Genomic DNA, 72089 nt, shown 5'->3' on the forward strand with positions numbered 1-72089 from the left:
TCCTCATTTCGCGACTGGCATTAAAACTGATGCTTTTAATTCTCTATTTGTCCCACTTATTGGGAAAATATCACAGAAAAGTGTCAGACCCGTAGATCAGCGACGTGTCTATGGCAACCGTGGGTATCCACTGTTATTCAGAAATGCCATTGAATAATTGATTTGCTGAATGACACAGAATATCTTGTTCTGTGATTTTATAGGGAGTGCGGGAATAAGAATGTTTTATCCTGTGGATGTTACACGTCTGTCGCGCGCACGCTGATCAGTGAATTCACAAACATTAGGAGTGCAGGTGTGTTTTTTTTTATCATGTAGCGTTTATTCTGCCGCTAATGTCGTTTTCCTCCAACCAGGGGGAACTGTTGCTATTTTCTCCTCTCCCACATGCCCCATAAACTTTGCTTAGCAGTGTCAGTGTCAGATTACGCTCCCGCTATGTTATAATAGGGTGATTTCCATCAGCCCTGTCATTAAGTCCAATCACCCATCATTTGACATGCTACACTATATTACATGCAACTGATTTGTCTCAATTTGATCAATAGTAATTACATTATTGATACCAATTTACACAAATCAAGTCCAAAGGGTCCTTTTTTTTTTTTTTTGCTTTTCTGGTTAACACTTTGTTTGTGTGTGTCTGCTTTACAACAACATTAATTATTCTCCCATGCAAATTGGTCCTAAGATCATTTGGGCTTTCATTGGCATGATGTAATTGGGCAAGAGGGGGATTTGGGGTTTGCATGACCTTTGAATGTAATTGAAAAAAAGATATATCAAAAAAAATTTAATAGTTTATTTATTCATTTATTATTTTGTTTAAGTCTGGTCCTAAAGAACGTTGTTACTTTATGCTAAAAGCCAAGGCATAAAGATAAATAAACAAACAGGGGATAAAGTTACATCCTAAAATTAGAGGATGGAACCTCCAGAAGCTCACAATTTAAGTCCAAATGTGTTATAGAAGCAGCTTAGTGCAGCTCACATCTGGTATGCAGTGATTTATGATTCACAGTGATCCTGTAATCCATTACTGGCAGTCGATTCCTTTTTAAATGGTGCATTCAAGTGATCCCTAACCCTGTTGTGGCCCTTTGGTCATCAGTCACCACTTAATGCATGGCATAATTTGGATCAATGGACGGTGGGACCATCCATTGACTGTCCAAACGCCTACTGCTTTCTTTTGTTTTTTTGTTTTTGCTTTAATGAGTCCTGTCTGACTGTGTATAGCATTAAGAATTGCTGTCTTAATATCAAAGAGAGCTCAAGAGACTTACTTTCACAAGTGAAAGTAAGTGAAATGTGCTTTGGCCATAGTGCTCCACTTGATATATATGGAAAAAACTTTATCAGATAATATTTTTGGGACAACTTTCAGTTCAACGTACACAGCAACTGAAAGGTAAAAGAGAAAGAAAGGAGGAGAAAATCATGAGACAAAATACGAAAAAGGAGAAAAGGTGACAAAAAAGAGAAGAGGAAAAAGAGAGTAAATGATAACATCCTCTGAGTCTGCTTCTACACCTGCATATAGAGATATAAAAAGAACAGCAAAACCATCCAAAAAAGTATCACAGGTACAAACAGCCAACATCTTAATAACATCACTGAAAAATAGTATTATTTAGTACAAGATGCAAAAAGTGACAATTAGAGATTTTGACAGGGTTTATCTGTATAGAAGTGAATCTGCACCTGGATCCAAGCACCTGTAAGTGCTTGCAAAATTGCACTTGTGTGTAAGATTTATCCGTGAGAAAAATGCTCAATAGTGGTGGTGAGGAGCTAAAGACCCGTCCCCCAGAGCGCCGAGGCAGACAGAGCCCCAGACGCCCGAAAGGGCCCCAGGGCAAAGGAGCCCAAGAAGGACCAACAAAGGGATAGCTGCCTCCCAGGGAAGTCCCAGGAGGAGGCGAGCCCATCAAACCCTCCAACAGCTACAGCGCCGAAGCCCCAGGAGCTAGAGCAACGAGCCAGCGGGCTCCACAGGCAGCCAGCTATGCTAGAGCGGATCCAGCCATGGACGCAGATACCTAAGGCACAGGGGCATCCCACCCTCCAGTGGGGCCCCGACAGAGCCATGGTGCTCAGGCCCCGTGAGTCAGCACAGGAGTGAGTCAGCACACACCCGAGCACACAGCGCTGGACGCCGAGGACCACCAACACACCAAGGCACCAGCCAACAGAGGGGAGCAGGACGGGGGGCAGGGGATATTTGGGCTCCACATTTAGTGGAGACCTGAGATGTCCCAGGAGACGGGGCAGTCCAAAACCCAACCTGACAAACAGACAAACAAAAAACACGTTCCCACTCTAGTGCCCCCACATGTGAACACTCCTACAAACAAAGGGACACAGTACGCACACTCACACTCACCACACATCCTGTATTCCCATGTCCATGGAGGCTTTCATAGCTTATCCATTTTTTTTGTTTAACCTCAGAAAGAGCTGTGCCCTCATTGTCTTCACAAAGTTGAGCTTGGAACCAGACGACTCGCCCTGGACTCTGATCCCATTTGTTGTTTTCCATGGGCAGGATGTCAAGGTGTAAACCCTTTTCACAAAATGCTACAAAGTGGGATTAAAGCACCTTTGTGCTGTCTCCACTTGTCTTGTGAACGGACTTCGGCGAGCAAGACAGTCACAACCCTACATTGGCTGACTGGGACAGGGGAAACCCCCTTTTACTGGTGGGTGGATTGATATAGTGTTGACATGTGGTTTGTGTGACCAGTCAGCTGCAGGATTTAAAGGTAGACATTAACAAGACAACATTAAAGCATGTGGCTGGGTGGCTGCTAACAACAGATTACTGAGTTTATCCAGTTTAATTTATATAAAAAAAAATATTGTGGGGAGTTTAAGTATGCATCTCCGAGTGTCTTGCTCACAAATGACAGTAGCATGGAGCAGAAGATTGATGAACAGATTGGGTCCTGATCTGCAGCAGTTGGGTCCTTATTTATCAGCATCCTTTCTGGGCACCTCTTTTTGAGATTTTTGGTACATCTCACTTGGAGTAGACCCTGGGGAAGACCCCAGACTATCTTGATAGACTACCTATGCTTCTGGACCTGAAACATTTTAGGGTTAAGCTGGAAGGTATTGGTGAGAGTGGGATGTCCGACTTCCCATCCTGGCCTTGTTGCCCCCATCATCTGCTCTTGGATAAGTGGAAGACAATGAACGGATGACTGGATTTTGATAGCAATGTTTGTGAGACATATATAAATACACAGTTGTCTGAAGTCATTGTTTTGTACAGACTGAACCAATGTGACAAAGCTGTAGAAGTGTGTTCCAAATTTTAGCAGAATTCTTATATATTAGGGTTGATTTCAAACAAAATTAATTTTTTTTGGAGGTTAAAACAAATCCTGTAATTTAAATTCACATTTCAGAGGGAGAAAGATATATCGTTGGCCCCCAAACATAACAAATTAACACATTAGATTTACCTGAACTAGTTTATTTTTTTTGGCTGCACAAAGCACAGTTTCTTTACTGTTGCCTCACAGCTATAAGGTCTTGGGGGCCTTTGGGTATAGAGCTTGTTTATTTTCCCCATGTAGGATGGATTTTCTCAGGGTTATTTCCACATCCTCCCAAAGCCATGCAAATAAAGCTATTGACTGCTCTTAATAGGCCTTAAACAGTAGAGTGTGTCTGTGCCTGGTTGGATGTCTTTGTGTTTTCCTTTGAGAGACTGACAACCTGTTCAAGGTGTACCCAAGCTTTCATCCATCTCCCTACAACTCTGCAAAGAATAAGCAGGTGTAGAAATGGATGGATGGATTCTCTGCTGGAGAAAATCCCTCACTAATCACTCAGTTTACTTCTGGTTGTATCTGTTTTCTTTATCTGCTCTGTGTTGTGCTCTGTATTTTATTAAAAATCTATAAATGGGCAAAAGGTTTCTCCCAAGACACTGAAAATGATTTAGCTTCTGACCATGGCTAAATTCATGTGTTATAGAAACCTACTTGGACGCAGAGCTTAATTTTCTGCTGCCCACCAACCTCCTCCAAACTCGAAGTCCTGCAATACCTAACATTTTCCTCTATTTCAATTGACCTATAAAAACTTCCTCTTTCTGCTACATTTGTTTTCCCTTATATTCGCTTGGCTGTAAGGTGCAATATTCTGGGGAGGATTTCTTCTTTAAAAGTCTTATTTTTTGAAAGCTGTGTTTTTTTTTTTTTTTTTTTTAGCTTTTTTATTGACGTGCCAAAACTAATCGGCCTACTGGACTGGAGGGTGGGACTTAAATTGCAGTTGAACAACAATTGATTCTTCTCTTTTTAATATTTCTGAGCAGAACTAAGGTTTGAATGAGATTCTATAAGCCTCTCTCATACAGAAAAAAGAAGCTTGAGCGTCTGGGACCCAGGAGATGGGTTGGCGAGTCGGCTGTGACTGTTGCTCATAAAAAGCTGAATATACATTCAATATCTTTTATTTCTACATATCGAGGGACAGTAGTGCATTTGTTTGAGGGAGTAACTAATTTTTTTTGCTCCAAAACAAGCCCGTAATAGCAAGAAAACAAAGAACAGAGATCAAGTTTGGGGATTTCCAACGTTCAAGGCGGTGTCTAAAAATGCACAGCTGTGTACGTATGTGCATGTACAGTATATGTCATGCTCTTTTAATGGTCCACTAATCCCGAATGCATTTGGCAGACAAATTAATCCAAGCCTTGTCATAGCCGAGCTCTGAACCCGCCAACCTCCCCACCCCACACCATGTATCCCTTAGACCCGTCTCCATCTCTCTCTGGATGTCTCCCCAGGCTTCACCGTACCAGTATGCATCTCCAGATGGTATCTTGGAGGTAGGTGTGATGTGAGATAGAGGAGGAGAGACCGACAGCACACAGAGAGATGGTGGGAGACCTGTGACGGTTGAAGCCTCCTCATTGGAGCAGAGAGGAAGCGAGACCGAGAAAGAGACAGGAAGAGAGTTAGAGAGAGAGAGAGAGAGAGAGAGAGGAGGGGTGTTCATTTGTTGCCATAGTGAAAAAGTAGATTAACCACCGCGAGCATGATGCCGTGATGTACGCATGAGGGATGCTGTGTTTCTGTGGGAGTATTTAGCCCTGCAAGCTGAGGTATGTGACTCTAACTTATTTATTCAGTGAGGGAGACTACATTGGTACGCACTGATGAAAATAACATTTTATACGCTTTTAGTTGACCTAATCCTACCGACCTGTTATGCATGTCGGGCTGAGATAGAAGAAGCGTTCCCAGACAACCCTCTGTATCTTGGGACGCCTTCTGGAATATCCCACTGCAAAAAAACCCCTAAAAAAACAAACAAAAAAAACAAATTTGATCAGAAAAGTCCAAAGAAACTGTTGCTTTTTCAGCCAATACCCTACCCATAATCTTCTGAACTAACATTAGCTATAGTTTGTAATATATTGTATCAGAAATAAAATTATGTTATTTGAAATCTCATTATGTCCAATGTTTTAGCCCCAGTATTTGTCAACCCACACTTCTTAAGAGAAAGACTAAAAATGTTACAATAACAATTGTAGCAATCGATGCAGGCAAAAAAAAAAAAAAAAAAAAAAAAAAAATCCTATTAGAAATGTAGATATTCTTAGAGTCTTTAGAAGCTTGTTGATTCTGGCAGAAGCAGTTTGTTTTCATTGTGCAATAGAGAGCACAAGGGGGATGTTTTCATTAGATCTACATCGATTTATATTTGTCCTTAATGTTTTAATCTCTGTGGCTCTATAGGAGGAAGCCAAACAAATCTGTACTGGTTCATTTTTTTTTACTCTTGTATGACCACAATGAAAGAGTTTGAAAGAGGCGGCATTGGTTTTAGTAATCCAGTGCTTACTATAGTAATTTTATGTTTCAGTTGTAGTACTGCTGGGTACCATTCGGAGTAGAAACACCAGCAATTAGTGAAAACACAAACATTTATGCTTTTCATCTGATTTCATTTTCCTTAAAAACTTGAACTCAGAGCAATATCCCTCCCAACGCAACCAGTGTTCCACACACAAGTTGGAAAATCGATGGGATTTGCTATTTGCTGTCGTAGGACAACTGTCATTAGTAATTCTAGCAAACAATATTTCTCAGCATTTAGTACAAACGCTTAAGCAACCTCGTGATGAACAGAATTTGTTACACGTACTTTGTAGAGAATGATCCGAAACGTCCTGGGATGGAACGCTGGGTTGGATCTGGGGTCTTTCTGTATCGAGTTATCATCTTCTCCTTGTGCAAGCGTGGGTTCTCTCTGGGTACTCTGAATTCCTCCCACAAACCAAAAAAAAATATGACTGTTATGTTAACTGGTTACTCTGAATTGCCCTTAATTGTGAGTGTGGGCAATGTGCATGCATGGTTGTGTGTCCTGTTTGTCTCTGTGTTGCCCTGCGATACGCTGGCGACCTGTCCAGGGTGTAACCCCCGTCTCTCGTCCAGTGACCGCTGGAGATAGGCACCAGCCAGCATGGAAAAAAAACAGGTGTAGAAAATGGATGGATGTAACCAAACTGACTCCAGAAGGGGTTAACAGCAAGACATTTCTCTGCATTTTATTCATTTATACTAGGGCCGCAGGGCAAGCTTGGGTTCTCACTGGGCACTTCCTCCCACAGACGGAAAACATGACGGTTAGGCTAATTGGTTGCTTTCAGTTGCGCTTAGTTATGAGTGGGTGTACCCTGCCTCTCACCCAGTGACAGCTGGAGATAGGCACTCGCCCCACGCCACACTGACAGGACAAGCTGGTATATGGACAATGGATGGATGGCTAGACTAGGGGTGCATTAAAAAAATAACATGACATGCCAGTCTTGTTGTTGAATATTATAAGGTCCATGTCATTTATAATCTCTCGTTTTTCTAACTACTTCCTATGGTTGCTGTGTCCCCTCTACTCTGCCTGGGTGTTCTGGTCTTGATTGCTAAGAGCTACATCAGTTGTGGGTATGAAGGGCAGTGAACGCCTATCCACATAGCTGCATTGATTATTGGGAAGCGGCTTTCTCTGGCATGGCTCCTAAAATATTATAGCCCACCAAATATACCGTCCAGGCAATCTAATTGAGATGACAATTCAGATGCAACTGAGATGACAATTGCAGTTTAATGTCTACCTAGCTGTAAATTTAACACTCAATGAACGCGTCCCACTTCAAATGCTGTCTACAAGGAAGCCTGCAACGGATTTATCGAGATAGAGACAATCTGAAATGATAATAAACTATTGATTGTTTGGGCAATTGCTGTGAATTGTAGTTACAGCCACCATATTGGAGTTTGTAGTTGGAGGATGGTGAGGAATCTTTTTGAACTTGAACTTTTGGAGAGGTAAAGGGGATTAGTTAACACACTTAACTAGTTTGAAATTTTTGACACAATTTTCACCAAATAAGGAAGAAGCTAATAATAATAATAATAAAAAAACACAGATAAACATGCACAGATAAAAAAAAAGACCCAGTTTGGGTCATTTTGCTTATGGAGTCCTGTGTTAAAAGGCCTACGGACAGATCCAGGCGTGGGTTGATTTTAAAACACCAGGGTTGGGACGAGTGGGACAAGGTAAGGTGGAACCACCGAATCGTGTTTGATTAACGATTGATTAACAGTATCCAACATCTGCACCCACATCATCTGAGTGAAAAATAAATAAAAAAAACAACCCAGCAGTTTCTAGAGTGTAGTACACCTGTACATTCACTAACACAATGATGGCTCATACCTTAATGGGTCAGTGTGAGAAAAGGCAGTAGTGCATGTAAAAAGCTGACTGTTTTAGTTGGTTGCTAAACAAAAAATAAATAAAAAATTGAAGAGGAATGTTTTAGCAATGCTGAATTAATATGGGGGGGGGGGTGAAGAACGGGAGAGAGAGGCGCGATGGGGGGATAATATGAGGGGAGATGTGCTGAGAAGAGGAGGAGCAGAGGGGTGTGTTGAAGGAGAGAGGTGTTTGGAGAAGAGGTTCAGGTGTGCGTGACTGGAAAACGGAGGAAGCTTCGGAAGCTGCACAGCGATCTGCTGCTGCTGCTGCTGCTGCTGCTTTCGGGCTGTTTGACATTGGACTTATCGGCAGTCTCTCTCTCTCTCTCTCTCTCCTCTTTTTCCCCCTCTCCGGTGACAGCATGCATCCTAATTGCGAAGCGGGACCGTGCGCGTGATTTCAGAGAGGCATGAAGGACCCCGCAAGGTAACGATTTCTGAGTTAAGATTTGAGAGAAATGAACCTAGAGTGAAAAGATAAAAGGTAATTTATTCACCGGAGAGGTACTGAGTGTCCCTGCTGTGGCTTTCTGACTGGAATCAGTTTGTCGCACTTTTTTTTTTTTTCCTGCCGTCGGAACTTGCGCTAACCTCTGGGTTTGATCATGACTCCCCAAAAAAGGTAACCCGGTTTTAAGGAAACATCCCGTTCCTCTGGCGTTGGCGGGGCGCACAGAGATGTCAGTGAGACTGAGGGGGGGGGGGGGGTTGTACCCCTCTTTTCCATCTGTGCATGCTGCAGCAGCGCTCGTTTAGGACTGGGTCTCTCTCATGTGTTTTATTTTATTTTATTTTATTTTATTTTTTGCACCCTTCGTTCGGTCACAACGAATCGCGATGAGTTTGATCGGGTGCAGATGTTGGTCTCTCCGCCGCGTTTTGCGGTCGCGGCTGACTGTTGCGGCGCTGCGCCAGTCTTTCTCCTTGGAGAGCCAGGCACTTTGACCAGACGCGGCTCGTCGGTGATTAATTAAGGGCTTGCAAGATGTCAGATCAGTCTGGTAATTAAACTCGGAATGCATGCATTTCTGCAAAAAAAAAAAAAAAAAAGGACACACACACACACATGCAGAGAGAGACAGGGATTAAAGTATACGGTGTAATTAAGGTGCTCTGCATAGAGGACCAACAGCGGAAAGTCTCACCGGATTGCAGGAGAGGCGATAAAGGGTCAATGCCTGTTTGGGTGGGGGATGCATGCCGCTCTTGCACACCTTTTATGGCGTTTGCGTCAGGTAAGGCTGTTACCGTGCTGATGACACGTGTGGTCATGTCACTGCGCTTGTATAACAACCATTTAAGGCTCCCTGTACTATACATCAGGTTCGTCTCGCTATGAATGCTTGATAATAAGTAATTTGAAATATTTAGAAGAAAAGCCCACATATAAACCTGAAAAACCCAACAAAAAACAAACAAACAAACACAATGTTGACAGTATTTTTAATCCGAGCCTCAGAAAGTGCTCCTGAAATGGTACAGAGATTATTCCAGAAATGAAGCAACACACTAGAGTAGGTAATAATATTAAAACTTTTTCAAAACCTGTCAAAACATTGTTTTCTCTGGAGAAAACGGTCCCCTTGTCCACTCAGGGATAAGAGAAGAAGCACAGGGAGACACACTGTCACACGCCCACTCAGCAAAAGAGCAAAAGCCTTCCCAGAACGGGGGAACAACAGAGGAAGCAGAGTGACCTATTTACTGTAAGCTTTTCCAGATCAATTCCAGAAACTAAAACGGTCCAGTGTTGGTGTCACTTATTCTTTCTTTAATTTTCTTTCTCAGATTTCTGTAAAAATGTGTGCAGTCACCCAGCACCATACACGTTCATCCTTAGGGAGTGTTTCTCTATAGCAGGAGAGAGAGGCGCTCTCTCCATCAGGGTGATAACGGAACAGACCTTTTTTGAATTCACGTGGGTGGACGGCCGTCCATTTGTGAATGGCATACGGGTTGCTCACTCTTTTTTTTTTCTCCGCTGTGTGTTTGTCTCCTGGTTTGGGTAGGCGAATAATTGCAGGCAGCTTACTGATGTATATTTTCCTGTGGGTGACCCCTTTGCCCCCCGGCTCTGCTGACGGAAAAGTGCACAGTGGATTTGGGTTTTTAAGTGAATGTGAAATTCTGCACGTGATGAAAAGAGCAACTCCAATTTACCTGAATTTCCCCAGACGCTGCCTGCTGCTGCTGCACCTGCGCTAATTACAAACACAAATATCTGCATCGTACAGAGCAGAGAGAGAGAGAGAGAAAAGAACTGTATTTCTGCATATCTTGTAAAGAGTAATGTATCCTCTCTGCCGCACAGTAAGTTAAAGGTTTTCTCGACACAGAAAACCGTCTGTCAGCTCTAATAAGATGCAGTATATTAAAGTGAGGTCTGCATAATAGAGGTTCGTTTGGATCCCTCCTTATGTTGGTGTAAAAGTTGTTTCATTGGTGTGCATTATACACTTGTGTGTAGTTTTGGATAGAGCTAAAGGTATAAAAGCTTAATGGTGTGTAGGAGATGTTTCTTCAGGGAATGAGTTGTTGATTAAGGCGCCACAACAAGAAAGCAACATGGAAGAGTGTGATAGGGGAACCCTGTAGTTGACTCAGAGGGCTGCAAATGAAAAAAAAGGGGCTTCTTGCTGGGGGTTTCATTGCTATAATCATCTTGATTTCACAGGAACCTTTTCCAGGAATTAAGGTAGTTATCTGGGACCAGTCATTATCTCTGCCTCTGTTTTCATTGCATTGGGTAAAACCACATGACTCGGGTGGAAATTCACCTCAGAAGTCGACGCGGGTATTTTAGGCAATTTGGTTTTACCCTGAACCTTCGGCGTGAAGCCTAGTGACCGCAGGGCGCTAAGTAAGCATTTTGATTTAAAAAGAAAGAAGAATAGTCTTGACATAATGTTTCAGTCATCCTAGTTCCAACTAATTTAAAGTTCAGTATTTTCTATCACTGCTATGAACAAAAATTTGAACTGGGTCAAAAAACAGGGTTATTTTATTTCTGAAAATCAAAACTTTTTATTGTATGAGAGAAGCTGATTGACTACTCTCGCAGTTAAAACAGCACAGGGGAGACTGAGGGTTCAGGGCAGACGTGTTTCCATTAATGGAAACATGTCTGATGGTAATAGTGTGTGTTGGATTCCACCAGGACAGACCGCTGTCACAATCCTGTTTTTGGTGTTCTTGGATGGGATCTTTTGGCATAGTCGAGTAAAGGGGGGTGTCAGGTTTGAAAACCTCATATTTTCATGTTTTCTACTTGCAGATGATGTGGTTTTGTTAGTGTCCTCAACCCCATAACCTTCAACGTATGCTGGAATGGTCACAACCTGTCAAAGTCAGTTCCTCTAAGTCTGAGGCCGGGATTCTGAATTGGAAAAAGATTGATAGAGTGTCTCCCCTCGGGTTGGGGGTCAGTCGCTGCCTCAAATGGTGGACTTGGTGTATCGCTCACATGCCATGTTGGAGATGGATTCTTTGATTGCTGCCTTGTCTGTTGTAATATTCACACTTCTTTAGTCTATTGTGGTGAAGAAAGAGCTGGACCAAAAGCTCTGGACGTGAAAAGATCCAGATCCAACATTCATGAACAATTCGCAAACAGGTGGACTCTTAATATTGCTATCTGTTTAAATCATACTTCAAACTGTGTGTAACCGCAGTTTTCCATACTGTAAACGGCTGTAAGTGGAAAGTATTCACCAGAGGTGGAAAGATTACCAAATTAATGCACTCAAGTAAAAGTAAAGTTACTTTAATAAAAGTTTACTTAAATACAAGTGAAGTTACCAGGGTAAAGTATTACTCAAGTGAACAGTACAGAATCAGACATACTTCATACATACATCATTAAATTAAACATTACGTAGAAGAAACTCCCTTTCATGCATTCACAAAAACAAGGGATATTGGTCTTAAGCCATTTTTAATTTTATAAAATGACTTTTATAAATAAAAATACTACACAAAAAATTAAACATATCAACATATGACAATATAAATATTTTGCAGGTATGATGCATAATTTTAATGCAGTCCATCCCGCTGTAAACTGGGTAAACAGCTCATAAACTAGATGACAAGTCCAATAAACACATTCAAACTGTGTCCTTTTGTAGATTGAACTCACTTTTATTTAGCTGTATCTTGAACATTAAACAATACACCTTTTCTTGGTGGTTAACTTCAGCTGTAGCAGATGTGCTTTTGCTAGCACCACTCATGTCCGATTGATATGCCTCTATGTTGGAGTCTCTGACCTCAAACCCAGCCGATGGATCACTGCTGTTGTTTTTTTTAACTCGGTAGTAGATGCGATATCAAGTGTAACTGGGTAAAAATATTTAAATCAAATAATACTCAAGTACAAGTAAAAGTTCAGCTTTTGTATACTACTTAAAAAAGTACAAAGCACTCGCAAGTCGTAATTAACCCGAGTAAATGTAACTAGTTACTTTCCAGCCCTGGTTATTCACAAACAGTGACAGCTGTTCATAACTAAGTTTAGAAACCAGACCAGTGACTGCAGGTATACCTTGAGAAATTATGTTATTGGGTGCCTTCCTGCACTGTGGTTCAGAATACAAGTGTAAACTATTCCAATCTGGAAAACGTTTTTTGTGATTATTTTTTTTTGCCTGTCTAAATAAACTACAGTGAAAACGTATTTTTGTCCCGCAGATAAAAAGATGCGATAATGAACAAATGCATGAGGGGTTGCATATTCAGCCAAAAAAACGGCGCCTCCGACACTTTCTCCGCACATAAACAACGAGCGACACACCAAAGACTCCCAAACTGCGGGACGGCTCGAGCCGCTGCTGAGACACGAGGGACACACAGCGGGCCTGTATGGCCTGATCTGCTGAAACGAGAGCCAAAATGAAGATCTGAATGTTCTGCACAAGCGACGTGCTGCCGCTATGAAACCGGCCCGAAGCCTGAGGCGCCTTCTTAAACCTCGGCGCTGGCTTGCTCGTGTGTTTCACCAGCAGACTTGGGGGAACGGGAGGCAGAGGGAGCGAGAAGCAGAGACCGACACTCAGTTGCATCACTAAATAACTGGGTGTGCGAGCGCAGCGAAGCTTAGTTTGGTTTTATTCATTCATTATTGGAGCAGCAGTGAGCCTTCCTGCCGGCCTGACACGCCCATTTAGATTCAAGCAGGCTCTACATCCGCTGCCCGGCTCATGTTTTTTTATTTCTTTTATCTACTGCTTTCGGCAAACAATGTCTCTGTCTCTTCGTTCCAACGCGTGCTACCTTGTTCTAAATCTCGACGCTCCTCGCTACCTTTTTAGATCGACTGATTGAATGAAGTATTGGTGACGTACTGATGTCAAACCGAATGCCGGAGACATGCAAACAGATGGCTAATTGAAGGGTTTGCTGAATGGATGTCACTTACGTTCTTACAACCGAACTGACTGTTATTTCCCTGTCAAGCCATTGCGTATCTGCCTCTCTGTCGCAGCTTTAGAGAAATAAGGTTTATACAGTACGTACGTAATGTAATCAGCAGCTAACCGAGGCTGAAGCAGATTTTTTTTAGGTCAAATAAAATTCCGTGGCACGAGCACGGCAAATGGAAGAGGCCACGTTCACAAATCTGTTCTGATTAATTCAGCGTCACTTGGGAGCACTCATTGTTCGTTTACAGACCTTTTGAATTTTCAAGACCAGAATGGTCATGTGATCATTAGGTCTGGATAAGAAATGAAAACGAAACTGTCGCGTAAACAGAAAGGAACCCGCTTTGTCCTTTTGCGCGGTCGCCAGATGCATATTTTAGACGATTAATCCCAACACAGATGGAATATGTGTCAAACCGACTAGATGAGCAGAATATATACTGCAACAGGTGATGATAAACTATGAAAATGTAGCTAAAGGTAGGTATTTGAACAAATCTAACAGGGTTCTGCAAAATGAAACCTGAAGTTGTATGTAGTAGTGTGTAGATATGTAGTTATATCAGTGATAAAGAAACAGGGCAAAGGAATGAAAGGAAGGATAGTTAAAATCTCTGTTTTGAGCCTCATTAAAGGGTACAAAACACAAGCTATGCGTTCTCTAATTAGTGATAGCAGGCACAATCCAGAAAGATACTTTTTTGCTAAAATGAAAGGAAGACACAATGGCCACAGATGCAGTTATATTAGTCCAAAGATTTCTTTCCGTGAGAAGCAACAATCATACAGGACAAGCTAAACTCCCTTGACTTTTCATCGAAAAGGACGCCGTTTGGTTCCTTTTCCTTTCCTGCTTTTAATCACAAAGTGGTAAAACATAAAGACATTCAGCAGGCAAATTATAGCAGCAGGGATGAGACCTATGATAGAGTTGCCGAAAACCCTTTTAGAAAAGCAGCAGTTCTTCACAGCTGCTTCATGCGTGAAATGCTGTTGTGTTTGAGATATTGATATCACGTTGACACAGTGGTGACTCCGCTCATTCACAGTGATGTAGAACTATTCCCCATAGGGAGCACAGTACAAGAGCTGGGCCGGTGTTTGTGAAGCATCGATACCTAAGGCATGTAGAGAGCTGGTCCACAGCCAATAATGTAGTCATCACATTGAGCTGCAAAAAGAAACGGCCGCTCAGGGTTGCTCTGCAGCTACTGTATGTGACTATGTGCAAAAGCTGAAGGTTTTACTGAATCTGACCCAGCTTTTCTCCAAAACATGCCATCTTGCTTTGTTTTATTGCTGTGTTCCCTTATATTAGTCACAGACACACTGATTCAAAGTTTTATTTTCAGTTTGGAAAAACGGCAGTCAAATAATGTTTGCTGTAATATAGGCTAACACAAACATTATATTAAGTGAGAAAATATCTGTTCAGTAGCTTTTCAAGCATTAGCTGAACAACGAGCATGGTATTTAGAAAAAAAAGTGATCACTGGCTTCATTCTTGTGTGTGTTATTTGGGGTTTTAACTGTAATTTCTTGGTGTCACAAATGGGCAACAGCTAAGGCTGAGTCAACCGAGCACAATGTTAGCATTCGCAAGCTAACGTTCCCCAGCTAAACACCATTATACACTTGTTTAAAATGCCAAACACAGCAATTCCCCAGATGTCTCAGCTGTTTAGCAGATTGTCGTCTCCGTTGCTTTAACTGCAGGAATTAAGAGAAACATGTGTATTCAAAACCTCTATTAAGTCTAAAAAGGAGAACATGTCAAAAAATATAAAAACAACAAAAGACAAGACATAAATAAATAAAAAACAAGGAAAAAGCTAGAAGATAGGATGCTTTTTCAACCAAAAGCTTCTACATTATTTGCACACGTGCCACAACTGCAAAACAAGTTGTTCACTGTAAGACTTTTTATTTTTGACATATTTTCACTGTTTATAATACTACTTATCATTTTCAAGCAGGCCTACCTAACGTGATGTTCTTAGAGGACTTGGATGTCGCATAAGTTAAGCTCAGCAGGTCAAATCCGATTTGTATCACATAATTTAAAAAAAAAAAAAAACAACAATAATAATAATTAAAAATAATCTTAGGCATTCCAGCTGATTGCACCCCGATATATATATTGACCCCAATCTAGATCAAAAGCCGATCTACCTGTTTGATTGTTCATCCCAGGTTTATTGAAGCTACAGCCACTGTGTTTTTCTCACATTCTAATATTTATTGGCCACGTATTCATCAAGGCTTTGTGGATACAGCGATGAAAGGGTCGAAGTCTAATTGAATCTTTTCACTCCCACAGGTTTCTGGGAAGATGTCTTTCATTGGCCTGTTCCAGGGGAGACCAGCGCAGCCTTGTCACTGGGGGATCCTGGAGTCGTTTCAACCATCAGTGAAACTTTTTTCAGACTTTCTCCTGAATTTTCCAGATTGCACAGCAACAGCTGTCCCCATGACACACAAGCAGCCGTCAAAAAGCAAGTTGGAAAGGGAGAATACTAAAATGACTTTTGTTTCAAGCCTTCCACTGGGCCACCAGCTCTTGAGATGGTCAGCCAAGCCGTTTGTCGCACAGTAGTACCCTGTGACACTTCTGCGCATACAATCTGAGATCTGCCTGTGCTTTATTACCTCGGTCTACCATGATGATGCTTTGGCTTCTGCTGCTTCTGTCAATTTGGGTGTGGTGTGAAGGATCTGACTCCAGTGAACGGAGAATTGTGGCACACATGCCCGGAGACATCATCATAGGAGCTCTGTTTTCTGTCCATCACCAGCCTACTGCTGATAAGGTGATTTATCGTCTCTGTGTACATTTGCAACATGGTCTCTGTGCTATAAAGTTGTCAGCATGCAGTGTTATGCTTGCCCGAATTTGACTGAAAAACCCAAAATAATCTGATATTAAAGGGTTAGTTCAAGATTTAAAAAAATATTTTTTTAGAAGGATTTGAGCAGCTAATTTCTTTCCTGAACTTTATGACGCTCTCTGTGTCTTTATTTAGTATAAATCCAGATTAGTGGGTCCAGGGGACAAAAGCTAATGTTTCATTTGGGAGGAGCCAAGTTTAAAGGGGACTACCATTTAAAAATAACTGAAATCTCAAAAATGATAGCGGTTCACGCAAATGCTACACCATTTAGATCTGAAATGGAGGTACTGGTTGGTGCGCCAACAATGATCTTCCTATGTGAAACGTACCTAGAACGAAATATGTAGCAAGTGTTTCAGTCAGAGTAACTACCTGAAAGAAAAGTAAGGCAGAGTGAAGATCAACACTGCATGTTTCACTTAAACAACAACAATGTTTTTTCTTTGTGCAAGTTACTGGTTTTCTCAAGTGAAATGCTTTCAATGTTTCATTCTTAATCTCTGTCAGGACGTTTAGTGGTGGTGCACCACCTCCTACCTCCATTTCCTGTGTAAATGATATGTTATCTTAATGGTAAATAATGGCCCAGTGCAAATGTTATAACTACTCAAAGGCTTAGAAAACAATGTTTGGATAACCTGCTATGACGTTTATGGGGTTAGCGTTGCTCTAAAGGGGTAGAAGTCTGCACAGATTAGCCGCTATCATATGGAAAGTAATCTGGATTAACACTAAATTAACACTAACACTAAGAAATTGATCCAGTGGAGGAAAAATGTTAACTCCTCAAGACGTTTTCAGGAAATTCTGAATTATCCACTTATTGGCGGCACAAACTTTGTTAAATTATTGTCAAAACTATTACTCCTTATATTTGTGCCCATATGTTTGCACATTATTTGAGAGAAATATATATTTATTTTGGAACAATGAAACCTCTTCGTGCTTTGTAGCACCATGAACGTTTAAGCTCCATTAGTTGCCTCTGTAACCAGTACCCACCCACTGACATTTAAGCTTTTCTCGTCCCATTATGCATAATTGGACCCAAACAAATCCTTGCAATATGCAGACGAGCAAAAAGTAACATCAAATTTAGTGAAAGTATATTTTTGTTTAATTTTTTTTTCTTTTCTATTCCGCCTGGCTCAGGTTCATGAACGCAAGTGTGGCGAAGTGCGTGAGCAGTACGGCATCCAGAGGGTGGAGGCCATGATGCTGACGCTGGACCGAATCAACGCTGACCAAAACATCCTTCCCAACATTACTCTGGGCTGCGAGATCCGGGACTCCTGTTGGCACTCTGCTGTGGCTTTGGAGCAGAGCATTGAGTTCATACGGGATTCTCTGGTGTCTTCTGATGAATCTGAGGACTGGGGTGGTGTGACCTCTTGGGGAGGAGGAGGAGGAGGTGGTGGAGGAGGAGGAGGTGGCGGAGGGGCAGCAACCATGAAGTGTGCAGACCCATCTGCTACTCCGATGCGGGGAAAGAAACCCATCGTTGGTTTAATTGGACCGGGGTCAAGCTCAGTGGCCATTCAGGTGCAGAATCTGCTGCAGCTTTTCAACATACCGCAGATCGCCTACTCGGCAACAAGTATGGACCTCAGTGACAAGGTGATGAGAAAATTTTAATCGGTTAAATGTGGTTGTTTTTAACCTCGGAGATTTGCTAATTTACTCACCATCCGCTCATTTGCTGCTTTGGTTTCAGAGCCTTTATAAATATTTCATGCGAGTGGTGCCGTCAGATGCTCAGCAAGCACGGGCCATGGTGGACATAGTCAAAAGATACAACTGGAGCTATGTGTCTGCTATCCACACCGAAGGTAAAACTACACACTTGTAAGATCCTTAAGGTACGATAACCTTGAGTAAAATACCACAGTGGAATTTAGTTCAGTTCAGTCTATACAGCACCAACACAAGTCATCTCAAGTCACTTTACAAAAAAACGTTAATTCAATCAATAAGCACAGACATATTCCCAGTCAAGTACATACAATCCAACTGATCCCATTGATTAAACAAGGCAGCCAAGTTCAGTTAATTAGTCAAAAGGTACGGAAACACAGCAAATTGCATTGAGTCGTTTACATTTTTAAACTGAAAAAGGAACAATTAATCCCCCCGCTGCTCTAACTAAAGCGAAAATGTGCACATTTCTGCATAGAGAATGAGCTATTGAAAATCTGACAGTGAAATAATATCACAGTGGAACGTTCTAAATCAATTAAAGAGAAAAACAAACTAAACCAAACTCTTAGAACAGGGTTATTTTACCAGTTTAAAGAAAGGAAGTGCATTGACGATACCTACAGTCTGCTGCTGCAATGCCACTGCAGCAGAGAGTTGTTTTAAGGCTCGGATTTCCACCTTATGAAGGTAAGGGTGGTAGAAATTGAATTGCAGTGGCTGGGTTGAAGCCTGCCAGAAAGCTGATGAAGCAGTTGTGTCCAAAACTAGGGAAGTAGATTAGTAGGTGATGCCTGCAGGACAGCCTGAACAAAAAAAGGTCAGGGGAAAGAGATCCGCAGCTGAGCCAGAGAGCCACAGAAGATAGTGTTCGGTGCCTTTGATTTAGAAAGAATCATTACAAATAAATACCCCATAAAACCGTAAAGAAGGAAATGGGAGAAACACGTTGAGACCTATGGGAGGATTTTTTTTTTTTACTATAAACCTCTTTTTTTTTTTTTAAAGGAAAACCTCCTTCAGTTCCCCCTTCCTCATTGATTGACTTACCGTGAAGTTGAGTCACTCAGTCACTCAGTTTGCTGCTGGGAGATGGTGGAGATAGTGTGACTGCTGGCTGAGGTGGAGGACAAAGCAGTCGGGTGTCCGTGCATGTGTCCACAAACAGGGTTTTCTGCTCCTGAAAAAGCGATAAGTGCAGACATCCACAAAGAGATACATTATTTCCACTAAAAACATTCTGTCTTCAGGCTTTTCAGTTGTCTATTATGGTGTCGCGACGTGCATGCAGGGGTGGTATGCATTTATCGAAGCACAGTATGTCCAATCGAGACGTAGCGTGACAGCTTTATGAAAGCATTCAGGGAACGAGGGGAGGGAGGTGGAGTGCATCTTATAATATAAATGAGAACAATATGGAATAGCCTATGCTAAATTTTATAAAACACATTTCCCAAATTTGATTAGATTTGCATGCAACAGAGTAGCACACACACCACTAAAAGCCTGTGATTTATGAGCACTTTTAAATTTCAAAGGTTGGCCATTTCATTCTTTGCCCTAAATCAATGTTGCTGTGTAAGAAAGAACTGTTCTAGTTTAGCAATCATCCAATGGAGGTTTGTAAAAAAGAAGAAAGAAAAAAAAAACACGCCATTGAAACGTGTGGGGATTTTACGGTTGTGAGAGATTGCCTGCGTGTTTTTCATGAGTAGATGAGAAATGATAGAGGTGAAATGCTCCTCAAATAGTCAGTAAACAAATTAAGCAGTCAGCAAAGATGAATGGAATAAGCCAATTAAACACCTAATGTGTCACAAGCATTTAGAAATATAGAGCGCTGTGTAAAAGTACTTACCACCTTACAGAGTGCTTTTTGTCATACCTAAATGGGCAGATCATGAAACAAATTTTAAAGGGGACATATCAAATTAATTGCTAAATTAAATGACCAAGCTCCGTAATACATTTTCTTGTGTACTAGGAGTTTCTAGGAGTGCAAAAAAAATAAAATAAAATTGAATGTAGTCTCTCCAGGAGCTGCATAGATAGCTTTATGTTCTGTTTGAGTCATATTTTTCCAAAGCGTTCAGTTTTCTTTGCTCTCTTTAAATTTATTGATTATTTTAAAAACAATTACATCACAGTGCTTACTGCGAAGCTGCTAACAACGTAATGGAATTTTGGCTTACCACTTTTTTATTTCTTCGAGCAATTTGGTATGCCCTGTCCCAATACGCACACTAAACCCGACGCACTTCTATGAAGTGTGCACCTGGTGGAAGTGCACTTAAAGACTGGAGTGCGCAGGTTACAAGCATCCAAAACAGGAGGACTGGGACACTAACAGGTTATCTCATCAACCTGCGCCTCTGCGTCATAACTGTGACACCAAAAGTGACGAGACCATCACTGTTTTTGCCACCTTCACTGCTAAAAGTATAATAATTGCAACAAGCAAAGTTTGAGCGGATTGGGCATAGCAATATTGTTAAATATGTACCCAAAATAAATATAAAATAACAAAAGATATATGTTGTGTGCCTTTCAATAATAATAGCTCCTTAATGTGACAATGCCTTATTTATTTATTTTACAGAAAATAAGCAAAAAGTTATAATAAAGATATTTGATATTTTTCATAACTATTTCTTTATTGAATGTTTACAACTTCATCAACAGCTGCTGTGAAGTAAAAAAAAAAAAAAAATCAACATAGTTGACAGGAAGCATAACCTGGTACTTACTTGTTCAGAAACACACTTTCAGGTAAAAAACAAAGTCAATAAATAGACGTGCACAACATTACTTGGTGCTTTCAGACATTTTAAAGTGCGAATACGTCAAACAAATTCAACGAAGCAGGAAGAATAAAATTAAACCACCTGCTGCTGTTTAAGGAAATTTCAGTTTTATAATTAAAAATAACTACCTTATTTGTTTTAAGAAAGGAATACTGGTGATTTGTAATTTTTTAAGGTGGCAGTATGCCTTTAGATCTTTTTACATCAAGTATTTTCACCTTGTGGCTCAAAACGACACATGCAACAATGAATTGAGGGTAATACACTTCAGTGAAGCCCGCAGCAATGTGGGCTTCACTGAAGTGTGGATCAAGGGCACAAAGTGGTGGGGTGGGGGGGATACTCACTCTGTAGAATCGGGACAAACTGCGCATTCACACCCTATGCAGGAACGAGCATTTGAGGGGCACAAGGGTGGAATTGTGAGTATTGGGACAGAGCCGTAGTTCAAGCCGACGGACGCCGAAGCTACAAGTGTATAAGTCAAAATGATCGGTTGTTCATTGCATCGTCCAACTGAATGAAAAGGAAGTTGAAAAGGAAGAACTGAAAAGCATGATATATTCCCTTTAAGACAGACAGGGAAAAAGATACCCTCAATGCATATAAAAATATCTTGCAAATGATGCTTTCATTAATCAAGGGAAAACCTGCTATCCAAATCGACCTGGCCCCATGTAAAAAAAAAAACAAAAAAAACATCCTATTTCTCTTCTTGTTAAACCATTAATTACCTATGATGAAGCAGATATTTGGACAGCTGAGTTTAATTTCCCAATTGCTGAATTGGTTTTTCATGAGACTCCTGCTAAAATATTTTTTCTACTGATGAGAAAAGGTGTGGTCTAAAACTGACCTTTAAGAAAACTCTCAGAAGAACAGCGTAGGAACACACGGCGACAAGATGCGGTTATGGGATAGTTTGGAGCCGCTCCGATACTTCAGGACCTGTACGACTGTCATAATTTAAACCATCACTTTGTGAAGTAATGCTAAAAGACGCTTGGGTCATGTGGCAGGATAAAAAAAGTTGCGTTTTGGAGTGGCCTAGTCAAAATCAGACTGGCGGAGATGACGTGGCTTGTACTCAAACAGGGTATTTAAGCTCAAGAACCCTCTAGTGTGGCTGAAATAAAACAGCTTGGGGCAAAATTACTCCACAGCAATGTCAATTTCAAGGCCCTTTGTCCCAAACTCTTGACGGCAGCTGCTGCTGAGGTAAACAAGCCGTTTTCAGGTTTTCTCCATAGTGGCAGATTGGTTTTGATAGCTTTCCCCCCCTCAATATATAAAATAAACAATTGAAAACTACTTTTATATTTACTTAGATTATTAGTCTGATAGTGAAAAATGTTTGATGACCTGAAACATTTAGGTGTGACGAAAAAAGAAGAAAGAAAACAATGAAATCTGGAAGGGTGTAAATACTTCTTCCCTGCTCTGGGTCTGTGTTTTGTTCTTAACATATTACAGAAGAAGAATTTAAAAAATAAAATGTGTTGTTACCATACAAAAACATTAATGCCATAGAAATAGAGTAACTTATTTATTCAAATAAGCTGTGGTATCTTTTGTGCAAAATACCAAACAGAAGGCGTGTCTGAGTGATTGATATGATCTGGGAGCATTTTGGAGAGTTTTGACTCATCGTGTGGGAATTGCAGCATTTCCAGGTTTCAGGCAAGCTAGGGGGCGATTTCACCGCCTGTTGGGGAAGAATCCAGTGAAGATTTAGAAATAAAACCCACCTTCATGGGGCCAATCTTTTCCTAGGGCTCGACTCACAATAATCAAACTCTGCTATTTTTCTATGATTCCCAATGGCTGAGGTGTGGCCATAGAAAGAATCACTATTATTTCATTTCAGGATTTATGTGATCAGGGGTGACCTTGTTATGCAAGCTAAGCCCACTGACAAGTAGTTTTTTTTTCATATTTAAATGAATAGAGACAAGCTGGCGACTGTGGAGGGATCAGCTGTGCTATTGAAAATGGGGAGCACTATAATATTTTAAGCCCTTTTGGGCAAGACACACTCGCTACTAAATTAAAATACCCATTTTAAAGTCATCAGGCTGCGGTCCATCCAGCAGCCCATTTGAGAAAAAAAAAAAACTAGACATGACAGACATGCATCATATGAAACACTGCATCGGTTGATGTGTTTTCAGCTTCAGATGTGGGGCTAATTTAGGGGACTAAATATGTGTTTTATCCTCAAATGTGACCATTGCTTCATAAAGGTTGAGCTAAACAGAATGACGGAGGGCCCTAAGAGCTACCATCAGTCGATCAAGTCTTCCTGCCACCGTTTCTCAATTGGATTTAGCTCTAGACTCTGACTGAGCCATTTTAACACATTCATGCTTTCATCTAAGGATATCAGGAATGTCCATCCAATGTTTAACAAATGCAGCATTTTCAATCTGTACCAAAAAGTTCAATTTAGGCCTCTTCCACGTGTTTGTTATGTGGCCTAGACAGCCTGTGGCAATCTGGAACTGCTTTCTGGCGGCTTGCTTTTACCTGCTTCCTTTCTTCTTACTTTTTATTCATAAAAGCTACATTTAAGTATAGAAATGTGTGAGATCGCCAAAGCTTGAGATCTTGTCTTATAATCCATCCCAACCTTAAGCTTCTCCACACCTTTATATTTTACAGGCTTTGCTGTTTATTCTCTAATGTCTTCTAACAAACCTATGAGGCTTTAGCAGAGTTGATGGATTTATTCTGGGATTAAATTAGACACAGACGGATTGTGCTGCGTACAGTAAGTCACAGGAGCACTCAACCTGGTTGCAGTAGGACTTATTTAGGGGTATCAGAGTGAAAGGGAGTCAGTAAACTAGCACACAATGCTTTTTGTCAGATTTTCATTTGTTAAAAAAAACAAACAAACAAAAAAAACTAAAACATGTATACATTTTCTTCCGTTTCTCACTTGTTTGTGTTGGTCTATCATGCAACTTTCCAATAAATGATATTGAAGATTCTGGTTATAACGGCACATTATATGAAGCAGCTTGAGGGCTACGCATATTTATGCAAGGACCTGGATGTCCTCTTGAATAGTCTTACTTGAAAACCAAACTGCACTTAAAAGACGCTGAGGTATATTTATCTCCCTGCATATGGAAACAGGCGTAACATTTGTCTCGTGTTTGACATTACCTTTTTTTCTCCCCCCTCACTGTGACTAATCTCCATACGAACGCGTTATCTGGGAGCTCGCCTTTTAATTTTAGCAACAAGACGAGGAGCATGTTGCTGTTGCTGTGCGGGATTTTCAGGAGTGCTTGTTGCACTGTGTACAAATGTGTATGTTTGCCAGCAAAGCGTTGGCTTTTGTACTCACACAGAAAAGCTGGTATAACCTTGGGTGTGACATTCAATGTCAGACGCTGCTATCCTTTAAAAAAAAACAAAAAAAAAAACAAACAAAAAAAACACAAGGAGTCGCAGCCATCAAAGTGGGAGAGACGGAGGATGGAGAAGACTGAAAGGATTAGGAAGGAGAGGGAGGAATGAAGGTAAATGAGTGGGAAGCTTAGGAGAGGAGAGTCTAATCAACATTTAGAAGACACAGAATGAGAGAGAGAGAGAGAGAGAGAGAGACAGAGAGAGAGAGAGACTCCTTAATTTGCATTACCATTTCACATCTGGGATCAAAGGACAGGGGGGACTGATGTACCCAAAGCTGAATAAAACATGCAATATCAGCACAATGATTACGCCAAACTAATGAGACACTATTGGAGAAGGATGGCGCATTTGAGAAACTAACTTTGTGAATGTGTAGAGCACGCATACAAGTGTCGGCGCATTCACTCTCCCCTTTTAAAAGTCTGCAAAACAAAACACTGTTCTTCCGGTGTTTGGAGTCACGGAACGTACTTTTGACGTGACAGGGAAGCGGTTTGGTTCAGTATGAATTCTGGGTTGATGTCATTGGTGCCTCATCCATTAAATTTAGCACCGCTCAAGAAGATTTTACCAAATGTTCTGCTGCGTCCCAGAAGTGGGGTAATTTTGTTTATATCATTTTCTGTCTTCTTGTTATGATGTGTTCCAGCACAGAAAAAACTACCAGTAAGACACCTTGAACGATAAAAAGGAACCTAGCAGTGCTCAGGAAAGCAGAGCCAATCAGACAAACCGCGTATCACAAACTAAGATGTGAAACAGTGACTAAACGTGTCAAGGGGGTTTCTAGTCTCACTGGATAAATGGCATGTAATGATTTAAAACAAATCCCTACACAAATGGATTTTCAGGGAGCTCTGTGGGGCATCGTTAATCATACAAGTAGAATCAGAAAAACAGATTCCTCTGATAGTTTTCTTTATCTGGTTTAAGGACACAGGTCAAGTCTGGTAGGTCTTGATATTAGTTCACCTTGAGGAGAACCTGCTACTGATCCGGATTCCTGTTTACTCATGAAGGACTGTGACTAGAAAGAGTGCTGCAGGTACTTTTTTAAATAATTATTATTTCAGATGTCAGTGTGTTGCAGTATACATATTAACAACAAAATTTCAGCAACATATGTCGAAAAAAGAAACAATTTGAAACAAATTCTCAACTTTGATAATGATTTTGCCGCGGTGTCAACTTGTTTGTGCTACCAGGTAATTCATGTGAGACTCTTGCATTTAGAAATGGAAAGTTTGCTTGGGTAGTCATTCCCACGTCTCACTGTCTCCTACGTATTACGGTGCTGTGAAAAGGAATCGTTTTCACTTTTTTGTGACATGGTCAGCCTGTGACAGACTTGGTTTGATGGGTAAGATCTTCAAGGCAGTTTTCATATCAGACAAAGATAAACTGAGTAAGTAGTAGGTTTAATTCATTAATGAAAAAGCTATCTAAACCAGTCTAGCCCTATGTGAAAACAATGACTGACTCATTGTTGAATCATAAATTACCAGTGACTAAGCACATTTTATGCAAAGCTGAGATCAGTTTCACCGGACACATCTAGGTCTGATAACCACTAGACCTGTAAAATTATGTAAGCAATAAAATAGAGCCTGTCTGACCACATGGAGTAGGTTAAAACATCTCAAAAAGCAACACATCATGTCCCAATCTGAAATAATTCAACAGCAGGTTCATTGACATCCATCAGTCTGGATAGGACTATAAAGTAACGTCTAAGACCTTGGGTCTCCTGGGAAGCACAGTGAGAGCCTTGATCCACTGATGGAAAAACGTGGGACGGTGGCGAACCTTCCCAGGATTGGCCGGCCTGCCAGAATTACTCCAAGAGATCTTAATGATTCATCCCTCAAGGTCACAGAAAAAAACAATAGCAACACCGATCGCACTACAGGCCTCATCTGCCTCAGCTGAAATCAGCGTTCATGACTCAATAGAAGGAACTGACTGGGAAAAATGGCATCTTTAGGAGAGTTACAAAACATGTGAAACATCTAAGAGAGATTAAAAAGCAGCCGGAGAAAATTCCTGTATTCCCTGCACAGAGGTTTTAAAGCTTTGGAACAGTTCTGAAATCAAAACTATTAAAAAAATCTCATTATACAGTAATCCTGGAAACATTCACATGCCTGGCCTGTAGAAGAAATCAGTTAAAACGTCAGTAACTCCAACCATGATGTGAAAAAAGATCTGCTATTTGGTACATTTATATGTTATAGTATTTCCCTAACTTTAGTTATAAGTGGCTTTTTGGGACTCATATAACTCAACTTACATCTGTGGACATGAATACTTATTCCATTTGAAGTGCAGTCCTGATGAATGGTTTGGTAATGAGAGGAAAGCCATGAAAAACACCAGTTATATTCTAGAGAAACTGATGAATATTAAGAGATTAAATTTGGAGATGTAATTTAATTGAAAAATAAAAAAAATGGGCCATTTATCCACATTAAAAAGCCAAAGATTGGGAAGCTCTGTAGTTTTCTGAAAATTTAATTTAACCATGGTTGATATTAGAGAAATCTGAAGGTCTTGTATTACATTTTCATTAATTTCATCTTTTGTATATTTCATCGGGAATGGTTAGCAGTTCCAGTGTGGTCATTACCCTAATCTGTCTGTGTTAGTTTAATGATAAAACACTAGTAATTAATTACAGACACAATCACCCCACCCACACACATACACACACCGAGGTCAGCGTATTTTCTCTTTTTTCCTTGGCATTTGCCAAGACTATCGGCTTAGTTCTGTGTAGTTCTACTCAATTCAGTTCATTGACCCGAAATTGACGTATCACCCATCCTCACTCTGTCCACAACTGATCAATCACCCAATTAATCAAGATGCCAGGCTTCCCTTACACCCTGCCTATTATCGTGTCTTGTTCACTTTTTCTCATACCTGTCTCTTGTTTCCTGTTAATGAGTCTTTTGATTCGGGTCCTTTGAATCCTGTCCTTTCCTCTGTTCTCCCAGCTTTCTTCAACTTCCTGTTTCCGTTGTGCTTGAATCGCTTTCATTTTCCCATCCCTTGACCCCGCAGCACAACATGTTCTGTTTGCGGAGGACATGTAGGATTGGCAGGGGAGGAAGGTGTAGAGAAGGATATAATGTATGGAGAAGAAGAGAACACTCTGCTAAATTATTTATCACTTTGGAAGTAATATAACCTGAGAGTGAGGATTCATAGGGACGCATACAGAAGATGTTCTGAAATGCCTCATTACCTTTCGTGTTTTATTGATCACTGGTCACGGGAATAGATCACCACAAATTGGCTCAGCCGTAGGATTCAGAATTTATGTTGGGCAAATCTTGCTCTGTTAACATGTATAAAGGGTTTGCAGCCATCTTGGATTAATTTATGACAAGTGATCCATCTAGGGAAACGATTTAGTGCCATAAAACTCCTAGTGCCATCTTAAGACTCCTCCAGCTGGCAGGGATGCAGGGCATAATACTCTGTATAAATAAGTAGTTAAACACAAAAGGCTTCCGCAGTTTGTTTAAACTCTAATTCAAAACTTTGCATATTTTTGCAATCTGTTGCCAAAACATGTCTGTAATGTTTCCAGATTTCGGTTTCCACTCAGATGCAAGTCGGTGGATTAGAATAGCATCAAAGAGTAAATCTATTATAATAATTCAGTATAAAAAATGTTATCTGTTAATGATACAGGCTCGTTTTACAAGAAGTGATTCATTTTGAGTCAAACAAACATTCAGTGTCTCTAACATTTAGAGTGTTAGACCAATAAAACAAGGATTTCTATTACAGAAATGTGGGCGTATAAAAAAAAACATGTACTGTACAGTACAGTGTCTGCAGTCAGAACTCGGTTGGACCTCTATTTGCATCAATTATTGCATGAAAGCAACGTGGCATAGAGGTAATCGGCCTGTGGTCCTTCTGATGGGATCAGGAAGCCCAGGTTGCTTTGATAGTGGCCTTCTGCCCACTTCCATTGCTCGCTCTGCTGTCGCTCATTTTCCTCTGGACAGTACTCTATAGATTGTGGGGTTTAGTTCAGGCCAGTTTGAAGACCAACCTAGCCCAGCGATACCATGATCATTAAAGCAGCTTTTGGTACTTTTGGCCCTGTGGACAGGTGAATCAAAGTGAGATCAGCATCTTCATAAAGCTCACTGAGAAAGAAGCATGAAGTGCTCTGTCCTGACAGACGGCTGCACTGAATTTGGACTTGACTGAACACAAAGGCATGTGTTCATGATTTAGGTTTTTGTTTATTTCTTTTGGACTTTTCTGGACTAATCAGTTTCCATTTTCCCCCAACCCAACAGCCATCTGTCCCCATCCAATCAGCTCAGCCCAGTCAATCAGCTCAGATCAGCTCCATCTGCTGCCACTAATTACTGTCAACTCTGCTCACCTGCCTACATACACCTAGCCTCGTGAGACCATCCTGATCTCGCGAGCTTTCAAGGTTTCACTCGCAGATCAGTCTGGCTACTCTCCGTTAAAGAAAATTTGGAGCCGTTCACCAAACGAACGTCCAATCAGCGTTGGCTTTGAGGCGGGTTGAGGTGTGACGCAACGGGAAGCGCGACAGTTCAGTCTAAAGAACATGGCGGCTTCAGCCGATGAAACTAGCGTTAGCGCGGCTATCAAGCAAGTTTTATCGGAATTACAGAGTATTTCTTTGCTGAGCTAACGAGCCTTTACCTGCAGCAGCAAGAGTAGCTTGGCTTGTGGTTGTGTTTTCGTCGTCGCTCGTAACAGAGCGACGACGAATCTGATTGGTTTATTTGGCCCGTCTATCACCAACATAGGCCAATCAGCTAACCAGTATTTTCGCCCCTTCCCAAAATTACTTCAACGGAAGGTTTCCAGATGGATATGCGGAGCAAATCCATCTGGCGGAGTCAGGTAAACATACACCTGCCTCTTTCATCCACTTACTACCAGAACGTCTCGTCTTGCTTGTTACGTACTGCCACCGGCGTACTACCAGTTTCTATGTGCTCAGCCAGTTGGCTTCTTCAGTCCGGTTGTGTTCAGCCCACTCTGCTTGATTGGTCATATGTAGTTTTCAACATTTGGGCAAAAACTATGGTTTTTATTAGTGTCAAAAAATAAAAGCTTGAAATGTATCACTTAGTGTTCAGTGAATTTACACAGCTTACATACTCTTTTGAATTAGTTGACTGAAATTAAATCATATTTTCAATGAAATCGAACTTTATTGAGATGCCCACGTATATTAATAACTTGTGCTCGTCGGAGGAAAACTTTGATGTTTTTCCGAACACCTCAACAGATGTGATGAAGGATTTGAGGAACCAGAGAAGATGGGGAAGGAGAGAGATGAAGAAGGATGGGAGATAGCTGAGGCCCTTAATGCAGTAAAAAAAATAAAAAAAATAAAAATCACTACATGTTTTTGTCCGAGTCAGATTTTGACAGGACAGAGTTGGGAAGCAGAAAATAAGAAGTGGAAGAAGAGAAGAAACAAAAGAAAAGGTTTTCAGGGCTGTTTACGGGGAGAGGAGGAAATGAAGGCCAGACACGTATCTATCATTATATTACTTTTATTTTTCCCCCGAAGCAGGTCTGGTAAACAGATGTGAGAGAGCTGAAGCTTCATATGAGCTGGACCGTTAAGGGCAGAAGGCTATGCATTTAATGGTGTGCTGTAAATGAGTTCGCAATTCATATTAGACCATACCAAAAACTGGAAATTACAAGTAATTCAATGAGAGAGGAAGACACTTGAGAAAAAGTGTTAAGATTTGGAATTAGACTCAAATATCACACTTCAGAGGTAATAGATTCTCTTTGCCTGGTGTGAGCTACAATGACCTGATGTCATATTACAAAAGCTTGAAAACGCAGGAAATATGGGGTGTTAATTTTTTTTTTTTTTTTGCCAGAACCGATTTATGAAAATATTTTAATTTTATCATGGATTTTCTCAGTGATTTGCCTGATCGATAAAATAAGCTTTAAATTAAGAATTAAACAAATAAATCTCAGAGAGGGGAGGAGGGCCATATTAGTGTGATGCTGTTTTTTTTTTTCTTTAGAGTAATGTGATAAAACAAAGTACCACTTGTGTGAAAGAGATAAATATCTTCAGTGAGAGGCTATTTTTTATTGCAAATGTGACAGTAACCATTTAGCACTTGGTTGTAGAACATTTGGTGTGTTTTTTTACACAAGTAAAAATGAACTTGAAATGAAAATAATTCCTTAAAGGGACAGTGTGTAAATAATTTGCCGTTTATTTAGCAAAAATCAAGTACTGCTTTAATAAATACATACTCTGGCAAAGTCTAATAACCTCACATCAAAAATAAAAGCGTTCTCTTAATTTAGAATTAGTAGTTTATAAACACATGGGTGTCGGTGCACTCACTGGAAGGCACCATGTTGCATCGCTATTTCTGATTTCAGTAGGGTACAAATTTATCAGCCATATGCGTTTTCCCTATCTGTCCCCTATATGAAGACGTGCTGTCAGTGGAAGAGGACTGTAAACAAGCAAAGATCACAGTAGATCATTCTATTTGCTGTTTTTTGTTGAAATGGAGGTCCATCCATACTCTTTGCCCAGCAAGAGGGAATAGAAGGTAACCAAGAAAAGAAAAAGAAGTAACAACCGGAAGAAAATGAGAGCCTATATCGGTGTAGCTATTATTACCAGTTGGAGGCAATTCATGATGGAGCGGGATTCAAAATGGATGCAGAGGTTGCAGGCTTTCTGCTGGACAGGTAAGTTAATTCAGTGTAACAGTGAAATTATTTTTTTGCATCACGCTAGAAACAGGGCAGTGTGGTCTATCAACTACTCTGTCCTCCTGTCAGAGATGGCTAGTTGTTTGTTTCTTTCTCCCTCCCAGGGAGTATGTGGGAGGGAGGTGGAGGGATATCAGCCGGCTGGTTCATTGTCTGTAGTGCGCAGGCAGACCTGATCTCTCTACTCGTGTTTACAGTCGCTTTTTTAGAGCACAAATGAGGGACTGCAAGTTCCGAAACAAGCCCAAAAAACCACAACTCATGGAATTTACAAGCGACTTTAAAAAAAAAACAATCGACTTGGCAACAGCGCCAAAAACCATTTCACACGATGACCGTAGCTCTTAGCATTTAGCATTAGCTTGGTATCAAATACATGGGGAACATGTTGCCATTGTCACATTTATGGTACTCCACAGCTTCCGTAGTAATTATTCCGCTCTTAACAGCGAGGTTGTTTGGAATTCATTTAGCGTGAAAATCTTACACACTGGAGCTTTAAGAAAGACAATTTAGAGAACTGAAAAATATTTTTTTGGTGGTATGACCTCAAATCCTGCAACTTAGTTATATAAATATAAGATTTATGCCAGCTTTGTTTTGCGTTTACATTTTCCAGAGTGAATCGCAATCTATTTCACAATTATGGTTCCCAGTCCTGATTAGATGACTGTCAGGCCAATTAAGTTGAGGCCGTGGCTTCTGCTTCTGTAGTTCATCTGCTTCACTGGCATGTTATACATTGTTACATAACTGAAGTTTTACAAGTTATTGTCTCTGAAGAAAACTTTACAAAAAATTGTTCTTCATAGGTTTAGTACTTTGTTTTGCACATTTTAAACTTAATGACTAGTGTCAAAGCTGAGAGCTGCCATACACGGAAAGCTGGGGATATGTGAGAGCAGCACATGGGGCATGTCCTCCTGCACCACACACAGGGAGCTGCAGCAGCCAGTACATCTTCTCTTTCACCGTGAACATTAATGCAAAGAGTGAAAAAGCTTTAGGGAAGACCCGGATTGTTAGATCAGCATGATAGTGTGCATTACCCAAAATGCAGCTTTGCAAAGTAAGCTTGTAAAAAGAGACTCCAGCATGGCTCGCTTGGTTGGGGCAGAGAAAGAATTACAACCAGACTATTGGGAGATGAGTCTGCTATTGGTAATGGTAATGATAATGTAAAAATGCCCTTATTGGGAGCCAATTTAGACACCCATAAACTGAAAAATGTGGTTTCTTTGGAACGAAGCAAATGATGTAAATTTTTGATGCAGTTGTTGGAAAGACGGGACTGTCTGGCCCACGCTGTCTTCTGTGTGCTTCTGACCTGACTCACACTGATGAATGGCTATATGTGTGTGTTCAGTGTATTTGTGGGGCAGTGTGCTAGCATGGTTTAATAGTCCCCCAGCCACTGTATTTGAGAAGCGGAAACGGAAGAATGACGAGAGCCGTGCCAAGCTTACTAACAGAGAGAGAAACAGGTCTTCCTCATAAATCCTGACTCCAGAGCGAAGTAGGTTACAGGCTTTATAGATTGGGATAATAGTGCCAGAATGAATGTGTGTGTGAGAGAGAATGTGTGTGTATGTCTGAAAGTGCACATGGGAAGGATGGTCTGTACCATCTGTCTCCCACTCCTCTCACTGAGACACTAATTACAGGACTTTACACTTCACTCCACCGCCCTCATCATCGGTCTAACTACACACACTGGGAGCTGTATGGTGGTTTGGGATCGGGAGCCTTTGTCTGTTTCATTTCCCACTGTTCCCTTGTCTTTTCTCTGTGTGCTCCTTTTTTCACATAATGATCCAGGTCTTCCCCTTTTTTTTCTTCATCTCTATCATTTTGTCTATTTTCTCCCTTAAAAAACAAACAAACATCCATTTATGTAGAACACAGATCAGTTATACCCAGTCTGCGACCCCTCGGTGCTTTATAATACACAGCAAACGCATCAGAGATTTAAAAACAAAGATAGATTGGGGAGCTTTGATATTTTCTTCTGTCGTGACAAAGGATGGAGGGAGATAAAAGTGGGGGAAAATTAGAAAATAGAGAGGGGAATCCTATCACACCCGTTGCCAGTGTGCACAACCCTTCATTAGCATAAATTTCAGGTCACCCACTTTCTCTGGCAAAGGAAGGGGAGCCACGATGGGGATATGCTTTCACTGGCATACATTCAAGCTGCTAAGGGTTGGTCCAGAAGAAGGCAGCTTACCATAGTCAGTATACTGGCTGTGCAAAAGTAATCATACCTTTTGAATGTTTCCACAAATCTTCCATTAAAACGACACACATTCCAATGTATTTGCTTTGGATTTGACGGCAGTTATTTTTTTTCCACATTTGTACAAATACAAATTAGAAAAAGATGACATGCATTTGTACTCATCCCTTTGTACTTTGATACCCCTCAATAAAATCCAGTCTAACCATCTAGATTCAAAAGTCACCTTAATAGTAGAGCCTAGCAGTGTATAACTTAAATATGGCCTATTATGCAAAATTAACTTTTTGCACGTTTTTGTACTTCAATTTGGGTCTAGAAATGGTTAAATGCAAAATAAAACTAATCCAGCCATTTTTTGGCAACAAGTAAGTGTTTTGTTGGTGTCAGGAAATCGAGACGTTTCAAAAGAAAACTGATTATTACGTCACAATCGGCAGGCACTGCCCCTCATCCAGCAACCCAATTGGAGCTCCGCCCACTTCATCAGCTGGTTTTACTGCTGTATTCACTGTACAATGACTGTTCGGCATGAACATAGTTTGTCATTTGGCACAAGCTAATGCTAACAATAGCCTACTGATGAAGTGTGTCCACTTAGATGTAAACTTACCATTCAGAAACCACTTTCTGCATCCTTGATCTTCGCCGAAGGCTCCATTTCTTACGGTTCTGGGTCTTGCTTAGGGTCAAAGATGTACTCTTATACCATTGGGCACCTGTTTTTAGCTATTTTTACGTGTATAAAGTGCAAGTGTAAACCCTGAGTTGGAGGGCTACAGCTTATTCATAAAAGTGACAGAGGCCTAAAAACAGGTCAATCTGAAAGGAGCTCAAAATAGTAGGAGCTGAAGAAGTGAAATCTCATGCTCTAAGAATGATTTTGTACAAAAAAATGTCATGACCATGCCTTGTATAGCCCATAGAGCTATACTAAGTTGTTTAAAAGGAAGCCTTTAATTTCAGTGTAAATACAGATATTCAGTGAAGGCACAAGTTGTTGGTTAGAGAACATTAACGAACAAACAGCATGAAGAACAAGGACCACAGCAGGCTGGTTAGGTGTAAATGCAATGTTCAATTCATTATCTTAAATGGTAACTGTATGGCACGAATGCAAACCTACCAAGAGTTTTTCTATCTGCTTAAGCTGAGGATCTGGACACGGGTGGTATTAATCAGAGAAGCAGCTTAGAAGCCTGTGTTAACTCTGGAGGAGCTGCAAGTCCAGCTGGAAGAATCTGTTCATTGCAACTAATAATCATGCACCACAAAATTCTTGCATACATGAAACAGTGACAAGAAAATTAGCTAGAGGAAAACTAAAGCTTATCCTGTTTATAGTTTTTATCAAGACATGTTCGAGACTCAGCAAACATGTGAAAAAAGGTGCTCTGTCAGATGAGACCCAAAGTCACCTTTTTAGTCCAAACACTATGTGTGGCCGAAAACTCGGGGCATATCACCCGAAACTCACCGTCACAACAGTCAAACAAGGTGGTGGCAGCTTCATGTATTGGGTATGATGTTCTTCAGCATGAACAGGGAAGATGGTCAGAGTTGATGGGAAGATCATTGGAGCAATTACAGGGAAATCCTGGAAGAAAACCAGTTAGAGGCTGAAAATGACTCGAATTGAAGAAATCCCATTTTATCAGAATAACAACCGTAAACATACAGTCAGAGCAACAATGAAATTATTTAGATCAAAGCATATTCATTTGTTAGAATAACCCGATCAACATTCAGATCTAAATCCAGTAAGGATTATTTGGTAAGGCTTGGCAATTGACATTCCCAGATGCTCTCCATCCAGACGGACTGAGCTCGAGCTTCAGTGTTTTTTTCAAAGAACAATTGGAGAAAAAGACCTGTCTCTACTGCGATAGACTGGCGACCTGTCCAGGGTGTACCCCGCCTCTCGCCCATTGACAGCTGGAGATAGGCACCAGCACCCCTCATCACCCCACAAGGGATAGACGTGTTAGAAGATGAATGAATGGATGGACCTGTCTCTAGATTTGCAGAAGATCAGAGACAGAATCAGCTTTAATCGTAAAGTTAGTTCATACAATAAGGAATTAGATCAACATTCAGATCTAATTCACACTTCGGGTTCGCTTTGCTCTCAGTGAAGACATTTAGCACAAACACAAAAAATGGAAAATAAATAAACATTTTCTTGTAAATACGTATACATGGTTCTACAGAAAAAGCAAGCCATGGTCCTTTGTCGGTGCAAATATGAATGGTATTGATCTGGGTACAGTTAAGTGTTCATCATAGAGATAGCCTGGTGTAGGATGCTAGAGAAATACCCCCCCCCCCCTCCAAAAAAAAAAAAAAAAAAAATATGTGAAAATATCATTGCAACTTAAGTTGATCCTGCAAAGTATTAACTACAAATAGCTCACTTTGTAGACAGGCAACACCTGTTATACTTTTATTTTTGAATTTCTTTAAAAGACAGATATCCTTTTTTTGTGTCAGAATTAGGCTCTACTTTTTTGTCGTGTCATTTTGAAAAAAAAAAAAAAGGTTTTTAGTAACATCAACAATGTGGAAAAGGTTGTGCCCTAAAAAGAGAATGCTGCTCCAACCTAAATGAACTGCTTCAATTGGTAGTTGAATAGTATTGAATTAATACAATGATTATTAAATAATTTATCTACATAGTTTCTAAGTTTAAGTTAAGTTAAACCATTGTAAATAAGTTAAGTTGGGTAAACTTAATTCAATTACTTGTTACAATTCAAGCAATTCATTTAAGTTGGAACTGCATTCTTTTTTCATAGTGTACCGGTAGGAAATCTGCTGCAGGGAACTATATTTATCCATATTACTTTAATGCAGTTTGCTGTTATTAAAGTAATATTACCTTGCAACTTAAGCTTTCTTACATGTCCCTTTTCCATGACTTTTCCAGGCAACTATGGTGAAAGTGGGATGGAAGCATTCAAGGACATGGCGGCCAAGGAGGGCATCTGCATCGCCCACTCAGGTAAAGATGGCAGAATTGTACAAGACTGAACCTCACTGCTAAATATGTTCCTTTATTTTTTTAAAAGTGGAATTCATTTGAAATGTTTCATTAAATTTGTGTTTAGCCTAACACAAAGACATTAAATGAAAGTACACTTCCTGGAATTTTCTCTCCCACTAAGTGCTGCTTTTGTAAACGGGAGAGCACTTGTCTCAGTATTGTTTTTGGCTGTTTGCTACCTCTGATGCTCAGTGGTGGCAACACTAATAAGCTAGCACGTTATTTTCTACCACCTGCAGTGGTCGGGCAGTAATAAAGGAAAGTGCCCCTTATTATAAGTCACATATTAAAACAAGGGTTTTTATCCACTAAAGATTGTGCCTTATTATTTTTGTCAGGTATTTCAGCAGAGGAAAGGACATTGTTGTCCCAACCCCCGCTCCCCTCAAAGAAATAAAAACAAAACAACTTATTACTTTGTCACATGTTTTCCCGTAGGTAAAATCTGGAGCAACGCTGGCGAGCAGAGCTTTGATCGTCTGCTGGAGAGACTGAGGGCGCACCTGCCCAAGGCTAGAGTAGTAGCGTGTTTTTGTGAAGGCATGACCATCCGCAACATCCTCATGGCCATGAGACGGCAGAAGCTGGTCGGAGAGTTTGTCCTCGTCGGCAGGTCAGTTTTGCTTTGAAGTGATTTTCTGTCGTGTTGACTGATGTTCGATTGGCTGCATTTCTCCTAAGAAAAAGGTTGTCCTGCTCAACCCAAGCACAGTCCAGGGAAAATTAACTATATAACATACACGCACACATACACACTATGTCACAGAGGCAACACAGATGTATAGAAAAACAACCTGAAACATATTGGAGCAAAAACTGCATTTTGCTCCATATTTAGCACGTTTTATGCATGCCTCTCCTTTACTTCTGCATTAGATTTACAATGCAAATTGCACTAAACACATTGTAATGAATACCAGTCTATCCAGCAATCATTTAAAGTAATGCCACTCATATGCTTAGAAACTCAGTAGCTATAAAGCACAGCAAAATAGGACGTCTTATTTTATCAGCGTCAGCTCAGCTCACTCCTCAAGGAGGTTTTAGATCGTGCAGTATCCATTTTTCTCAACAGCAAGAGATATAATGTCAACAAATACAGCTACGGTCTTCAATAAACTCACGTTTCGCTCCTGTTGGCATCCTTTCCTTTTGAAGCAGATGGCAGCGGGAGAGTAACATTGCGTTTATGTTCTCTCGGCTTTGACATGCAATTTGCTCAATGGCTCTATTTTACAGGCAGATCATCCTTTGCTTGCAGTTTGAGACTTTGACAGATGTACAAACTCCGGTCTGCGCGCTTTTTGCATGCGATTATAGTTTGTTGAGCGTGCCCTTATATGTCAAAGACACCTGCCTGTTGATTCTGGAAATGAATTGCACAATACGCTTTTGGTCCGTCTCAGAAACGTTCCTCCTTCAGTTTCGTAGCGAAAGGAACATTGAGAAAGGACATTTGTTTCATGCTAATCTGTGCATGTGTGTTTGTGAAAGCTGCACCATAAGAGCTTCAGCTTTAGTTGTCATGCCGACTGTTAATTAACATAGGATGAATAATGATTTCAACACCTTTTGTCGGCCAATTTGTAGAGAACAAAACGGGTCTTTGATAGAATGGGAACAGTATCCTGTGATTACCATTAAAATACCAAAAACATAATTCTTTTCACTTGTACTTCTCCCCCAGAGATCAGTGCTGTGTGTTTCCATCATCGTAGCCCGCATCATTTGTGTTGTCATCGACGGCACCATGCTCATTATCACCTCACTCATCACTCTCCTCATCCCCAGCATCCTCATCGTCGTCCTCCACCTCCGGCAACTGAGGTAAAGCCATCGACGGCAGTAAAATCGGTTGTTTGTCTAGCGGAGTGGGACAGGGAAAGTCAATAAAACAGAGATGAGGGTTATGTTCACATAAAGTTGAAGGAGATGTTCATTTGAAACTTTGATAAACTAAGGTTTTGAAATGGATTGATTAATTACACTGGAAAAAGGGAACTAAAAGTAAGTAGAATATTCTTGAAATGAGTGTATTTGTCCCTGATTTGAGCAGGTAAATAAGATTATCTGCCAATGGTATAATATTTTTGCACTTAAAATAGGATTAACTCACCTCCACCATCTTATTTCAAGTGCAGTATATCTAATTATCGTATTTAAGGGGTCAAGATACTCATTCCATTGGCAGATAATCTTATTTATCTGCTGAAATCAAGAACAAATACACTAATTTCAAGAAGATTTTACTTACCTTAAGTTCCCTTTTTGCAGTTTATAATTATCATGATCATTTTGTCTCCCAAATTCAAAGGGATCAGTTAGCAGAAACTTTATCAAATGCCAAGACTTCTTCACATACAAGATGGTTTGCTGGCAGAAGAGCAGCTACATTAAAAAAAAAAGTGGCACTGTCCTGAATTAACTGTTTGTCTCGGTCCATTATGAGCACTCTTCAACAAGTCACACTTGCGAACGTGAGAAATACAATTATTATGCCTGAATTAATTTTTATATATTTACCCTCACTTTCTTTCCCTGGTGTTCTTACACCATCTGAAGTTGTAAAAACTCACCCCAAGCTTTCGGTTGCCACGTACATAGCAAAGCAACTCCCAATATAGATTCCTCTGGGACTAAAATCTTGCAAGAGTTTAGCTTATTATCAGAATCCACATTTTACACACAGGGTCGCCCTGTCAGAGATTTAACATACTTTTTTTTTAACTTTAGAACTGCTTTCATTTGTCAGAAAGTAATTTATATAACCACAGAAGACTTGGCATTTCATTTGTAGAAACTGAAAGTTAATATTTCCATGAAATGGAAAGCTTTCACTTCATGTCTACGTCTGGCCAGTCGGGTTTGAGTCGGTCCAGTTAATTGAATATCAGCCTCCATTAGCATGTATATCATAAACGGACCACAGTTATAAATTAGAGACTGTCATGGGTGGGTACCCCACTCACTTGGGGTCTGCGGAGTGAAGTTCTGATTAAGCCAGCTGGGCAGACACTCGTTTAGCACCAGATAATTACATTACCAGAGGAGCATACAGATGACGACGATGAAGCAGATTATTCAGCTTCCTTGGACAGATAGTTTGAAAATACTTGATGACTTTTTTTGTGTCAGTGCTAAAAAAATGTATTAAAACTGTCTGGGTGGTCCGTTTTGTTGGCCTGGACCTTTTTGGAGGCACTCAGATCAAATTGCAATTGCCTGTCCTCCCTGCATGAACTGCTTTTCAAGGGCAAAAAAAAAACCAAACTATTGGACTTAACCCTGTTTGAGTGATGTTATGAATTTAGAGATGTCTGCTTCAAGGATAGTAATGTATGCATACAAGGAAATAATGTTTAAAACAATGGGAATTATCAGAATGTGTGAAGGGAAATCACGGATCCCACCACAGTTGTTGGTTCTTGCATAAAGACAAAGTGTTTTTTCCTTAATAAACAAAATGATCATTTACCACATGTTTTCTTTACAGAACAAATACGTAATGGGCAAAATACTAATTAACAACATATGATTTACAAAATGTAAGGCTGTGAAAAAGTATTTGGCCCATTCATTTCTACATAATTAGGCTTTTTAGCATTTTGGCATTAGTATTTTGGCTTAATAACAGCGCCTAATTTTAACAGTGCTAATAATTGTTGTCTGTGGATTTGTTTCTCCCATGCAGTTAATTAAATGAATGAGAAATTCAGAAATAAAGCACTTGGCTAACACGTCACCAGAAGACGTACGTCCTCTCTTAGCCGTGCAGACACACAGGCCCATCTTTTTGCTCCGGTCTATTGATTGTTTCAGTCCTATAATTCCTCGTGGTGCCACGGGGCTGCATACTCATTAATGAGTGGCTGGGTTGAGATATATAACCGTTGGCGCCTGGTCTTTTCACACATCAACATGTGTGGCTTTCTGAGGGCGCACACTGGCTTTCTGTCATGTCAGGGAAAAGAAATGATCTTTTATTTTCCTTTTTATGTAAAATGTCCTCCACTTACTGAACAGCGAGGTCTTACTAATGGCAGACGGAGACCGTTTTCAGCTTCCGCGTCTCTTCTGCCCGTATCGTTTAGCCATCCATGAGATGCAGAGCCGCATGTTATAATAGTGACTTATGTGGTGACATAACAGAGACATCATTTTCCTTTATGGTCATGTCTGTTACAACAGTGTGATATATGTGTCGCTCCCACACTCAGCCTTCACCCCCTGACCTCTCGGTGTGTGTCTTCACCTCTTCTGTTATTTATGATGGGTAGTTTTTTTATTTTTCCTGATTTGCGGCAGCTCCGCTTCACGTTTCATGCTGATGCAATCTATATAATACATAATGTTGACGTGAACAAAAAAAAAAAAAAAAAAAAAAGAGGCGGAAAGAAACCCCAGCATTGGTTATAAAGCAAAATATTTGATCAGAGAATGGCTTAAAGACGACGGGTCACAGGGTTTGGAGCCTGGCCTGCAGGTTGTGCATGAGTCGGCACGGCAGCCAGAGCATAACCAAGGCCGAATTTTGCATATAGTAACTATTTGCTGAAAGAATGACTGCACTGGTGAATGAATCGAGCGAGAAAAAAAATAAATAAAAAAAGAGTAGTTTGAATCAGAAGTCAAGCGTACTCTCTCTGGAGATCATCCCGCAGAAGTCGGCACCCCTTCTTTCTGCTGTTGCCATGGAAATAGCCTCAACCATATTTGGATGAATCCAGCATAGCAGCAGGGATGATACTACATGCGGCGCATGCGCATGTGTTTATGTGAATGGGTTTGTGCATGTGTGGGTGATCCGTGTTTGTATAAGTCCGCATGACTGGATCTGTAAAAGTGTTGTGTTTCAAATTGTTGACAGTGCCTTCCACTAAATAAATAAATGACCGAAAACACGCTTATCAACAATATGATTAAGCCTGCTTACTGTCTATTTTTTACCTGCCTAGGCAGCTTCTTTTTTTCCCTCCTCTTTCGCGGGGCTTCATCCTTCCAGCCTTCCTTCTCGGTGCCCCTCATTGAATCCATCTCCCTCCTTTCTTTCAGATCGGAATGGGGAGATATACACAAATTAATTTCCTAGGATTGTTTATTCAAGGTCAAAGGCTTCCACCTTTCCACATCACTCTGCTTGGGCTTTCGTGGGGTTTCCAGCTAGGGACGATTAGGAACAGACATCTGAGTGTCTCAAAGCAGAAAGCTTGTGAAACAGATTTTTTGTGTTATTTAGATGGGACAAAACCTTTAGAGCAAGCAAACTGGTGGAGATGGATAAGAAAGAAGAGGGTGTTTGGCACTAAGATAGAGGGTAACCCCCTCCCCAAAACCTGAATAATCATAGATTCAAAGTCAGACTGTAACATTATGTGAGTATCAGGGGCTAGAAGACAGACCTCTGCCATACGGCTATACACCCAGAGAATCTGTTTCTGCGAATGTGTGCATTTGAATCTGCATTATGCTTTCTAGTGTTAAGGTAATTTGCCCGTGTCATTTAATAGGGGGAACGATGGAAATTAATCCTGCTCCATTTTTTTTTATACGATTTTGAAAAGTACTGCTACTAATTAAACACTGAGGAATTAGCTGTAATACATGATGGATGGTTTAGAGGAGAGGAGGAAGATGAAGAGTCTTGTTTTATTATATATGTGTTTATATGGTTATTTCTCTAGCCTCGTTCAAAAAAACAAAACAAAAAAAAAACAACACCCAATTCAAGCCAGTATTTGTTTGATTTACGACACATGCAGCATATGCACTTTAAAATACTGAATTGGAGATGTCCAACGCCTCTTTGCTGTTCTGGCTGTGATTCTGTTCTGGGCTATCTTTATTGCACATAGATGGACTTTCTCCCTCTCACTGTGTTGTCCCCTGTCCATGATATAAATTTGGGTATTTATGAAATGAATTAGCTAAATTAAGCATAACTCTGACTGCAAGTTGACGTCAAAGTGCTGCCAATTCAATCGTATGTATGTGTGGAATATGCATTATCGCGCATTAGTGGGATTCATGCATCATCTTGGCCACATTTACAGCAATAGTCCACAAGCGGTCAACCCTACATGCTCCCACTGTATCAATTATTTTTAAAAACAGGTTTAAAAGACGTTATTCACTGGCTTTTAAACCTTGTCTGTGTGATATCGTTTTATTGTCTTGTATTTTACCCGTTCAATATCAAATTTTGTAAAATGTGCATTCTAAGTAAATTTGACTTCACTTAAAATACAAATAAGCTGTTGAAAAGTTACTTCATTGTCAATGTCAATTTATTTATATAGTGCATTTTTAAACCACACAAGTTGCAAAATACTGAAAGGTTGTAAAGCACACCTGCTTTAATAATCCAACCAATAACATTTTAATCTTGGTATTCTAACTTTTAGGAAAAGGGATTTCTAAAGGATACAAATAACAATAACTAAATAAAAATTTAAAAATACCATAATCGTTCTAGCCAGAGTGCTCTGTTGGATCACTTTGTTAGGCCAGGGCCACTAATCCTTCCCAGATTGGCACACTGCTCTGGCATTGGCTGAACTGAAATTAGTTTTATTGTCTCACATGATGGCCCTTTTTTCACTTTGAGGTTGGTAAAAAGAAATATTTCACTAATGTATCTTGGATCTCTTTGATTCCGCGTGTCAAACATGTCAAACGTGTATCAAAGAACTCTCACAGGAAGTTTATGTCTTCACGTTTTAAACCTAAAAAAAAAAAAAAAAAATAAAACTCCAGATTGACTTCAAAAAGCTGTAGAGCTCAAACTCCCCCATATATCAAAGAATGTTTTATTCAGCTCACTGGTGGTTCCCTGCTATTTTCTGTCAGTACCTGTCTTTGTCTTTTGGCCTCTGTTTCCTTTCTCCTTTTGCACATTCTTGACTTTTTGACACTTTGCTTTTTTCTCTTCATGTCTTTGCCTTTTGTTCCACTTTCTGGTTTCTCTGAAGAGGGACCGAAGCTTCTTTGAATAAAGTGCAACGTTTTCACCATTAAATAAGCATGGTTTAATACACACACCCTACTAGGCTTAATGAACTCGTTCAATGGAAATGAGGAGAAAGGGGGAAATGCTTGGTTCAAAGCATTGGTCACATATTCCAGCCTAATGTTATCATTGAGCAGATTTTTTAAAAATAGACCTACCATTTTTATGGTGTGAGAGTGCTACCAAGACGGAGATTTTTGGCCCATAATAAGAAAAAGAACATTTTGGCATTGAATCATTTTAACGGGAAACAGTTATTCCTACCTTTACATTTTCAGAGTATTTAAAAGTAAAACTCTCAATAAACATGTGCTGATTAGTGTACCTGACCATAAGACCAATTTCATAAACATAAACAAAATCACAACAGAAGCACAAGTTTTTGCCCACAGGAGCTAATGAATTTCTAAATCATCCAAACCATCCTCTCTCATCCTTTCTTTTCAGCTCTCCCCATAGCTCTCTGAAGTAGTTCCCGCTAGGGGGTTGTTATGGCCATGGCAGATGATGGATTTTCTGTCTGACTAACCGTTTCTTTGTTTATTTGGATACATTTTGGGTTCACTATCCCGCAGAAAGACCCCGGTAATGATCCAGATTCAATTATCTGGCAGAAGCCATTAGTTTTTCTTGTTGTTTTTTTTTTGAAGGTCTGGCATTTTAAAGAGTTTAAAGCAATACAAAAGACTTTAACCAGCCCCCCGTAATTCCAGGTCTAAAATACATTGCCCGAGTATGCCGGTGTACTCATGACAGTTTTTACATGTTCCTTCGTTTCTCAGCAAAACCGAACCTGGAGAGTTTGCTGCTGAAAAGCTCAACCTTTGCCTCATTTGACCATAGATTGTGTTTCCAGTTAAAGTCGTAGTAGGATTTAGAAAACTCCACAAATTTAGGTAAGACAAACGGTAAATAAATTGACTATGTTTGCTTTTCTAGTCATACTGAGCACGCAATGAGCTTTACAATATAGCCACTTTCACCCAATTACACTCACTAACATGCACACATTCATTCACCTACAGTGTCGGTCGGCAACTTGGGGTTAAGTGACTTGCCCAGGGTCACATTGAGATGTGACAAGGGAAGCTAGAATCAAAGCCACAGCTTTCTAATTGCAAGATACCCCAGAAAAGACTTACTTCTGGCATGGCTCCAAAACAACAGATTAGCTTGTAGATGGTCTTTAATGGCTGTTTTGGAGACTTGGTGGCCCCAGGATGCCACTCTTTCCTGCAGTGCTCCAACAGCAAAATTTGGAGATTTGTTAACCTCCCTAACCATCCTTGTCACTGTACACTGTGGCAGGATAAACTTGTGTCCTTGTGCAGCCTTGTTTTTTCATAGTTTCAATTGTTTTCAGCTTTTCATTGGGTTGACTGCAGATTTAGTTAAAGCAAGTAGCTGCTTCGTTGTCGCCATTGCAGCCATTCCTGTCTTTTAAGATCAACACACATCCTTCTTGAACAGCATTTTCTATTGGCTTTCCTATTTTGCACAGTGGCTTGGAAACATGGGACTAGGCTTTAACAAAGAAATTAGTACTCATCCAGAAAACTGGTAATGCTAAGTTACTGCTGCTAAAAGTGTTGCCACAAACTACTGTGGAGTTCCTTGAGGTGTTTTTTGGAGTGTACTTTACTCTAAATCCATTTAACATTTTGGTTTAACTTTTTATCTATCTTCATTTTATTTATCGGCAAATGTGTACTTTTTCTGATTTATCGTAACAGTTAAAGTCACAGCTTTTAAATATCTTAATAAACAAATTTGACTGTAACATATATAGTATTTACCCACATGGGAAAAGGAGCTGGATTGATCCATTGAATATTTTATATCTGACAGTAATGAAACATGGCATCATCTGTCACTCTAAACTCTAACCTTTGAGATTCTATATCTCTGCTTCTTTTAACACCCATCATTTTCCCATTCCATCTGTGTATTCTTAGTATTATTATTTAGTTTAGTCCACTGAAAAATATTACATCATACTACATCTAAAGTCTACTGCACCTCCGACCTTTTACTTGTTCTACATAACAATTGAGTCTGTGTGATTATTAACCACACAGAAATCAGGGAGTATACTGTTTTTCAATTAAGCAAGTATGTATTACATAAGGGAATTTATAAGAAATACATTTTCTAGAGTTAAAGGTTGTTACTTGCTATACCCCTATCACCTTGTTGTTTTTCTTCCCTTCATTTCAATTGGACAGCGATGTGCAATGCTGTTGTAATGTAATACTCTTGACTTAACATGCTGTTGTATACACAATTTGATCACCAGCTAAACCAAGCTGCCATGGATTTGAATCTTTTTAAAGCCTATGTTGCATGGGTGCCACAGCTACAGGCTCAATGTGTCTGTGATCCCTGTGTTGCAGCAATGACCCAATAATAGCATCACTTAATCTCATGCTGTGCCATACTGTCTGCACTCATGGAGCATTGATATTTAAATCCCGGATAATTTCTTAGAAATATAGACTATGAAATAAATCTATGACTAAGACAAGGTGGTGAAGCCAAGCCAAGTCACACGCACTGTTCTGAAACAACAAAATGCAATGGATTCACACCCTTGATCCCAATACAAATGCAGTATTCAGAATGGATCATAAGCGACAAACATACTTCTGATGCACAAAATTGCCCGCATGTCCTCGCACTTAAACCCTCTTTTAGAAGATGCCGAGATGCAAAGCAAGACAGGTAACAGAGTGAAAGCAGCTTTGCTTTTTCCTCTATCAATATTACAGTGATCACCTTATTTATTTGTTTATTTATTTACCTAAATCAGTTCACTCGGCTCTTCTACCTTTTTTTTGCACCAGGTTATCTTTATTGTCAATGTGCAGACCAAGAGATTTTCACCCTTGCAACAAGAAACCCACAGAGAAATTCAGGAAAAATGAAACATGGAGCGGGTCTCTTGACAGGGAATTAGTAGATTTTATAGTATGTAGGGCGGACCCGGAGGCATGCAGACCTGCTTATGCACCTCCATCTAACACTTGACCCAAATAATGTAGACTTATCAATGGTCTCCAACATGCCGACACTGAGCTACGTTTATGCTCAAAACATTTTTACATTTAAAGTGACCACCGTTTGCATCACCTGTAAAAGTGCAGGCGTTTGTGTGCTCATGGACAGACTTTGACACGGGGAGACACACACAAACGCGTGCAATTTATCCTCTCATTGCTCTCCCAGGGAATGGTCTTATCCTCTTACAGCACTCCAATGGGAAAAGTGCTTGGTATTAGAGAGTATGGTGAGGCAATGACAGACAGATGGTGGCGGTAGGGATGAGGAGCAAAGAGAAGCTAGTGCAAAGTAAATATATATCTTTCACTTTTGGATGGGATTCTTTTGATCGGTTGAGCAGATTGTGTGTTTTGAGCTCCTTCTTTGGTCTTCTGTTGCGTCGTTTTCTGGGGGGGGGGGATTAAACTGACTGTTACATCAGAGGTTCTGCGTGCTCAGACACATTAATACTCTCACCCAAACCCTTACACACATCATAATCCTTTTAATGGTTGTTGTCACAGTAATCCACACCGTAATAAATATTGCTCTTTCATGTTTGGTACTCGAATGTCCCTTTTCGTACAAACCTATCAAGAAGGACGTAGCCTTCACATTTTGTGCTCTTTGCCCCTGACCCACTCCCATTCCATGTCGACACTTGACTTTTTTCCGTCTCTACACTTTATTTCATAACCTTTACAGATGCTTTGTCTCCTCGGCACAATACACTTCATCCATCACGCATTGGAAAGGCTATCTGTAACCTGCTCTGCTATCTCCTGAAGTGCCTGGACAGGAAATAAATGGGTCCTTAATTTAGTTCTGCCCTGGTGTTAATTAAAAGAAATGTGAAGTTTTATTCATCTGAGGAATGACCTCAGGAGTCCAATGAAGAAAATATATGAACGTTGAGTCAGTTGAAGAGCTGAGTCTTATGTCTGATACCATATTACAAAACCAGTCTCTTGCTTTTGTGTGAAGCGCATTAAAAACAGCTTTGAGGAAAAAGCTTTACAGCATATTTCCATTTAAACTGTTTGTCCTTATTCATAACAATGGCAATATGTGGATGTCTTAAATGAGTGCAATCAGGTTTATTATAGAGATTATAAATTGGAAACGTATACATGCCTTCAACACCTAATACATTTTATTCATGTTACAACCTCAAATTCTCTTGAATTTTATAGGGGTTTCATGTGATAAATACACTTAAAGTAGCTGATGATTCTGTAGCAAAAGAAAGTTATACATGTTTTTTTTGTTTATTTCATAAGGTGAATTTGGTGTTGTTACTTCTGACTTTCCCTCAACCATGGCTTTCTTTTCGCCGCTCTTTTCTGAAGGCCATCATTGGGAAGCACATGACTGATAGTTGTCTCGTCAACAGATTCTCCCGATTGAGTTATGAATCTCTGCAGCGTCACCAGCCTCTCAGCCGCTTCTCTGAGTGTTTTCTTTCCCCCGGTCTGTCATTTTAGGTGGAACCTTTCTGTGATTCAACAATTGCTACTTGACTTGGAGTTGGAAAGAAAGCGTTGTGACGATTGCCTGTTGAACAGTGTCGCTTACTTTGTTTAGCTCGATCTAGAGCTGCTAATTTACAAGCATTTGGTGAAACCCTGAACGTGTCACATCACATCATTAGCTGTCAAAGCACAGATAGTCTGCAGTCTGCAGGTGTCGGCCAGGTGCAGCAAATACCCAATGAGGTGTAAGACGAAACTCCGCTTTGCAATTGTTACCTATTTAATCAGAAATCTAAAATTAGCGCTGCTTAAACATGATGATGAATTCTTTTCACCTGGGTTTCAAGTGACATTTATTCTCTTCAAACTCCAGCAAATGCACGCCAGAGACCTATTATCCATTTGTCTCCCGTGCTCTCCCTCTCTTCCAGGGAGTTCGGAGACATGGGTGTGATGTGTGCTGCATCGCAGCCCCCGCATTGCTTGTTACCATAGCAACGACTGGGACAGAGGACCATAAAAATGATGGAGAGACAGAGATCATGTGTAAAAGAGAGGAAGTTTGCAAGAAAGGGATCAAGAGGATTACTTGTGTGCTATAATTGTTCTTCCATCTGTGTCTTTGTGCGGTAATGGGAGATCTCTCAGCTAACAGCTCTCAGGCAAAATTATGCTGTTTAAGCAGAATGGCACAAGTCAATGAGGCCCTTTTAGCTTTTGTGCTGGGAACCAAAAAATTGGTCCCAAATCTTTCAAAATTGTATTATTTTCAGTTGTTTAGAGACTCATAATGCAAAAGTCTATTCAGTTTGGAAAGTACTCGAGGCACAGATTTTTGAATTAATCCCAAATTTGGAATTTTGATTGACTCGTTTGGCTTTTCTCAGATGCGCTTAAAACTAATATTTAGTCACAGTTTTAACAATCTAAACGAGACCAATGTTAAAGCTAATGCATTTCTATTGATCAGAATCAGGCTTATTCGCCAAGTTGCTTCACACAACAACAAAGTTGACTTCGGTTCCGCTTTACTCTCAGTGCAGACATTTAAGTACAACACACAAAAAAGGTGAATAGAAAATTTTTTGTTGTAAATACATATTGTAAATTAGTATATAGATGTTTAAGAAAAGAGGACAACACGATTGGATTGGTGCAAATAAGCATGGCATTAATCTGGGCACTCTGACTGTCAAGTGTTCATCAGAGACACAGCCTGGGAGAAGAAACTGTCTTTGTGGTGGCTGGTTTTAGCAAATACCCGTCTGTAGCACTGACATGAAAGGTAAAGTCTAAACCGTTTGTATGTGGGATGTGTGGGGTTAACTGCCTTATTTTCTGATGTTAGACCTGTTCAGGTCCTGGATGGAGGGAAGGTCAGGTCTCAGGTTCCTCTCTGCACACTTAATTGTTTGTTTCAGTCTAGACTTGTCCTGTTTTGAGCATTTTTATTTATTAAACTTAAACCAAACCACTCGGTGATGGACTAACAAAGGACCAACTAAATAATGGCAGTGTAGAAGATGACCAGCAGCTTCTTCGAGTTACTGCAAGAAGTACAGTGTTCTGAGTTCCCGGGAAACTAGACTAGTGAAAATGGTGTCATTGAGGTCAAATTATTTGTGTACAGAGCGTAGAGGAGTGGGGGGACAACACACCCCTGTGGGGCAACAGGGCTGATGGTTCCTGTGCTGGAGAAGACGCTCGCCAGACTCACCTGCTGCTGCTGGTCTGCCAGTCAGGAATCTGGTGATCCACTAACAGGTGGAGGCTGGTACTGCGAGCTTGGTGAACTTCTGGAGGAGGATGTCTGGACTGATTGTCTTGAATCCTGAATGTACATCAGCATCCTGTTTGTGTGAGCTGAGATCCTCAAACAGGATCCTGATGTACGTTCCTGGCTGGTCCAAATGGTGCAGGATGAAGTGTAGGTCCAGGTTGATTGTATCAGCTACTGAACTGTTTGACCAGTAAGCAAACTCACGGGGGTCCTGCAGAGGGCCTGCCATTTCCTTCAAATACTTCAACACCAGTCACTCAAAGGATTTTATGCTGATAAAACATCAGGCCAGTGGTCATTTAACTCCATGATGGCGCCTTTCTTTGGATGATGGTGGATTGTTTGAAGCACAAGGAACCTCACACAGTTCCAGAGACTTGTTGAAGACCTGAGTGTCTGCCAGACAGGGATTCTGCTCATGGTGGTGTACGTGCTCCTGTAAGCCATGATGTTTCTCACAGCATTTCACACCCTGACTGGGTCATTAGTAGAACAACTGTGTTTCAGCTTTTCACCGTAGCTTCCACTACCTGCTTTGATCTCGCTGATGAGTTTGTTCCTGGCCTGCTTATACAGGCCTCAATCTCCGCTCCCTTGTTTTTACGCATCTTGTTGTGGAGTGAACCATGGTTTATTGTTGTTATAGGCGTCCGAGGTTTTGATCTGCAAACACATGTCTAGACAAAAACTGATGATTGTTGTCACAGAGTCAGTAAAATAATTCAGTCCAGTGGATGACATTTCAAACACACTCCGATCTGTGCAGTCAAAGCATGCCTGTGATATCTGCTTTGACTCATCCGTCCACTTCCTCACAGTGCTAACCACAGGCTTAGAGGTTTTCAGGTTTGGCTTGCAAGTTGGAATGAGATGAGGCAAACACTGATCAGAAAGTCCCTGAGCAGCCCTGCTTACAGCATGGTATGCCTCCTTTAAAGCTGTGCAACAATGATGCAGTGGGTCATTTTACATGCCCTCAGTATTTTGGATGTTCGTTGGAGAGCCTTGGTAAAATCCCCAAGAACAATGAAGAGAGAGTCTGATTGTTTCTTTCTCCACATCTGTTGTCCGCTCAGTGAGCTGCATGTCTGCCACTAAGGTCCTGGCTTTTGGTGAAATGTAAACGCCAGACAGAATAAACGTTGAGAACTCTCTTGGTGAATTAAAGTAAATAAAAATGACTCCAGTAGAGGAATACATGTCTTACGTAGCACTTTTACATCACCACACTAACCTTTGTTCTTGTAAAAGCAGAATCCATACATAGGAAAATATTCTAACTGTTTATTATGTAATAAATAAAGAAATAAATATTCATGATGTTTCACTGATTTGGATGCATCAGTTTTATCAGAAGTTAAATATCAAAATGCTCCTTGGATGCTGATAACCTTATCAGATGTTTTGTGTCAATGCTAGCGGTGCAGCAAAATCCCAAAGAGTAAGTGCAAGACAGAGGGATTATTCCTAAAGCATTAGTCCTTCCCCTTAGTTTGTATCTTATTTGTGTGTTGTTTAGCATCCTCTGTGTATATTGTTCAGCTTCCCTCACTCTGCCTGTTTGCTCTCTTCCACAGTTGTTCCTAATCCCCTGAATAACTCACCTGCCTTCAACATCATTCTCTACTTTTCCCTCAGTATAAACATGCTGGTTGTCACCAGCTACGTTTACATAGACAAAAATAATCGGAATAAAGGGTCGATCGGAATAAAAAGCATCATGTAAACAAGGCAATCGGGATATGATGATTGGATTAAGCTCAATCGGAATTAAACTGTAATCCGAATGAGAGGGGTGGTTTATGCCTATTGATCATACCATCAATGTGCATGTAAACGCTTGTTACACTCAAATTATTCTACATGTGGTAAACTGACCCGAGTGCGCATGCGCACCCAATTTAAACATAACATATTTCCACATTTGCAAGTGGCGGAAACACATCAGAAGGCAAAACTGTTGGGGCCCCCTATATAACCTTTGTGTTGAAAAAAATAAGAGCTCAAAATTGTTGCTTACTCAGTAACGTTTCAACCATAATTAGAACATCGTGCAAGTCCAGTCTGGGCGCTCGAAAGTCAAACAAACTTGTATAATACTGCTTTGTTTACTATTTTTTGTTGTTTAGCAAAGATGGAAGTACTTCTTCTTCTGTGTTTTTTTTAGAGGTACTTGATGAATGTGCATGTCAGAGTGGTTATATTCAGAATAAATTCAGGTGCATATACACACACATTATGATTCGATTAATTGGTTGTGTGCCCATATAAATGGAACAATCTGGTTATTTAATCCGAATACATTTTAATCCGATAGTGAAATTTTGTGCATGTAAACATAGCTATTGTTCTTTGTTCAATACTGCTCTAGTCGATCCTTTGTAATTCTGTCTGCAGAAACATTTCAGCATGTGATCTTTTTCATTGTGAATCCTCATGAGCATGAATAATGATGTCTTTGACTCAGTGCTCATCATTTAGGCCTTTTACGATATTGGTCATTAAATCCCTGACTTTTTTTGGGTATGCAATCAAAGCCTCTGTCACGTTTCATACATGCTTGAGTTTGTACTTAACCACCTTGACAACAGATGATTTAAAGAAATGATCTGTAATCTACTCATATTCTATTAAAAAGAAATCTGCTTATGAAACTAATAAATAATATCTAGCCAGAGAAGGCTGTTATCTGGATGCATAATTGCTCATATTTCAATAACTGAACTGACCCATGTGGGGGACTGGACATACAATTAATGGAAATAGAGTGTAATATGAAAGCTTTAGAAAAAAAATACATAAAAACATAAAATTGCCAGTTAGATTTGAGCATCGTCATTAATGTTTTCCTCCATGGGTACCAAATGGTTTATGTGTACAATTGGGTAGGAGCCTGGGATGAAGTGGCAATGCTTACGTAAGAAATGGGAGCAAAAATTGGCTAAGGGTCAGAACAACCCACAACCGTTTGACCAAACGATACAAAACAAATGTTATGAAGTAAGTCCAGAAAAAATAGGAACAAAATTACACACGCACGCACGCACGCACGCACGCACGCACGCACGCACGCACGCACGCACGCACGCACGCACGCACGCACGCACGCACTTATTGGTATATCTGAAAGGAGGCACTTCTTTGCTGGGGATGCATCAAAAAACATCTTCTCTGACCTGGCTGCATTGCTGATATGTTCATACAAAACATATGTGCAGAGATGTGTTTGGAGCAAGAATAAAGCACCAGGATATGCCATCAAAACATATTGTGTTAGGCATGCCGGTGGTGCAGGGGTAGCGTGCACAACCCATATACAGAGGCCTTAGTCCTTGACATGGCCTTCTCTCTCTCAGCCCCCCGTCCTGTCAGCCTACTTTCATTATAGGCCACTGGTGCCACAAAAATGACAATGAATAAATAACATATTGTGTTGAAACACTAATCAACAGGAAAGAACAGGGCACGTTAGCTTAATTAGCCTACATATGACACTGGAATTACACAGTAATAAACTCATAAATCTGAAATCATCTTTGAAAACATATTTTTTAATCATCTTTAACGTCAAAGCTTTTTGATAATATTAGGCCAAGATTAATCAGGAATAGATGCAATACCCCTAATAACATCTATACTGCCAATTGAAGTCTTTTACTTACATTTGGTTGAATATAAAAAAAATAAAACTGAGGCACATTTTACTAATCAGAAGTGGGGAATTCATTAAAGCTCACAATGAAACAGTTAATCTACCGTAGAACTGTCTGTTCCTGCCTTTGCTCTTTTTCTGATATGCACACTCTCCCAGATGCACACATGATTCTGTGGGCGATAAGCTGGATGCTCATTATCGGGCATTAACCGCACTGCTCACTAATCCCTGCTGTCAAACAGACTGACTAGCAGTATGTGTGTGTGTCCACGCGTGAAGGCCCAACCAGTATAATTATTGCCACCGTGCAAAGCAGGAAATAGCTCTGACTCTAGTTTCTAAGCCACAGGCGTATCATTATGTTACACAAAATTGTTTGCTGATGGATGTGTATTTCCATCTGTCAGGATGTGTTTTCCAGGGCATGTTGTTTTACATACACGTTAGCCTGGATATTCCATCCTATCCTCATTGTGGCCATGAACATGAAAACAGTATGGCTCAAACTGGAAGAGAAAACCAAAGAGGTAAATACCGGTCTTAATGCTTTTCTGCCTTTTGTGCAGAAGGTTGTGTTACTGGTGCAGTAGATTGTGTCACATTTCTAACTTTAGTAAAGCTACTAAAGTTAGAAATGCCTCCAGAAGTTTTTTTCTATTAGCTTTTGTAAACTAGTACAAGTTTTAAAAATATGTTGCCACTAACCTGGGGTTCAGAAGAAGATGATTGTTACATCCAACTGAGAAGAAGTTAGCTCAGGTTATTATTATTTCTGGTATTTATTATGGCAATATAAATGATGATGATATATTTTTTTTAAATACATAATGCTTTAAAGAGTGTTACAGGCCTTTTCTGGTTTTGTTGTTTTGTCGCCCTTGTGTCAGATTATCAAATAAATAAATCATTCAAATATAACATTAGCATACACAAAGGGCGTTTTTAAACAATGATCAAATTGACTATACATATCCACGAGGCTGATAATAAGTAATTGTTCTCTAAACCAAATAACTGGTTGTGCCACTATTCTATCAAACGTTCCCAATAACTGGCATTGTTTTATTTTCCATCACCGAGGAGAAATATGGACCCACTCTTCTTTGTAACATGGTTTTAATTCAGCCACATTGGAGGGTTTTCGAGCATGAACTGTTTCTTTAAGATCATGCTGCAGCATCTCAATCAGATTAAGATCCAGACTTTGACCAGGCTACTCCAAGAGATTCTTTTGAGCCATTCAGACATAGTGATGCGCTTTGGATCACTATCCTGACGTCTAAGTACATAAGCCCCAGACCATCACATGGCCACCACCACACAGGCATGATGTTCTTTTGCTGAAATGCTCTGTTCATTTCTACGCCAAATGTAACGGGAGCCGTGTTTTCCAGAGGGTTCTGCTTTTGTCCCATCAAATCTAGGTTGCCATAACCATGTTTTTAGGTTTAGGGGTGTCGGTTTGACAGCCTTTTGAGGCTGGAGTTTCAGCAGGAGTGATGATGGAAGCAGAAGCATGTGGAAGCAGGAACACGTTTATTTGTTAGCAGCAGCATTCCACCTTACAGCCAACCTCTCCTTCAAAGACACAATCGCTGTCTTAAATTCCCACAGCTGATTAAGGGCTAAACCATTCTGCACCAAACAATTTACTGCTTTCACCTGTAACGTAAAATATTTATAAAATAAAATATTCACATACATATTCCCACCTATTTTTATAAATATTTTATTTTTTTAGACACACCTAAAACCTTAACAAATGTGCAAAAGTTCCCACTGTTTTCCATGGTCTCTCCCGGAACCTATAAATTATATATAATTATACTCACGCTTTTCACAGATTTAACACCACCTAAGTTTCTGAACAGTAGACCTTAGCTCTACATAACAATTCTTCTCTTTTCACAGACATCCACGCTTTTTAATGAGGAGCACCTGCAGAGCCTGAAACAAAAGGCTATATGCTAATTATTAAAATATCCAATAAATAGTTAAAACTTCTTGTGTGCAAATGGTTATTGCTGTGCAAATTAATGCTCAAAGTACTGTGCTAAATAAAAAGCAAGTTTAAAGTGCAAAAGTACTCTTAAAGTGCATTACAAATTACTTTTATAAAAACAGTCCCAGTAATAAAGACCTCTTCATTACAAAGGGGAAATTATTTTCTAATATGGCTGGGTAGTCTGGAAGCTTTTTCCCCCCTTATAAATCAAATCTTCATTTAAAAGCTGGACTTTTATTGTTGTCAGGTTATTGTTGATATTAAAAATATTTTTTGAAGAATGGAAAACAAAGCAAAGTCTGTACCGGGGCACAACATTTTATATTCATAGTGAGTACATGTAAACTAACAGCTGAATTATGATGTTTATTTATGGGTGGCGATCTTAACAGAAGGTCAAGACAATATTAGGAAAACAGAGAGGCAGGCAGATAGAAGAGATGTCCCTTCAATGATGCCCATGGGGAAATTCAGGCAATAAAGCAGCACATATGCATGTAAATTACAGGAAATGTAAGAAAACATTAGAAATAAGACCACCAGTAGCTCTGCATAATAAATATCAATTGTGAAAATACTGCAATCTGTTTATACAAGCACTGCAATAATGAATTATGGTAGCGCAGCAGTAGAAGGCAGGCAACGTATGAATTAATGAATAATTTATTTTCAGACAATCCAGCGAAATTATAAATTTAACACATGTAAACAGTGTTAATGTCTTTATGCTTTGGTATCTTGCAAATATAGACCCCAGATAGAGGGTAGTCAGTCCAGTTCCCGGGAAAATTCTTTCAATCATGTTTTCCATCTCAACATCATTGTTCTTTAAAAAAGTTGCACATTTCTTAATGACTTTAAATGGTAAGTGGCATTTACAGTGACTGATAAGTCCGGCGACTCCATAATCCTTCACACATTCACACCCTGACGGTGGTGAGCTATGTTAGTGGCCACAGCTGCCCTGGGGCAGACTGACAGAAGAGCGGCTGCCATACATCAGCGCCACTGGGCCCTCTGACCACCGCCAGCAGGCAATGCAGGTCTTGCCCAAGGACACAACAATTGAGACACTCGGTGCGGGGGATCGAACCAGCAACCCACTAGTTACAGGACAACTCTTACGTTTCCATTGTCCCCGGACTTTCCCAGAAGTCCTCTTACAATCTGCACCAAACAACAAGCATGTATCAAAAATATATGACAGACATAGGGAGCCGGAATGCACAGTACTTTATAATCATTCATTTGCTGATATTTTTTGCAATTCTATGCTATTGTTATTATTTGGTATTGTGCATTGGGATTTAGGTGATTTGCCGTATAATGGTGCAGCTCTACAGATCAGTGTTGGTTTTCTGTATTACCTTTATTTGTTTATGCCATAAATGTCCTCGTTCCTATACACTGACATGCAAATGGGCGAGTTTTGAAAAGAGTTTTGACATGTCATGTGTCATTTAAAATGCCTCGGAGTGGATTAGAAGATATGTGACTTAAATACTGTAATGAACTTGTTAGATTTGCCCTCCTTCCTTGTCTGACCCCGTGCTTAAAAGGTGTTTAAAATGCTTTGGGCTTGGCACGGAGATCTTCAAATAGAACAGCTGAGAGCGCGGTGGGAAGCAGAGAGGGAAAAAAGAAAATGATAGCGAAGGGGTTCAAAAGGCTCAGATTGAGAAAAGGATCAGGGAAGCAAAAGACCAGAAGGCCACCATGGTGATAAAGATGAGGTCGAAATAAAAAAGACTCAGATAGGAAGAGTAATGTTACGCTGGAGGTGTATTACCCCAGCAGGTGATATTACAATGTCTGCTGTGTCAAAAATGAGAGAAGACACTTTTATGTGCGAAGCAATAAAAAGTAATGAGGCTGGACCAGGAGCAAAAAGTAGAATATAGAGTCCCCGTTTCCCCTCTAACTCTCCCCCGAACCTCAGATCTCCAGCATTTGTCCAACTGCGTATTTTGCTCCAGCTCTACTCCCCTCCCCAAACGTTGTTTTGCTCTTGGTTTCACAACATTACAAACGTACTCCAAACCGTACAGAAAGCTGCCGCCTTCCTTTTTTGATCTTCTTTTCTCACCGCCCGTAATTCGATCTCCTCCCCGGAGATCGTATCTGTGTCACTTTCTGCCTTCTCTGCTTTGACATATCCCAGAGGATTTTTTTTTTGTGTCTTTAACCTCTTCGCTCCCTTCGGTCTTTCATTCATAAGTCTCATTGTCTCCTCGGCGCCCCGTTTGCTCTTTTAGCTATTTCCTTTATCTCCCGCTCTCCTCGGCTCGCCTCTCTGTGTTGACCCGTATTTTGTTGCTGCTCTGCGATATTGCTTTCTTGTTGTCTCTTCATCTTCTGCAGCCAATAAGATTTGTTCGGTTATCCCCATAAATTGATGAACAGGTAGAAAGTGCTTACTGACTCATAACACCGTGACATAAAAAGGTTGTAGTCACACCTCGATACAGCAGAGTTCTTGTTTTTCGTGAACTAGTGTCTTCTGTTGATGTGTAATGCTCTCACACCTGACTGCATCCAGACAAAGACCCCAGCTGGAAGGGGAATAATGTCTGTTTTCTGCTCTCATCCATCCCCCCCCTCCTCCTCTCACAGCTATTTATTTTACTGCACCTCCTGCTTCCTTCCGTTTAGTCATTTTCTTTCTTCACCGTGACTGTCGTCAGAGAGAAGATGGATAATCCTTTAGTACTTCTAACAAAAGAAACTAACATTAAACACATGCTTTCTTATTCTATATGCATAAAAAATCTGTATCTAATCTATATTATATCTATAAACGTATTAGTTTGATAAGGCATACCCATTTTTATGGTCTTTTCACATTTCACACAGTTTATCAAATGTAGTCACATTAAAAACACAAACCTGGATGTTTTATAACCAGATTTTATATACTATATTAACTGTGCAGTGAAAGGGAAAAAATAAATAAATGCCATGTGACTATATTCAGCTCCTTCTTCTCTGATACCCCTACATAAAGTGAAGTGCAACATAATTTGGTCGGAGGTCTCCTTGTCGATGGTGTCTTAGTGCGTGCGATTTGGCAAGATAAGCATAAATCAGAGAAGCAGCCAAAGAGGCCCATGGTGTCTCTGGAGGAGCTGCAGAGATTCACAGCTCAGGTGAAAAAATCTGTTGACAGAACACTATTAGGCAAGACGAGACAAATTTATTTATAAAGCACTTTTCAGTAACAATATGATTCAAAGTGCTGCACATGAAAAAAAGGAAAACATTACAGAGGAAAGAATTATTAGTTCTCCACTCCCCAAATCTGGCCTTTATGGAAGAGTAGCAAGTGTTTTTCAGCAATAGGTTTGGTTTGACTATGAATAACTGTTAATACATTCCAAAAGCACTTTATAAAAAAGTGTTTTTTTTTATCAAAATGACCAGGTTGATTATCAGGAAATATTGTCCAGTTGGTGTGATATTATAGGTTAAGGAGTGAATTTGCACACTAGCATTGTCAGAAGAACTCTGCATTTTACCTCTGTAAAATGGGAATAGTGGCTTTAAGAATTTCAGTAAGTAGCTAGCATTGTAGTGTCACTTTTTCAACTAATCATGTGGAAATATTGATTCCAGTTAAAAACAAGTAGTAGTGTTGTGGACATCAGGCAAGCAATTACTATGCCAGACCATTTTTGGAGCTTATCTGGGCAGACAACCTGTACTGGCCCAAAGATGGCACCAGGTCTGAATCTGTAACAGCAATTATTGTTCCTTTTTTTTAAGCTAAATGTGCCTGGAATTGTGCTCCTAGAACAATGTAATACTGTTCCCCAACACTGACAACTTCTCTGGATTTCCCCTGCTAGGCAAAGCTGTAACAACCTGATCCATCATTACTGTAATAAAGTGGAAATGTCCACCACTTGTTACTCCTGATGGAAAAACTGCTTTTGTAAGTGTTTATAGTTTTACTATCATATATGGTAACAAGCAGAGGTTATGTCTTTTAATAAAACGGGCAAAGTGGAGAATTTTGTCAAGAAATTGCTGCCAGGAAGCACTCAGCGTCGCCCTGCCACCACTTTCATTTAAACCCACGCACCTTTTTGTTCTGTTCAAGGTTTCTTTGGATGAAAACAAAATGTGCACAAACGCAGCTACATCAGTATACTGGCTATGTGGTGTGACAAAAAGAAGGCAATCAGAATGAACAAAAAGGCCGAGACAGGTGGAGGAAATGTGGAAAAACAAAAAAGGGGAGAGGGGGATCCAGATGTGGTAAGAATAGACGAACAGGAAACAGAGCTGGGGCTGAGAGCAGCTGAGAGTGTCAGAAACAGAGCCAGAGGGTAATGAGGTGTGACATTGATAGATAGGTAAAAATGAACCCGCTGCCAAGGTAAGCAGGCGGAGGCTGTTCTACTCTCTGTGTCTGTGTGTTATTGAATGATAGGCATGTAAAGTGGTCCGATCACTCACTGAATTACACAGTTGAACACACACACACACACACACACACACACACACACACACACACACACGGGTCTTGTATCTCTGCCTCCATGGCACACGCACACAAATTTAGCTCCACAGCGTTGGTGTGTGAGGCGGTCCCGACGTTTGGCCAAATGAGTTTCGCTGTTGTCACAGTGACCTCTGACCACCGTTGGCTGGGGTCCATGATAGATGAGCTGTCATTGTTCGGAAGTATTCAGTTCACCCACGCTGTTACTGTTTGCTAGAACTCATAGTAGTCTCTCTGCATATCCTTTTGTCCTTATGTGTGTAGCTGATTTTATCTGTCGGTACACTCAGTAATGCCAATGTTGCTCATATAGTTGGGATGTCCTTGAAAAGTTTACCAATGGCAAAGTTGCACTTTAAAGGCAAGATTCTTTTATCAGGTGCGATATTTGTGCAGGATCTATGCACACATTTACAATACCCTGTCATAGATTTGAAAATATATTTAATTTCATGTTTATTTTGGTGCCTAGCATTTGTTATTTAGCCGTTTATTTCATTCCCACAGTAGGAAGAAAAGTGACCCCAAAGTGTATAAATCAACTGCATAGCAAATATATATATATATATATATATATATATATATATATATATATATATATATATATATATATATATATATATATATATATATGTATATATGTATATATATATATATATATATCCAGGATCACAGGGTTCCTGGCAAATATAATCCTTCCTTCCTGCATTCAAATCTTTAGCGATATAGAAATATCTGCTGTTTATATCACAATTGTGTATTTATACTGAAAAAGTGGCTCAAAAATGGAAGATTTGTTAATTTTGAACTGTTGAAATGACAAACGTAAACTTAGTTTAACTGTGACTTCATCTTGACAACAACTGAGATATTGCCGCCAACAACTACATACATACTATTCATGAAAACATGCAAATATAAAATTTATTCTACTTTGGTTTGGTAATAACATTATAAGATGCAAAAACCTGAAGGTTGTGGCACAGGTTCACATTCAACTTCTATTATTTCCCAGTGTCATTTGTATTTTAAAGGGTATATGTAAGTGCCACAATTCACAATGCTATTAAAAATGTTCACTTACAAAGTCAGAAAAAAAGCAGAAAGAGCATGCTTAAGTGCATTTTCTGCAATCTGGAGGAATGCACTTAAGAAGTCATGGTTTCTGTACTAAAAAGGGCCATACATGAAGACAACAGTGACATAAATAAAGAGACAAAAGCCTTTTGCTCATGTTTTGTAAAACAAAGTTTCATTTTCCAATAGGAGGTTAAAATACAGCATAGTGACTCAAGGCAAAAGTACAGCAGTTAATGTGTCGTTTGAAAAGAAAAATATGTGATGAATCATCTCGTAAAAGGCTGAGCTGGGGATAATAGAGACATTTAACCTATGCTCTAGGGCAGATCACTGCTGTTTATTATAAAACTTTAAGTTACAGATGTTTACAGATTACAGATATTTTAATTTACACAGCTCTGTTTTGTAAAACCTTCGTGGAAGCAAAAAAAGTAGATCAAATATAATTCATGCCAATGGGTCAGCCATCTGGTTGTTTCAAACATTTGTACCTTTTTTTTATTTCCCATTTATTTTATTACTTACTATAGTCAAAAAGAAAGCAAAGCTTATATGATCCTCCTGTCCTTTAATTGGTGCTTCGGGGATAAACTCCTTCCTCTCTGCCCATCATCGCTTCTCTTCAGTTCATCCACTGGTGAGCTGAATGGTGTTAGACTCCAAAAACACACACACACACACCTCTTTGCTGCGTTGTCAAACACCAACATGCCACAGTTAGCCGGTTAGTTGTCGGGAGTGCCGACAGCTGAATCATCTCCCGATATTACAAATCCAGTTAGTAGCAGCTGCTTTCAGAACTGGAACCGGGTTAAACGTTTGCTTCATAACCAAATAAAAACAATCACATATCGCTTCATCAAGTTGAATTAAGTCTCTATCTATTTACTTTTTTTGACTTGAAAAGCAGCAGCATTTATTATTGAGGAAATAGCATTCACAGATGACTCTGACAACTGTGGTTTAATTATTGTTATTATTTTAATTGCCTACCAGCATATAAAGGTACAGCTGGAGGACGACTCATGCTCGCAGGTATATACTTAGTTTGTGCACTTAGTATTTAATCTTTTTACCCATTCTTTATGTCCATCTAATTATTGGTTAAAGGTTCTGTAACTGTGCTGGTTGTACATGGTTGTGTTTGTTTCATGTGCACTGAGCGTGGTGTGCAGTGTTTTTGGTTGTAAGCAGCAGACGCTGATCTGGAACCTGTGTGTTGTGGTCGGGTGGCATGTTGTTATTGAACTGGGCATAAATTACTTAAGTGACCTATTGGCGGCACATCTTCAGACCAAAATTAAATATTTTTCACAATTGATGACCAAATTTTACTAAGCTGGATATTTTTTCCTACAGTATTTAGAGAACAATGCCAAATGTGTTTTAAGGTGATCTAAAACTTTGAAGTGGCCGGCTTTTTTTTTACATACATGAGCAAGCTCTCACTTAACACAAGATGATGTGAATATGTGGCAGAAAGTTCCTCTTTCTAGTCCAAAGTTTTAGTGTTTTGCTCCTTTGTGTTTTGACTCTGAAGACTGGTTTATCCATCCATCCATCCATCCATCCATCCATCCATCCATCCATCCATCCATCCATCCATCCATCCATCCATCCATCCATCATCTTCCGCTTATCCGGGGTCGGGTCGCGGGTTTAGCAGCTTCAGTAGGGAGGCCCAGACGTCCCTCTCCCCGGCCACTTGGGCCAGCTCCTCAGGAGGAATCCCAAGGTGTTTCCAGGCCAGCCGGGAGACATAGTCCCTCCAGCGTGTCCAGGGTCTTCCCCTGGGTCTCCTCCCAGTGGGACGTGCTCAAAACACCTCACCGGGGAGGCGTCCAGGAGGCCACTAGAGCGGTTCGCAGCTGAGTGCGAAGCTGCCGGGATGAAAATCAGTGCCTCCAAATTCGAGACCATGGTCTTGAACCGGAAAAGGGTAGAGTGCCTTCTCCGGGTTGGGGAGGATGTACTGCCCCTAGTGGAGGAGTTCAAGTATCTTGGGGTCTTGTTCACAAATGAGGGTAAGATGGAGCGGGAGATCGACAGGCGGATTGGTGCAGCGTCTGCTGTGAAGCGGGCGCTGTACCGATCCGTTGTGGTGAAGAGAGAGCTGAGCTAAAAGGCGAAGCTCTCGATTTACCGGTCGATCTACGTTCCTACCCTCATCTATGGTCACGAGCTTTGGGTCGTGACCGAAAGAACGAGATCCCGGATACAAGCGGCTGAAATGAGTTTTCTCCATAGTGTGTCTGGGCTCTCCCTTAGAGATAAGGTGAGGAGCTCAGTCATCCGGGGAGGACTCAGAGTAGAGCCGCTGCTCCTCCACGTCGAGAGGAGCCAGTTGAGGTGGCTCGGGCATCTGGTCAGGATGCCTTCCCCGGCTTGGTTTTATGATCTGATTTTTTTATTTCGAACTCTGAGCGTCTGCTCAATCAAATGACAGTAAAGAAATTAACAGTAACATTATTATACCTGTAACTAAATATGTTAGATTATTTAGCAATAATAGATATATATATAATATATATATATATAATATATATATATATATAATAATATATATATATATATACAGTCTATGTATATATACAGTATATATAATAATATAGAATATCTATATATCTAATATATAATTCTATAATCTACTCCGTATATGGTATATCGACGTAATATTTATAATTATATACTAATTCAGATTATATTATCTAATATTACCTTATATTGTTACTATACAGTATAATATACTATGATTATCTATATATATATATATTATATATATCTTCGTTTATATTATATTACAGTATATAGTTTGCATCTATCCGTGCCATGTATGGGATCTCTCCTGGTACTTGACAAAAAAAAACGTGATTCACTCGGTACAACACCTCCCCCTGTTCTCGGAGTCGAGGGACAGTCAAGCGTTTTGCCTCCACTGTTGGTGGCAACAATTCAATCTTGCAAAAGAAGCTTGTATGCTTAAAATGAGCCGTGGTGTGACAACAAGATCCAGGTTCCTTTCTTTGGTTCTGTTGACGGAGGAGAAGAGGCCATCTACTTGGGGTATCGCATTAGAGCTCTTTCTCTGCCTCATAGTTTGGAGACCCACTCAAACAGGTCATAGCAGCATCCTGCGCTCTCCTTAGAGAGACTTCTGTGAGAGAAATCTGTGCTGCAGCTAGCAGGTCATCACCGCACAGTAATGTTTCGGTTCTATCGTTTGGACATTGCACAGCCACTTTGATGGCACAATCTGTTCTATCTGCTGGTCTGTGCAACCGTGTAGGTCTAGTGTTATCCTGGTTCGATGGCTGTTTTGTGGGGCGTCTCTATACGTCCCAATGCTATATGTGTTGTACCCCGTTCCTCTCCTTCAGGGAGCCAAAGTTATAGACAAAGTATTTTGTTAATTGGTTTCCCTAAATAGGTTGTTTACCCTGTGTGCCTCTGTGTTTCCTTGTGATGAACTGGTGTTCTTAGGTTTACCTCACCTCTCGCCAATTAATGGAGGAGTTATGCAGCAAATACTCTCTCCCCCAAAGCCCCTACTCTGACCCTGCAAGGATAAATAGGAATGGATAATGGATGGATGGATAAATGGATAAACGGATGGAGCTCTCTAAATATTACATCCCCTCAGCCTGATGCAGATGCCTACATATTGGACTCCGTCGGAGACACGATTCGATTATCTGCTAAACAGCGCTGTGACGGATGTTTTTTTTTTTTATCATTCATTCTCCCACAAACATTGCGGCAGCAGTAATACTACTTCATATATACCGCAACTGTGCTCCTCTGCTTCAGTAATGATGCGACCGCGACTCAAATATTGGAGCAATAATAATGTTGCTTATCTCACGCGATGCTGTTCACATGCTTCACTCACAGTTTTTTTTTTTTTAAAATAATTGATTCTGCTTATGTTAACATTTGTTTTGTTTTTTGTTTTTTCTGCTTGCAATAAGTGATGAACAGACAATTTAAATATAAATATGTGTTCTTATTTCATAGTAAAGAAATGTTCACTTATTGTTCAGGATGTTAGAACCTTGGAGCCATTTATAGTTAATGGTGTTTTGGTGTAGTTTGGGGTCTGGTTTATTGGTTTGGGTGGTAGTGTTTTGTTTACATGCGGGCTGACGCACTGACCTATATTTAGCTCTACCACTGGTGGCGGTGTAGAGGGTAAATCTATATAGGTGAGAGGTGAGAGGGCAGAGAGGGTTCGGGTGGCGGGAGTTTATACGTTTTTTAATAGGGCTTAGCCTACTGGTTAAGCTCTACCACATCCACACTCTTCATATTCTGCTGTCCGTCTGACATGTTTGTCAAAGATCGCCAATCTGGATTTTGGATTGTTGTTCATCTTCAAATTGCATTCAATAAATGGGAACACCCGCAATTTATCTCCCTATCTGGACATCTTTGCGTAAGTGCGTTAGGACTTGGATTCCCCGCAGCCAGAAGCGACTAAAGAGGTGGTTGAGAGTCACTACAGACCTGTTGACAGAATATATCGTTTTAAAGTATAATGATCAGGTACACCAAAACACACTGACAGAGTGTGTTTATGGATGTTTATTGGCTATAGTGCAATGCAATCTACAGAATTTTACGCCTACATTTAGCAAGGCAAATGCTTCTATCCAAAGGCACTCTCTGTATGTAATATTAAATACTATTGAAGCGAAAAGTAAGAAACTCACTGTCTTGAACCTTTTTTTTTTTTTTTTTTGGAATCCAAGCAGTCAGAAACTTCAGCCTTGTGATTGGATTTTATAACCAAGAAAGAGACAGCTAGAAATTAATAACCATTTGCAAATGAGTTCTAGTTTCTATTTTTACCCCGAATGAACAGAAAAGAAAAGGCAGGTGCCTCAGGCCCCGCTTTGTGGAATTGATTTGCTAAAGTTATGCTTAAGGTATTTTGGTGGCCTACAACACTGGAATAATGTACGGTTACTCAAATAGCATTTGTGATATTGGTGCAGGGCATCAGATGTTAATTGAATAGTGAATAGGAAAGTAAGTGTGGAAGTGTGTGACAGAAAGAGAGAGAGAGAGAGAGTGTGTGGGTGTATGTATGTGCATACACTTTACGATCCAGGTGCCTCTAATGAGACACAAAGTACAGACAGCAGGTTGAACGTGGGCTGAAAAACCATGACAACGGCCTTGGGCTTCCAGACATGTGGAGGGAGACCTGAAAGAGAGAAATAGACTGAATGTCATTTATAACACTTTTTTGTGATCCAGAATAGAAAAGTGATTGATCTGTCTACTGTACGATGAAATAATAAGTAAAACAACTGCATCCTCCTTTCATTTGCACATACCGGTACACGCTCAGCTTATCCTTACGTACGGTAATTCTATAAGTGGACCCTCGACGCCTGCTTTGAAACCCTCCTCTTATTTGCATCATCGCCCACACAGTTACGTATCTAAACTGTGCCTCTTTAAGAATCCATGTGTTTGTGTGTGTTTGGTTTAAAATGTAACATGCGTGATTCAGACAACATCCTGTAGATGTTGTCTGAATCACGCCTAGAGTGTAATAATAAGTTTCATTGACAAATTTCAGGTTGTATTCCTGGTACTTTTGTTTTGAGAAAGCTTAGAGCTGTTGTGAACACAAAAGTGAAATGGGACCAAATGAATCAATCATGACTTGCTTTCACAGGGAAATCAACACCAGTAACACCAACATATAACCCCCACCAAAAGAGTGGACTTAATCTCCCTATTGCCTGATATGTATAGGCTTCACACAGTAAAGAGGTTTATGTCGTGAAACCCTTTTTTTTTCAAATATGTGCTGCTCTCTGTTGTTCTGTTGGCTACTGACTTTATATCAGCTTCCTGGCCTGTGGTTTTCTGTAGCATTTTATGGCACACAAGGCTAGACCCAGGTAAAGTACACGTACATTTCTATTGTGAACCTTAATCCGTGGAGTGACTTTAGAATTGACACATATTTACAACACAATCAGGCTAATTTATCTTCTCTACTCCATTGTGTTTTTTTGGGTATGTATTTCTATAGGTTATCTCTTATGCATGTGTCTAAGAGACAGGTAAAAGTCACCAAAATAGGTGAAAACTACAGCTGGATCGAAAAAGTTGAATATTCAGGAAATACTTTTGTTGTCGGAAATGTTTGGTGTAGAACCAATGATGATTTTTGCAAGTACTTGAGGGGTTTAAATAACAATTATTTCAGAAGGAGACTAGATATGGACCAATTAGAAATTTTGTAGCCAATTTAAAAATGGTTTTAAAATGGCCGAGTTTTGTAAAGCTCTTACCATCCATCCAATTTCTAGACCCGCTTATCCAGGGAGAGTCGCAGGGGAGTCTATCTCCAGCGGTCATTGTGCAATATGTGGGTACACCCTGGGCAGGTCGCCAGTCGATGACAGGGCAACAAAGAGACATACAGCACAAGGATGTTATACTAGCTTAGTACAACTAGCATGATTAGCTCTGAGTAGCATTACGAACAGCAGTTCCTTGTAGCGTTCGGAAAGGCTTATGTTAACTGTGAGATTATTTAAAAGACTGCCAACATTCCCAATCATTTATGTCCTTTGACAGAGAGAGTTGGTCTCCTAAAAAGGGTAACAGATGTCTAACAAGCATATTATCTTAGACATCTAACTCCAGCTTGTGAGTGCCTGAATTAACAGGACCCCCTTAATAATCCTTTTAGAAGCTTGTTACACCTGTTGTGCTTCCTCTAACGTCCAGTGTTGGGCAAGCTAACTTGTCCAGTGTAGTGAGCTAAGCTATCATTACTCAACAAATAAATTAAGCTTCACTACACAAAAGCCACCACCTATAGAAATATAGCAAGCTAAGTTACACAAATGTGTTAAAAGTAGCTTAACGTAGCTTAATGTTGTACCAACCTAATGTCAGATCAATTCAAAATGAGTCTGATACACTGGTTACAGTGTATCTGGTACACTGCTAGAAATAAAACAAAAAGGTTATTGGCCTAGTACGTGCGGTGGCGTTAATAACGTTTGGTGGCGTTTTTTGCATATTATATTATCAGGAGGTTGTCTTTTATGTGCTCAGCCACTAGATTTAAAGGTATTTTACCCAATAAGAACACTGCAGCACCAGACACAACCAGGAGGTCCCTGATCGTTGGGGAAAGGCAGAAAGAAGATGCACCATAAGCTTTTTCATATTTCTTTCGTCATTTTAAACATGAAACTACCAAAGCACAAGCCAAGTAGTAGAACTAAATGTTAAAAAGAAATTAAAAGCTAAATAAAATAAACCAGGTCACTTAATAAAGCTGCATTTTCTGTATGCTTTGTATTTATATTCACATGATAATATTTTCAGAATTAATAATAACATTTCTGTTAAAGATTTCATTTATCTTCTGCACCAAGGGCATAAGTAGGGAGAACAAGCAGAGTGAGTTTTGTGTAATATCAGACTTTATTATTGAACTAAGCAGGATTTAGACAGGATCAGAAAGGAAGGTGCGTCTTCTTTCTGCCTTTCCCCAACGATCAGGGACCTCCTGGTTGTGTCTGATGCTGCAGTGTACTTATTGGGTAAAACACCTTTAAATCTAGTGGCTGAACACATAAAAGACAACCTCCTGATAATATAATATGCAAAAAACGCCATCAAACGTTATTAAGGCCACCGCACGTATTTTACGCGAGCGCGCGTTTTTTACGTCACCGCGCGTTCTGGCTGGAAACGCGCGGTGACGTAAAAACGCGCGCTCGCGTAAAATACGGGTTGGAACTGCACGTTATTGTACGGACGATAATTTGCCTAATCGGCTTGCCATAAATTCCACTGCCGTACGCATGCGCATGTTTCGATAGCTACAGACAGGAGAGGCAAAGTAGAAGCTCGCGCATGAACATGTCCAACCAACAACTCAGATTGATTGTTCACTCTGAATGTTGTTTCAAAATAGCAAACCTGGTTTCATTTCTTAGTTATGTCCTGGATTTTGTAGCGTTTGTGGACGCTACGTCGTCGCTACTTGATTAAAAATAACGTCACTACAGGAACAGTTACTTGATTCATAAAGCAGCGACGCTACAGTCAAGCTACTGGAAAATGTAGTTTAACTAATAGCTTCGCTACATGTAGCGGCGCTACTGCCCATCACTGCTAACGTCATATTTGAATACTGGTAGCGAAATAGTTAATATGAGTGCGCCTCTTTCAGTAACAACTTCTGCACAGAAGGGTGTCAGTGTTGCCTGTTATTGCTTATTGCTATTTCTTACAAAAAAATGGATCATTAATTTCTGACTAGCCAATTATGATAGCTCAAGCATAAAAATTACAAGATGCGGTTCAACAGCTGATTTCTCTGTGCATTTCTAGAAAGGAACTAAGCATTTTTACTATTTCTTCATACATAACACCCTAAAACTGTAAAGAGGGTGTACTTTCCTTTTGCCATGAGTAGATTTAAGGCAGCCAAAGCAAAAGATTATTTTTTCCATCACTGACATACCCATAGGGGTGTGACATAAATAAAGATCACATAAATAAGATAGGGCTGTACTATTTAAAAGATTAAAAGTAAGCAATGTTTTATCGTCAGTGCAAAAGAGGGCAGAAAGCCAATAAAGTCATGCCTAGGCTGGAGTTATGTGCTCATGCTTTTTAGTTCCAATTGAGAGATGAAATTCAGCAATCTGTCTGTCAACTCTGCGGGGATCATTGATCCAGTTAAACACATAGAGTTTTACAGCAGTCCAGACTTAAGATGATAAAACACGAATAAGGTTTTTAAGTTCTTTAATGGGGACACAATTCCTCACTCTCTGATAACCCCTGGCTTGAAAAAATATAAGTATTTCACCCAGATTTGACAGAAGATTAACTGTGGGGAATCAAATGACTAAAACATCCGCTGAACTCAGGACTGATTTCCCAAAAGAACCTACTTCTGTTTTATTTTTTCTAAAAACGACGTTGCTTCGCTTTATTTGGACACAGTTTCATTGTAGTTTAAGGGATTACTGGTGTTTAACTAACTGCCAGATACATCTGAATATAATCAACATAAAGAGTGGTAATTGCAAAGCCTCTGGTGCCTTGGGAGCGGGGAACAGCCTCGGGTGGTTAGCATTTAGTCAGAAGTGTTGAAATTGACACTAGTACATAGGGGCCAGATTAGGTAGAATAATCATAGTCAATAAAGTGGACGTGCTGAGGCTGTTTTGTTTTTTTGTTATTTTATGGGGTATTTTGGCAGAAATGCACCAGCAGAGCCTTGCGAGGCACTTCATCCCTGCACTTGATTCCAGCTCACATACTGAAAAAAACCAACAAAACAAAAAAACACTCTCCTATTACATTCACAGCAATTTATTTCCAACTGTCCTAGTCGTCTACGTCAGCAATGCTCTCATTATTAAAGTAAAGGTCAACTCCAAATTGATGGAGGAAATATTGAGAGGTATGAAACATGACGGCAACTCCAATTTTCTTCACCTGTGGGAAGAAAAAACAAATTCAGCAAGATCCACCGCACATATGAACTTTTGAACAACCAAGTCCTTACATTCTGCATTAAAGTACATCAAAGGAGGAAAAAAATGTTTAGCTCAGAGTTTTTGTTCTTCATTGGCTTTAAGGAACACATTTTCATTAAACCTTTAAAATTGTCAAATACGTTTCAGCAATTTATTGGCCTTTGCCCCATACAAATTTGATGTTATTAATTTACACATTCATTTACCCCATTCATACCAGCATACACGGGAGTGGGTGGATTGACAGCAATCTAAAAATAATTTCAGAATGATGTATGACCACAGCTCACTGACGGCGGGTGTCGTAACACAATGACCACAAGAAAGGGAAGATTTAACTGAGGCACACATGGTGCAGGCAGGGGAAGCGGTTCGCACACACACACACACACACACACACACTGAATCTCCAATCTGACTTTGGCTGCAGGGATTGCTGTAGGAGAAAATGAGTTTTGTACTCTGGAGGCTCCGAGACCGAGAGAGGAGAGGGAAAAAAAACATTGGGGAAAAAGAAAAAGGCTGAAACAAACTAAATTAGGCTGAAAGAGCCTAATCTTCATTGTAAGATGTGAGATCATTGTTTTGCTTGCAGCAAAATGTTAGACATTTGTCATTCAATCCAGTTCCCCCATTTATCTGCGTCTTTCACGCACACTGACATTCACACTCACGCTGCCATCTGCTCGTTGTAAAGGGAGCCGTAAACCTGGGCGTCTCACTAAAGATGCAGACTGGGGTTTCTAAGTGCGATGCGACGGTAGATTACATGCGTGTAGCGGGTGCGAGCTGAGCTGCATTGGACAAACCCAGTTTGACCCAGATCAGCTCAGAAGTCTGCTGGTGCATGCGTGTGGGTGTGTCTAGGCCTGGTGGTTATGACCCTTTTCTAAGTGATCCATTGGATTTTGGACGTGGCCCATGATGATGTAAGAGTTTCCTCCTACATGTCTTCTGACTGTCTAGTGCTGTGTCTTTTTGTGCTTCTTTTTACACTATGTCTCCTATATTAGCCCTTTCTATTTTTCACCTTTTTGCCTTTCCTCTCCTTTAAAATGAGTGTGTGTGTGTGTGTGTGTGTGTGTGTGTTGTGTGTGTGTGTGTGTGTGTGTGTGCGTGTGTGTAAAATAGGATCTGTCTGTGATTATGACTTTCTCTTTCGCTGCACAAGGCATCTCCTCCATACTTGGTTTGACGACCGTTCAATAAATCAAAGGGCCCTCTTTTGTCACTGCTACAAAGGTCACGTTCCCATGATTTGCGCCATATCGTTTCTTCTGTTCTCGCTGTGTCTCGACATAAAACACATATTTCGCTGAACCTCTGCACCGGTCTCAGGTGATTTTCTGCACTACAGTGTTTTTTTCTTTTTTCCAGGATCTTCTCTGTATTTAGCTCGATTCATCTTCCCATCAACTCTGACCGGTTTTTCCGGTCTTTCTTGAAGAAAAGCATTCCTCGCCATTTCTTACTCTGGGGAGGACGCGTACAACAACATATAAATGGCAGTGTTAGTTTTTTTTTTTTTTAACCACACAATGTATGCAGGCCAAAAAGTCCCATTTTATTCTCATATCACCAGAGAACCTTCTTCCATAATATTTGTTGTGTCCCCTTACATGGCTTGTGGATAACTTTCTTCTACAATGGCTTCCTCCTTGCAGTTTTTCCCAAAGGCCAATTTTGGGAAGTGCACGAGCAATATTAGTCCCTTAGTGTTAGATCGCTGCAGCTTCTCTGGAGATCCCTTGTGCTCATCTGTCCACAGAGATGCTGTAATCTTTCTATTTCTGTGTAATGGACTGGACAGTGGTCCCTGAGGTTCCTTGAGCTTGAGACACTGTTTTACAGCCCAACCTGCTTTCATATTCCCCATAACATTCTCCCTGACCTGTGACTTCACGATGCTCCTCGTGCACTACGGTCCTCTAAC

General features: G+C 40.2%; 1 protein-coding gene across 1 annotated transcript; it reads left to right on the forward strand.

Annotated features, from left to right (window-relative positions):
- Positions 1 to 7933: 7933 nt before the first annotated feature.
- Positions 7934 to 37889, forward strand: LOC118566798 (metabotropic glutamate receptor 5-like). The gene is made up of 8 exons (XM_036150218.1): positions 7934 to 8217; positions 15531 to 16020; positions 17254 to 17484; positions 17557 to 17718; positions 17816 to 17930; positions 35963 to 36037; positions 36518 to 36692; positions 37767 to 37889. Exons 2-8 carry the CDS (start codon positions 15871 to 15873, stop codon positions 37795 to 37797), a joined length of 939 nt encoding a protein of 312 aa, XP_036006111.1. The 5' UTR covers positions 7934 to 8217; positions 15531 to 15870; the 3' UTR covers positions 37798 to 37889.
- Positions 37890 to 72089: the final 34200 nt, after the last annotated feature.

This window comes from Fundulus heteroclitus, chromosome 18 (assembly GCF_011125445.2).
Source record: "Fundulus heteroclitus isolate FHET01 chromosome 18, MU-UCD_Fhet_4.1, whole genome shotgun sequence".
NCBI lineage: Eukaryota > Metazoa > Chordata > Actinopteri > Cyprinodontiformes > Fundulidae > Fundulus > Fundulus heteroclitus.

What these genes read in the sequence shown, in the direction of transcription:
- LOC118566798 (XM_036150218.1), top strand. Translation starts at nt 15,871, where the DNA reads ATGATGATGCTTTGGCTTCTGCTGCTTCTGTCAATTTGGGTGTGGTGT. An exon ending in ACCAGCCTACTGCTGATAAG is followed by an intron (nt 16,021 to 17,253) that starts GTGATTTATCGT and finishes CGCCTGGCTCAG; the next exon opens with GTTCATGAACGCAAGTGTGG. An exon ending in GAGTTTGTCCTCGTCGGCAG is followed by an intron (nt 36,693 to 37,766) that starts GTCAGTTTTGCT and finishes CTTCTCCCCCAG; the next exon opens with AGATCAGTGCTGTGTGTTTC.